The sequence below is a fragment of the Cricetulus griseus genome, chromosome 2, assembly GCF_003668045.3.
Source record: "Cricetulus griseus strain 17A/GY chromosome 2, alternate assembly CriGri-PICRH-1.0, whole genome shotgun sequence".
In the NCBI taxonomy this organism is placed as follows: Eukaryota; Metazoa; Chordata; class Mammalia; order Rodentia; family Cricetidae; genus Cricetulus; species Cricetulus griseus.
In genome coordinates this window covers 193,582,518-193,654,606 of record NC_048595.1, presented here as the reverse complement: position 1 = coordinate 193,654,606, position 72,089 = coordinate 193,582,518, and the positions used below count along the sequence as shown (strand labels likewise).

Genomic DNA, 72,089 nt, shown 5'->3' with positions numbered 1-72,089 from the left:
TTATATCACCCAATAAGTGGTTTCACAATTCCTCCCCACGTAACACATTTTATCAAGTATGCAGAGGTCATAATTTCTGTTGAAACTGCCCATGTTCCAGGAAAACTTCTAAAACATGACACCTACCTGTGTCACCACAGAAATTTCCCATAGTACTATCATTTACATATATATATATATATATATATATATATATATATATATGTATTATATATATCTGCTATACACCTATAGGATCTAGTAGACTTATGTGCAATGACAGTATTATCTGATCTGCCCCAGAGGTAGCAAAGTCAAGACAGTATTGCATGCACCTTCTAAAGCTTGTAAATATACCACAGACAATTTCTAAACTTCTGAATATATTGCGAGCATGAAGTATTGTAGCAGGCTTTCTTTGAGGACACCAACCAACTCACCATATCTGGATGGGATCTGCCTGGCTTCTGGCCCTGGACATGTCCCTCTATTTCTCCCTTCTTCTCTTCTTCTTATCCTTCTTTTGAGTTTAGATTTCTGCTCCTATTTCTTACCACTACCCACCAATCCTGAAAATCCCTCTCTCTGCATAGCTCTTGACCTTTCAGTTCTTTATTAGACTAATTAGGTGCCTTAGAAAACCAATGGAAAATAAATGCAACAAGTCTTTATATAATTGAACAAATGAAACATAAACAGTTGTAACACATCTTTTTTTTTTTTTTTTGGTTTTTCAAGTCAGGGTTTCTCTGTGTAGCTTTGGAGCCTATCCGTCCACTCGCTCTGGAGACCAGGCTAGCCTGGAACTCACAGAGATTTGCCTGTCTCTGCCTCCTGAGTGCTGGGATTAAAGTCATGTGTTACCAATACCCTGCATGTAACACATCTTTACATCATTAACCAAGGCTGCATAAACACATGTAACACATCCTTGCCTAGATAAAGGAATATTCCACCACAACATATTTTCTCAACACTTTACAGTTTTACTCTTCCTACCAAAAAGAGAAAGACAAGTCCCCAGTACTGACAAACATTCTTAGGTCATGGACTACACACTGAGCCTTTAATATTGGAATGATCATGAAAGGGATTCAGGTTTGTTCTGCATATAGGAGTCTTAAATTTAGAAATGTCAACCTTGACATTACAACAGACATCAGGGATGGGAACTCTGGTTGTGATTGGGAGGTAAGGACGCCATGACACTCTTGTACAAATGATCCTGCAGAGTCACTTGGTCTTAGACATGTTGGTGTAACAAGGACCCAGACCTTAGCAAGCTCCCAGACATTAGCACAACTGACTCCATGAGGGAAGTCCTATTCAGACTGTAAAATTCAGAACATAGGCATCACCACCTAACAAAAAAAAAAACAAAGGCCTAATCCATTAAAGGCCATAGTTCTAGGAAGTTCTCTTAATGTACAAACCTTGCTTTCTGGCACATGAAGCTCTGTTTCAGGGTAACTGTTCTTGTTAACTCAAATATGTCAACTCAGAACATGACTTTTGCACTTGCAAGCTCACCCTGAGAAAGGCTCAGGGCTACATTGGAATTTTGAATACCCAGTATAGATGCCAGCTTGCTAATAAATACTTGCTATTGGCTGTAACACATGTGCCAGTAGTCTTCTCTGGAGGATTCCCTAACACTTGTAGTCTGCAGCTTCTGATGAACAGTTCCCACAATACACTCACACATTGTTCAGGCTCAGGGGAATAGAAGGTTCACAAAGAAGAGGGAGGGGATGGTTTAAGATTATATAGTCGAATTCATTGTGAGGTCAGGGAACAAATGTTCAACTCCTGAGGAAGGAGTTATTAACAGAAAAAGTAATTCCCACTGAAATTATTCATGAGCCACCACTTTATTTCAAAGCTACTTATATGTATTTGTGAAAAAATATATAATTGATTAACTCATATTACAAGTAAACAACGATAATTTGATTTAATTTTTTTATGATTATGTGTATGTGTGTCTGCATGTATAACATGTATGTGCAGGTGTCCACCATGGATAGGATCTGGTATGAGCTTCACCTGGAGATTGAGGATATGAGCCACCTGACAGGGGTACTGGAAATTGAACTTCCCTAACCACTGGACATTCTTTTCAAATTCCAAAAGATTTTCTTCATAAATAGAGTACTTAAGATTTTATTAATATCAAAGCTAGGGCATTGATTGTTTTAAGTTGTCAGTATACAGGATATAAATTTAAGATTTTGCAATTTTAGTTGTCATTACTTAGTAGACCATAGAAGATAAAAATCTTGAAATTTCAGGATCTCAGAAGTGAAAAGAGCAGTGAGATCCCACCCTTCTGTCTACACAAAGATTCAGCCAATCTTCTAGGACTATAGAACCTGATGACAAAATGTCCAAAGCAGTGTAGACTTCAGAGCAAAACAATGATCACAATAAGATCCATAGGAATATGCAGTTGCATCAAAAACTCAGCATTCACCATAACGTATAAATCTAAGGGAACCACCACTTTTTCTGTAAGGAAAAAAAAAGAGGTCAAAAATAAATTACTGAAACATTACATCAAACTCTTTGGGAAGTATATCATGTAATTTTCAAAAGGGAAAAATTGAATTATAAACATTAATTTATTCTTCTATGAGCAACTAGACCCTACTGTTCCAATATCTGCACACATCCAACTGTGGGTGTCCTGGATCCTTTCTATTGTCTCAGCTCTGCCTTATTCGTGGAGGTTGCTAGACTAAAAAAAGAAAAGAATTGGGGATTGCCAATAGACCTTGATGAGAGGATTATTCAGCAGAAAAGCCAATGAAATCATGTGATATGAATTAGCAGAAGAAATATTTATACATGAGACACATTTATCTGATTAGAGCAGAAAGGACAGAGACAGTAGATGGAGGTATCCTAGAACATACAGTGCTGTAGAATTGTTTCGGAGTTCAGGGGGTAAGAGGATCCTCCCCAAGAGTCTCTTTCTACTATGATAGATTGCATACTGTAGCAGAGATCTATTGAGCATCAGGGCTTTAAATTGTCTCAGAATATTTACAAATCTGTAATTAGTAATTCCTCAAAATTAAGTTCATTGATTTCTTTCTTTGCACAATGTTCAACACAACTATATTCTAAACTTCCAAATACAAAAGCCATTTTAAGAAGTCACAATATTAAAGGCAGGTGCATATATTTGTTTGTCTTTCATAGCACATTGTTTTGTTGGGTCATGTTTTTCTGTGTACAATGAACATGGAATACCAATAACACAAACCTGAGATTTTCTACTAAGTTTGCATTACTTAGGAGGAACTTGTATTTAGAACTGTATTCTTACTTTTGTGCAACACAAAAGGTGCATTTGTTGCCATAAGTTGTGCCATCACTTCCACAGACAGGAAAATACTCTTTGGTACAATACCCTTTAGAATAATACCTAGAACATATGGACTGAAAAACACACAAAATAACATAAAAGTATCAGATGATAGGCTATTAAATGAATTGTTCTCCACTCATTATTTATTGTCACAAAAATAGTTTAAATGTAATCTACACATAGATGTATAGGACATATAACACATACAAAAAATTTGCAAATGATTATCATATTTTTAGTTTGTAAGTCTCTAATAAAAAGAACACCACACAGCTGTTGTAACATGATCTTGGAAAGCAAACAACTCCATTTTGACATGTGTGATTGCCCACCAAACAACATTCCCTTCAATCCACATCAGCAAATTGAACTTTTGCATTATTCACTTATTCCTCTGTAACATCTCTGCAATTTGATGCTCATATACTGCCTATTTACATGTCAACACATATAATTTATGTACATGTTCATAACACTCATTTTCAATTTAGATATTTTGCAATTTATACAGCAAAAGCAATACTATATTATATACGTGACTTACTTTTTGAGGCATCTTGTGCAGATAAAGAGATATATTGATATTTAGAGTGACGATTTTCAACTTTAACATTTAATTTCAAATGTAACATTCTACCATATAATTATGTGGAAATTACCATTTTAGCCGTAGGCTAAACATTGAGGTGCCCTGCTGGATGGTATACATATTGAATTACACATCTGATTCACAATAGTTGGAATTTAGAATTGAGATACTCATCTTCCCACCTTGTATCACACTTGCATTTCAATAGGGGTTTTATACATATTGTAATGCAATACACCATTTTTAACTTTGGAAAAATTTATTTTTTGGTAAATTTTACAGTAATTTGCTCTGTTTATAAAAAAGAAAATTTTACTCTTTAAATTTCCATAGAAAATAATAGTAACTTACTGGTTTCCTGGAAAAGATTGAATGTATAAAGGAAGTTTCTGAAAAAGGAGCAGAGAAGACAGATAAAAAATTAATAAAAACTATGTTGTCCACCATGTTTTGATGAGAAGTTCCTACATCTATAGGTAGCAGACATTGTTATAAATTGCCCTCAGCTGTATGTAATAAATGAAAATTTTGTGGCAGTATTTCAAACATAACTAAAACATAACTAAAAGGCATGCAAATCTAGACAATTCTAATTAACAAAAAATATTAGCTCTGTGAAAATTAGTACTGTATACTACCTTCTTATATGAAGGTATCAGTTTCCATTTGTTAATAGATCTGGACATATGAACTTTATATGACATTTTTGGGAAATAACCTTGTTGTAGGTTTCAAAATATCTGTCATGTATTGAAATAAGTTGAAAACATTAAAAAGTTATAATTTCAAGGATCTAGAAACTTTCACAAATGCCTCACTTTGAAATTCACCTACAATGTTTTACTACATGGATAATAAAACACTCCCAAATGTAGGTCTGAATGTAGAGTGCCTAAAGTTGTCAAACAAAATGGATTTTCAAAGAATGGCATATTAATGGGTATTGTTCATTCTCCAACTTATCATTTAATAATAGGGTTAAGATAGCAATCTGGAGTACATATGAGCAGACACTGAAAGTCTACACAGCCTTTCTAACCCACTGATCTCTCAAAACTTCTCCAAAGTGGACTTAGAAAAAGCAAACCACTGTGCTAATTTTAGAGACTTTTGTACCGTGAGCAATTTAAGGACTACAACCCAAGTAAACAACACATTCATTCATATGTCATACTTAGAGTTTTTTGCCTCCGGGGATTTTTTTAGAATAAGCTCAAAGTTCTTATTCAGGACAGGAAAATGTACTCACCAGAATAAAGAAGAAAAAGCAAGAAGATGTACATCACTCTTGAGAAGACCACCATTTTCAGAATGATAAGAAAACTTTAGAGTATTGATAAACACAGTACCTTAGACAGCAAATAAAAACAACCATGGGATGAGGATAAAACAGTTTCTTGATTTTGATGAAATCCACCCAGATTCCTAATTAAAGTAATATTTCCTTTTATCTATTTCTAAAATGAAATTCAACAAGGTCATAAAATTTGATGAGAGAATACTGAAATATTACAAATGATAGAAGATAGATAGATAGATAGATAGATAGATAGATAGATAGATAGATAGATACATACATACATACATACATACATGCATGCATACATACATACAAGCATAAAAATTAAATTCAGAAAATACTAACAGAGGAAAAATGCTAGTGTGTGTGTGAAAGACAGGAGGGGAGGAAATACAGACATTTATATTAGTTTTTTTCAAAACTAAAGCCTCCATTATCATTATATTAGGAAGAACACTAACCTGGAGAACGCCTCACACAAAGCTGTCTTGCTGGGAGCCCACTTAAGCTAACTAATACAGAGAGATATTTGATTTAAGGACAACAGTTCCAGGACTTTGACTATTTTGTTCATTCCAATGTTCACTTTTATTTCAATCAGAGCCTATCAACAAAGTCTCCAATTTATCTATGAGGAATGTAGCACTATGTACTAAGAAGATTGCACAGGGAAGATAAGACATGGAGGCTTCATGAATTCACCCTGGAGGTTGTAAAACTGGTCATGAGTGAAGCCTTTCAAAAGCTTCTCAGTAGATCTTCTCTTGGCAGGAGACTTGGGGACAATTTGAGCTCATGAAATCATAACTACTAAAAGAATGAAAGTAGTCAATTATTCTAGAAAAGGGAAGATACTTAAATCTTCTTCAAATGAATGAGTTGTAAGAGGAAAAGAGAAATAAGTTTGAAAGTGATATGTAGACATGAATATATATATATATATATGTTTTTATTTTTTATTTTATCTTTTAATTAGAAAGAAAATTATTTTACATGTCAATCCCAGGTCCCTCTCCCTCCCCTCCTCCCCTGCCCCCGAACTAACACTCTACCCATCCCATACCATTTCTGCTCTCCAGGAAGGGTGAAGCCTTCTATAGAGGGTCTTCAAAGTCTGTCTTCTATAGAGGGTCTTCAAAGGTATATTCTTTGGCATAGGGCTTAGGTCAATCCCCTTGTGTCTAGACTCAGGGAGTATCCGTCCATGTGGGATGGGATCCTAAAGCCCATTCCTATGGTAGCAGTAAGTACTGATCCACTATAAGAGCCCCCATAGATTTCCAAGGTCTTCTCAGTGACACCCATTCTCAGGGGGTCTGGATCAGTCCCATGCTGGTTTCCCAGGTATCAGTCTGGTGACCAAGAGCTCCCCATTGTTCAGGTCAGCTGTTTCTGTGGGTTTCTCCAGCCTGGTCTGGACCCCTTTGCTCATCACTCCTCTTCTGCAACTGGATTCCAGTTCAGTTCAGTGGTTAGCTGTGGGTGTCTGCTTCTACTTCCACCAGCTGCTGGATTAAGGCTATAGGCTGGCAAATAATTTAGTCTTCAATCTCATTATCAGGGGAGGGCATTTAAGGTAGCCTCTCCTTTGCTGCTTAGATTGTTAGTTGGTGTCATCTTTATAGATCTACAGATATTTCCCTAGTGCCTGTTTTCTCTTTAAACATAAACTGTCTCCCTCTATTATAGTATCTCTTATCTTGTTTTCTTCTATTCTTCCCCCAACTCCAACTTTCTGCTCCCTGATGTGCTTCTCAACCCTCTTATTCTCCCCTTCGAATTCTCCTAGCTCCCTCTCCCCTCCCCTCATGTTCCCAATTTACTCAGGCAATCTTGACCCATTCCCCTTCTCCAGGGGACCATGTATGTTTCTCTTAGAGTCCACCTTGGTACCTAGCTTCTCTGGCGGTTGGATTGTGGGCTGGTAATCTTTTGCTCTATGTCTAAAGTCCATATATGAGTGATTACATACCCTGTTTGGCTTTTTGTGATTGGGCTACCTCGCTCAGAATGGATTCTTCTAGTTCCATTCATTTGCCTGAAAACTTCAAGATTCCATTGTTTTTTTCTGCTGAGTAGTACTCCATTGTGTAAAGGGACTACATTTTCTCTAACCATTCTTCAGTTGAGGGGCTTCTAGGATGCCCAGGTTTTAGCTGTTACAAATAATGCTGCTATAAAAATCATTGAACAGATGTCCTTGTTGAATGAATGTGCTTCTTTGGGTATATGCCTAAGAGTGGAATTGCTGAATCTTGTGGTAGACTGATTCCCATTTTTCTGAGGAGTCACCATACTGATTTCCAAAGTGGCTGTACAAGTTGGCACTCCCACCAGCAGTGGAGAAGTGTTCCCCTTTCTCTCCAGCATAGACTGTCATTGGTGTTTTTAATTTTAGCCTTTCTGACTGGAGTAAGATGGTATCTCAGAGTTGTTTTGATTTGCATTTCCCTGATGGCTAAGGATGTTGAACACTTCTTTATGTATCTTTCAGCCATTTAGATTCCTCTGTTGAGAATTGTCTATTTAGTTTTGTACCCTACTTTTTAATTGGATTGTTTGGTGTTGGAGACTAGCTTCTTCAGTTCCTTTTATACTTTTGAAATCAGCCCTCTGTCAGATGTGGGGTTGGTAAATATCTTTTCCCAGTCTGTGGGCTGCCATTTTGTCTAGCTGACTATGTCCTTTGCCTTACAGAAGCTTCTCAGTTTCAGGAGGTCCCATTTATCAATTGTTGATCTCAATGTCTGTGCTACTGGTGTAATGTTCATGAAGCAGTCTCCTATACCATTTAATTCAAGGGAATTTCCCACTTTGACTTCTAATATGTTGAGTCTGGCTGGATTTATGTTGAATTCTTTTATCCAGATCCATGGTCTCTGCCCTCTGCTTGAGTAGATCTGCCCCTGCAGGCCTGACCACCTATAGTCTAGCCTGACCTGAGTCTTGGCCCCTGCTACACCCTCTGCCCTCCACCCTCCACCTCCACTTGAGTCTTAGCACCATACATTATTGGCTTGAGTGGAGAGACCAGCAGGAGATGCTGGGCCATCCAGAGTTGCAGTCAATGAAGTCTTGGCCCACCTACGCCACCAGGAGACAAGAGCAGAGAGAGAAAGACCACACCTGCACCCACTAGAAGGAGGGATGGGAAGAAGACAGTATAAGAAAACTCAAAAAGTAAAGACTAATACAACACCACCAGAATCTAGGGATTCTACACCAACAAAACCTGAAAAATCCCAAAACTGATGAAGCAGAGGAAAAGGATCTTAAAAACAACTTTATGAAGATTTAGGAGACCCACAAGAAAATCCCTTAAAGAAATGGAAGGAAAAACTAATGAAAAATACAGAAAATAGAGAAAAAGCAAAACAAATAATTCAAGAAATAAACAAATTACTTAAAGAATGCAAAGAAAGCCAAGAAGTAACAACCAAACAAGTGAAGCAAAAATTCAAACAGTTCAAGGCTTTAAAGCTAAAATACAAACAATAAAGCAAACACAGAATAAGGGGATGGAGGAAATAGAAAAGTTGGCTAAACTATCAGGAACTACAGATGTAAGTATAACCAATAGAATACAAGAGATGGAAGAGACTAGGGTGTTGAAGATTCACTAGAGGAAATACAATCATCGACCAAACAAAATCTCAAGTTCAACAAATCCCTAACACAATATGTATAAGAAATATGGGACACAATGAAGGGCCAAACCTAACAATAAAATAGGTATAGAAGAAGGTGAAGAAATACAGCTCAAAGGTGCAGAAAACAGTCATCAAAATCATACAGGAAAATTTCCACAATCTAAAGAAAGATGTGCCTATGAAAGTAAAAGAACACCACATAAACTGGACCACAAAAGAAGCCACTTGTCACATAGTAATCAAAGGATCACACTTACAAAATAAAGAAAAATATTAAGAGAAGCAAAGGAATAATGCCAACTAACATATAAAAGCAGACCAACCAGAATTACACCCTACTTCTCAATGGAAACTCTGAAAACCAGACGGTCCTGGATACATGTTTTATAAACACTAAGGGAACATGGAAGCCAACCCAAACTACTATGCCCAGCAAAACTTTCGCTCACTATAGATGGATAAACGAGATATTCCATGACAAAACCATATTTAAACAATACATATCCACAAATTCAGCACTAAAGAAGGTACTGGAAGGAAAACTCCAAACCAAGAAAGATAACTGCACTCACAAAAACAAAGGCAATCAATAACCCCATTTTACAAAACACCAAAAAGTAGGGGTGGGGAATCCACATATAATACCACCACCACAAACCAAAAAGAAACAAAAAAATTATCAATCAATGGTCATTAATATTCCTCAATGTTAACGGTCTTAACTAGCCTATAAAAATACACAAGATAACAAAATAGATACAAAGACAAGATCCATCATCTGCTGCATGCAAGAAACACATATCAAAAGCAAAGACAGACATTACCTCAGAGTAAAAGGTTAGGAAAAGATTTTCTAATCAAATGTACCCAAAAACAAGCTGTTGTAATCGCTAACAAATTAGATTTCAAACTAAAAAACAAAAAGAGATGAAGAAAGTCATTTCATATTCATCACAGGAAAAGTCCATCACGATGAAGTCTCAATTCTGAATATCTATGCCCCAAGTATGAAGGCACCCACATTCATAAAAGAAACATTACTAAAGCTCAAATCACACATAAAACCTCACACACTTATAGTGGGAGATTCAAAACACCACAATCACCACTAGACAGGACCAACAGACAGAAACTTAACAGAGAAACAAAGGAATTACAGAAGCTATGACCCAATTGGGATTAACAGACATCTATAAAACATTCCATTCAAACACAAAAGAATATACCTGCTTTTCAGTGCCACATGGAAACTTCTCTAAAATTGACCACATACTAGGCTATGTAGCAAACCTACACAGAACAGGACACCATGGTTTAAAGTTAGAATTAAACAACAACACAAATAGCAAAACCCTACCAACACATTTCCATGTGTTGAACAACATGCAATTGCACCATTCCTGGGTCAAGGAAGAAATAAAAAAAATAAATTAAAGACTTCCTCGAAATCAATGAGAATGAAGACACAACCTACACAAACATGTGGGACACATTGAAAGCCGTGCTGAGAAGAAAGTTCATAGCACTACGTGCCCACATGAAATAACTGGAGAATAGTCACACCACAGAATTAACAGTACAAAGAAGGCTCTAGATCAAAATGTTGCAAACTCACCCTGGAGGAGTAGACCCCAGGAAATAATCAAATTAGGGGCTGAAATCAATAAAGTAGAAGCAAAAATCAATACAATGAATCAATGTAAAATGAGCAAGGTAGACAACACTTTATCCAAACAACCCAAAAGGCAGAGAGATAGCATGCTAATTAACAAAATCAGAAATAAAAAGGGAGACATAACAAAGGACACTGAAGAAATCCAGGGAATCTTCAGCTCATGCTTTGAAAACCTGTACTCCACTCCACAAAATTCAAAAATTTAAAGGAAATGATCAATTTTCTGAATAAATATCACTTACTAAAATTAAATCAAAAACAGATAAGCAATTTATATATAACTATAACCCCTAATAAAATAAAAGCAATCATCAAAAGTCTCAAAACCAAAAAAGCAGAGGGCCATATGGTTTCAGTGCAGAATTCTACCAGAAATTCAAGCAAGAGCTACTACCAGTACTCCTCAAACTGTTCCGAACAAAAGAAGCAGAATGGTCAGTGCTAAACTCTTTGTAAGAGGCTACAATTACCTTGATCCCCAAGCTACACAAAGACAACTAAGAAAGAGAACTACAGACCAATATCCCTCATCAACATTAATGCAAAAATACTCAACAAAATACAGGAAAATCGAATGCAAGAACACATCAGAAACATCATCCACCATGATCAAGTAGGCTTCATCCCAGCAACGATGGTATGGTTTAATATATATGAAAATCCATGAATGTAAACCACGATATAAATGAACTGAAAAAGAAAAACCACATGATCATCTCACTAGATGCTGAAAGAGCCTTTGACATAATCCAACACCACTAAGTGATAAAAGTCATGGAGAGATCAGGGATAAAGGAAAGATAACAAAACACAATAATGCAATATGCAGTAAACCAACAGCCAACATGGAGAGAACTCAACACCATTCCTCTAAAATCAGGAACAAGACAAGGCCGCCCACTCTATCCATATCTCTTCAGTATTGTAATAGCAGTTGTAACTAGAGTAATCAGACAACCAAAGGGGACCAAGGGGATACACTTTGGAAAGGAAGAAGTCAAACTTTCACTATTTGCAGATGATATGATAGTCTACATAAGTGACCCAAAAAACTCTACAAGGGAACTCCTGCAGCTCATAAACACCTTCAGCAAAGTGGCAGGAGACAAGATTAACTCAAAAAAATCAGAAGCCCTACTATATAGAGACTATAAATGGGATGGCAAACAAATCAGAGAAACATCATCATTTACAACAGCCTCAAACAACATAAAATATCATGAGTAACAATAACCATATAAGTCAAAGACCTGTTTAGCAAGAACTTTGAGTCTTTAAAAAAGGAAATTGAAGAAGATCACAGAAAATGAAAGGATCTCCCATACTCCTGTATTAGGTAGGATCAACATAGTAAAAATTGCTATCTTGCCAAAAAGCGTTCACCAGGTTCAATGCAATCCCCATCAAAATCCCAACACAATTATTCACAGACCTTGAAAGAACAATACTCAATCTTATATGGAGAAACAAAAGATCCAGGATAGCCAAAACAACCCTGTACAACAAAGGAACTTCCAGAGGTATCATCATCCCTGACTTCATGCTCTATTATAGAGCTATAGTCTTGAAAACAGCCTGGTATTAGCACAAAAATAGACAGATAGACCAATGGAATGGAATTGAAAACCATGATATTAACCCATATAACTACAAACAGCTGATTTTTGGCAAACAAGCTAAAGTTATACAATGGAAAAAAGAAAGCATCTACAACCAAGGTGCTGGCATAACTAGATGCTGACATGAAGTTACATTGCATATACGTCCATATCTATCACCATGCACAAAACTGAAGTTCAATTGCATCAAAGATCTCAACATAAATCCAGCCACACTGAACCTGTTAGAAGAGAAATTAGGAGGTACAGGAGACCACTTCCTGAACATAACACCAGTAGCACAGACACTGAGAACCACAATTAATAAATGGGACCTCCTGAAACTGTGAAGCTTCTGTAAGGCAATGGACACTGTCAATAAGAAAACACAGCAGCTCACAGAATAGGAAAAGATCTTCTTCAGCAACCCCACATCTAAGAGAGGGCTGATTTCCAATATATGCAATGAACTCAAGGAGCTTGCCACCAAAAAAAACAAACAATCCAATTAAAAAGTGGGGTACAGAACTAAATAGAAAATTATCAATAGAGGAATCTAAAATGGATAAAAGACACTTAAGAAAGTGCTCAACATCCTTAGCCATCAGGGAAATGCCATTCAAAACAACTCTGAGATATTGTCTTATACAAGTCCGAATGGCTAAAATCAAAAACACCAATGACTGTCTATGCTGGAGAGGATGTGGAGAAAGAGAAACACTCCTCAATTGCTGATAGGAGTACAAACTTATACAACCACTTTGGAAATCAGTATGGAGGTTTCTCAGGAAAATGGGAATCTATCTACCTCAAGATCCAGCAGTTCATAGAGAAAATGTGGTACATTTACACAATGGAGTACTACTACTAATTGGAAAAAAAACAATGGAATCCGGAAACAAGCAGGCAAATAGATGGAACTAAAAGAAACCATCTGGAGTGAGGTAACCCAGTCACAAAAAGACAAACGTGTTATGTACTCTCTCATATATGGATTTTAAACATAGAGCAAAGGATTACCAACTTATAATCTGCACCACCAGATCAGTGGCGAAGCAAGAAGGACCCCAAGAGATTATTGCATAGTCCTCCAGGAAGAGAGGAGACAAGAACCCATGAGCAAATTGAGGGCATGAGGAGTGGAGAGGAGAAGGAGATGGGAAGGGGAGAGAGGTAGAATGAGAGAAGGGAAGGAATAGAGGAGGGCAAGAAAGGAGTAGTCTTGATAGAGGGAGCCAGTATGGGTTTGTAGAAAGGTCTGGCGCTGGGGAAATGTTTGAGGATCCACAAGGATGACCCCAACTAAGAATCTAGACAGTGGTGGAGAGGCCACCTTTGATGCTCTTCCCCTATAATGAGATTGATGACTACATTGCTTGCCACTGCTGGAGCCTTCATCTAGTAGTTGATGGAAGCAGAAGCAGGCACCCACATCCAAGCATTGAACCATATTCCTGGAATCTACTAGTGGAGAGGGAGGAGGGATGAGCAAAGGAGCCAAGACAGTGCTGGAGAAACCCCAGAAACAGTTGATCTGACCTAGTGGGAGCATGGAGACCCTAGTTGTAAAGCTGGGGAACAAGCATTGGATCAAACTAAGCTGTTAGAATGTGGGTGACAACTAGGAGGACAAGACAGTCTATGGGACCTCTAACAGTGGAGCCAGTCTTTATCCCTAGAGCACAAATGGACTTTGGGTGCCCATTCCCTAGGGAGGGATACTATTGTAGACCAGATACAGGAAGGAGGCATGGGCCCTCCCCCAAATGATGTGCCTGACTTTGATGATTCCCCCATGGAGGGCCTCATTATCCCTGGGGAGTGAGGAGGGGTGGCTTGGTGGTGGGTGGAGAGGATGGGAGGGCGAGGGAATGGGGAGATGTATATGTAAAATAAGATTGTTACTAAAATGAAAAAGGAAATGAAAACAAACTATACCATTTCTTTAAATGAATGCATAATATAATACTGAGAAATGCATTTCTATTTCTTTGTGAGTAGTCTTGATTTTTTTAATGAAAATAAAATTTAATACAATATATTCTGATTTTGATTTCCCCTCTTCATAGATACCCAGCAACTTCCTCACCTACCTTAATTCATACACTTTCTTTCTCTCTCTCATTAGGATACAAATAGGCATTTAAATATATAATGTTAATAAAATAAAATTAGATAAAATAACACAAAATAACAGAATAGGACAAAATAAAAGAAGAAACAGTGAAAAGGAGCAAGGAAAATGCTCAGGAAACATACAGAGACACACACATACATTCACACACAGAGAAATCCCATTAAAACACAAAGATTGATACTATAATATTTATACAAATGACATGGAAGGTTAAAGAGTAAACAAAGCCCTGACAAAGCATTTGGGATAAAATTGTTTTCAAAAGAAGAGTGATATGGGATTACCTCTGTATGCTGTGAATATGTGGTTTTTTTTTACTGGTTGATGAATAAAGCTAATTTGGCTAATGGCCAAGCAGTAGAAAGCCAGGAGGGAAATCCAAACATAAGATACTGAGAGGAAAGAAGGCAGAGTTGGAGAGACATGATTTAGCCACTAGAGAAACAAGGTGTGAGCTAACAAACCATAAACCTTGTGGTGAAATATAAACAAGTACAAATGGGTTAATTTAAATGTGAGTGCTAGTCAGTGATATGCCTGAGCCATTGGACAAACAATTATAATAAATATTAAACCTCCGAGTAGTTATGTGGGAACTTCCAGGGGAGACAAAAAAACCTCCAACTACAAAAGGGCTATTTAAAATATAGAAGATGGGTATGTGCCCATGATCTCTTTCTCTGTGTGTTAGTTGGTGGTATGTAGAAAACATACTGATTTCTACAAGTTGTATTTGTATCCTGACACTTTGCTGAAATGGTTGTTTCTGGAAATTTTCTGGTGGAAGTTTTGTGACTATTTATGCATAATATCATATCACCTGAAAATAGGAATAATTTGATTTCTGTTGTACTGACCACACTCCAGAGCAGGACCCACACCTAAGAGGCTTATCCAACACAAACCAGAATTGCAGAATTGATGAGGGAAGAGAGGGAGGGAGGGAAGGAGGAAGAGAGGGAGAAAGGGAGAGGAGGAAGTGAGAAAGGCAGGGAAGGGAGGAAGGCAGGGAAGGGACGGTGGGAGGGAGGAATATAAAAGATATTGTTGGGTAAGTAGAGAGGCAGTGGCATCTGGAGGAGCTGGAGGATATATACTTTCATAATGCATGGTATGAAATTCTCAACAAATTCAAGACATTGAAATTTATAAAATGATTATCACATCACACCTGTGCCTACATCTTCAGTCTCCAAATTGACTTGATCAAGGGCCCAACAAACATTTCTTCTGCCATCAGACACATGGATTTCCTCTATCGTGAGATGAGACTTCATACTGCAAGTGTAAACAAAGCAACCACTACCACAGCTGCAGTCTCTAAGCTACTCCTATTAGAAAACCTGTAATAATAGCTCTTTCCAGAGGGAATTTGTTAGAAGGGCTTCCCAAAGACTACATCGAGGGCCACCTTCAGCACCCCAGTGGAAAAAGACAGCATTGTATAAGCTAAGCATCAGCTCCAGACTGTGGTCTGGGCACCACACAACAATAAATCTAAAACACTTTAAATTTAAAGTGTTTACTTGTAAACACTTGTTACTGCGTGGAGTTGCACCTTAAAGATGGTGCTGGCTTGTGCCCTCCGCGATCCCGAAAGCGAGCACTCTCTGAGAAAAACAACTCCATATATGGCTAAGGCCAGACTCATACGATGATCGTAAGCTGCTTGCGATGCTTGGACCTATGGACGGTGCCCATGTGGCAATCCAGGGTTGGTGGTCCATGCCTACTTAAGGGCTGGGAGAGGCTTGCCTGGAGAGAGTGATTGCTGTTAACAAGGTTCTGAATAAACTGCTTGCAAGATCTCCGGTGTTGTGTCATCCTTGCTGGTCGAGGTACAGGGAACTACCTCCTCCACTCTCTCTCTCTCCGTGGAGCCCAGAACTTACTGCAGTCAGGGGGTGCACCGGTAAATCCTCAGGTAAGATTGGGGATCCGCGATAAAAGCGGGTTTTATGCTCTCGCCTGTAGGTAAAGGGAGAGCGGGACAGTAGAGCCGCGACAAGAGCAGACAAGCTAAAAGTGAAACTAAGCATAGCAGACAAGCTAAAAGTAAAATTATAAGAATCAAACAGGATGCTTCTCCATCGCACCCAATTTTTCTGGCTCTTAATGAGCTGCTTCGTTCAAAGAACTTGAAAATAAAGGGGAGCACATTAGAAAGATTTTTAAATGAATGTGATGTAGTTGCTCCCTGGTTCGCCGTCTTGGGCAACCTCAATGTATCATCCTGGGAAAAGCTCGGCAGAGATCTTGACTTTGCTGCAGAATAAGGCACGCTAAGGAAAGGAGTTAGACCAGTTTGGAGGCTAGTGCTTGGAAGAGCTAAGATGCAGTGAAGCGGTAGAGAGTGGCCAAGCCGCCCCTGAGATTCTACAAGAGGAGAGATCTGAGAAGACAGCTTCAGAAAAGACTATGTCTAACGCTGGATCAAGCAAAGGTGCCAGGGAAAGGGCCCCAGGAAAGAGAAAGACAAAATTATATCCTAGTCTGTCAGAGATGGAGGAATCGGATACTTCCGCTCACTCGGGGTCTGATGAGGGTGAGGAGGAGGAGGGTCCTTATGTGACCCCTTTGGAATCTATCCGTAGATCTGTAGACAGGATAAGAATTAAGAAGAGAGAAAGGGAGAAACAGAATCAAAAACTATTTGAAAGAACACGGAAGAATGTGACACCTTCGGCCCCTCCTCTGTACCCTGAGGTTATGGGGGCAGAAGGAGGGGTTTATTTTAGCCCTGGAGAATGGAGAGAGGTCAGGACAGAGATGATGACAGCATTCCCAGTATTTCAAGATAATCAAGGCAACAGATACCATGAGCTCTTAGATTTCAAAGTCATTTAAACGTTAGCAGAGTCCGTCTGGACTTATGGCATAACAGCCTCCTTTACGGTGGCCCAGGTGGAAGCCCTGCATAGATATGCCATGACCCCAGCTGACTGGATGAATCTTGCAAAAGCTTGTTTGTCCCCTGGGCAATATCTGGATTGGAAAGCTTATTTAACTGAATTTGCCAACCCCCAGGCGGCAATTAATTTAGCAGCTGGAGGAGCCCAAGCAGTCTGGGACACTGATATGTTACTCAGACAAGGTAGATTTGCCAAACAACAAAATGGATATCCCCCTCAAGTATATGATCAGTTTAATGCTATCGCTACCTGAGCTTGGAAAGCCTTGCCCAACAGAGGGCAAGTAAGTGGCAATCTGACAAAGATTATCCAAGGACCTACAGAGCCCTTTTCTGATTTTGTGGCCAGGCTGGTGGAAGCGGCAGGAAAGATATTTGGGGATTCTGACACCGCTATGCCATTAATCAAGCAATTGGCATATGAACCAAGGAGTGCAGGGCAGCTATCACTCCATACAAAAACAGGGAGCTGGAATATTGGATGAGAGCATGCAGAGAGTTAGGAGTTCCGCTGACCAACACCGGATTAGCGGCAGCAGTACTTCGCCTCAGTAAAAACAGGGGCAATAGGGGAACTTGCTTTCGATGTGGCAAAAGAGGCCATATCAAGCGTAACTGCCCTTAGGGAGGAAGTACTCAGCAGGGGAACACCCAGGGATTCAGAAGTGGCCTATGCCAAAGTCCAGGTCTATGCCCTAGATTAAAAAAGGAAAGCATTGGACAAATGAATGTAGATCAGTAAAAGACATTAATGGACAGCCTCTAGTGAATGTTTCTATGCCAAAAAACGGGAAGCGCCCCCCCCACCTCAGGGCCCTCAAATATATGGGGCGATGGAGGACCAGAATCAGGAGAGGAGTCAAGAGCAGTGGCCAACCTTCAGACACCCCAAGGACCGAGGCGGGCCACTACAGGTTCAGCGGGATTGGACCTCCGTGCCACCGCCAGACTCGTATTAACACCTCAAATGGGAGTCTGGACAGTGGATTCTGATGTTCAGGGTCCTCTTCAGCCAGGCACAGTGGGATTACTAATAGGGAGGTCATCTACTACCCTGAGAGGATTACGAGTCCATCCTGGGATAATAGATCCAGATTATACAGGCATTGTTAAAATTATGGTTGAGTCGCCTAAAGGCATTACTGCTATTTCCCCAGGTGACAGGATAGCTCAACTTATTATCTTGCCTAGTTTACATGACAAGTATTCAGCTAAAGATGTTGAGAGAGGAGACAAAGGATTTGGTTCATCTGGTACAGATTTAACATTCCTATCCCTGGATTTAGATCAGAGACCTACCTTACAATTAACTGTTAATGGAACCAAAATTACAGGCCTTCTGGATACGGGAGCAGACAAAAGTATTATAGCTAGTAAAGATTGGCCACGAGGTTGGCCTATACAGACCTCATCACATACCCTACAAGGATTGTGATACGCTAGTGCTCCTAATATTAGTACCAATTTGTTAAACTGGCAGGGTATGGAGGGACATTCCTGAGGGATACAGCCTTATGTCCTTGAACTTCCGGTATCATTATCGGGAAGAGATATTATGATAGCCATGGGTTCTAAATTAAGCAATGAATATTCAGACAAGGCTCAAACTATAATGAAAAATATGGGCTGCCATCCAAGTTTCGGTTTGGGAAATTTTTGCAAGGCCGAAAGGACCCAATATTGGCACAGCCTAGGAAACCCAGGCAAGGGTTGGGTTTTTCCTAGGGGCCGCTGAGGAGGGAATTCCCATTTCCTGGAAATCGGGGAATAGGCCATGAGCAAACCCCTAAAAATAGACTTTCCTTAGCCTTATTTACTTTAAATTTTTTAAATCTGGACAGTGCCGATCAGTCCGCAGCTGAGAGGCATTCGAGTCCGTTCGGTCCTTCAAAGGGAACGGTGAATTGGAAGGACACCCTGACAGGGGTCTGGCATGGACCCGATCCCCTGCTGGCATGGGCATGAGGCTCTGTTTGTATTTTTCCACAGGATCATTTGAACCCTATTTGGTTGCCGGAACGCCTGGTGAGAAAGGTGCAAATACAAGAGGACACACAAGACGATACCGATACTTCTGGGGATCCTGAGCATGCTCCTCACTCACCCAATGGAGAAGTGGACAGTGGCCATGGTGGGGAATTCTATCGGCCTTCCCCAAGCCGATGCCTGTTCGACATGATGCTCAGGTGTTCCCTCGCCTTTTCACCACCAACAACGAGCTAAATTTGCCCTATTAATTTATTCAGGATCAGTGCAGGATGGTTTGGTGGGTATTGTAAGTACGGGGCTCAGTCAACTTCTTGTAACTCCTCCACCAACCGAGATAATATTACCACAACCATTCAACAAAGGTTGTTTGGCTGAACGGTACATGGCCTTGGTATCAATATGACAATTCCTCCACTCCTCCCCCTCAACCGAAGTGGGCCCTTATTTGCTGGGGAATCTTTGAAGGGGAGCGCTGGCCATGGACCGGGTGTCAATTCAAAGTGCTAAGATAGGCAGATAAGGGTAAGAAATTTACCTTTTCCCCTGATATAGTGGGCTCAGAAGAATATCTTCAGGGTTTGTTTCAACAAACAGATTTTCTAAATCCTTTTAGTATTTGGATGCTTTGTGGAATTAATGGTAGCTGTTTAGATGCTTCTCCTTTAGCTATGATTAATGGTGGACGTTTTGGGGTAAGGGACGTTAGCTGTTCGATCATATCAGACAGCGAAACTGCTCTAATGATAATGATCCTCAAAAGACTCTAAGGGTCAATCGTCTCTGCTCTGGATATCATAAAGCAATTATACCCACTGAACATTATACAGCTATCCCTGTGTGTGTGCATCTACCATTTATGTTTATTGTTAGTAATTATAGCTTGCAGAAATGTAGCAATGAGACTTGCTTCCATACCCAATGCTGGAATGCTTCTAAGTATAGCTTTTCCATGATTGCTCGTGTTCCACGCTAGATTCCCATGCCAGTGGATGCTCCTAACGCCATGAGCCTTTTAAGATATAAAAAAGATTTTGGAATCACAGCAGCGATTGTCACCGCTGTATTTAAATGTTTCTTAAAGTTTCTTTTTACTAAAAGTATATTTAATGCCAGTAAATTTTCAATTCTTTTTCACATTTCATGGAAAATTTTGCTTAACAATTATATCTTTATATTTTTAAAATGAGAGAATCTGTTTGCGAGTGAAGTTTGTTGAATTACTTAGTTTTATACTTAACAAAAAAGAACAAAGAACTAGCATTTCCATTGATTCCAGAAAGTAAGGTACTCAAGCATAACCTAAAAAGAATTATTGCAAATATCATAGCCATCATATTAGGCAAAGAATGTTGCATTGTGTCTGTTTATAGATTTCTAGTTAACTATGATCAATAGACATGGAGGTGATTTTTAGTTTAATATTTTATCTCCTTTTACTCCCTACTAACTACAAGCCTAATTCTAAAACTTACCAAAGATTTAACAATTCCAGTTTTGAAAACATCCTTCTCCTTGAGTGATGATATTCATAATTTTTGGTGAATTCTTTGTATAGAACCCACATAGTTCTGTGAAGACAGGATATGTCTCCATCAGTTGGCACTGGTTTTGCTCTCCTTAGATGCATTTCTAGGAACTGGGACAAGTTATCATGTTTTACTCTCAGTCCACGTGTAACAAACTTTGTTGTCATCCAGCAGCTCACACATAATCACACAGAGACTTATTAATTATGAAAGCTTGGCCTTCATATAGGCTTCTCCCTTAAGCTCTTATAACTTAAATTAACCCATCTATATTAAGCTGCTTTTTGTCTTGTGTCTTTTCATCTATCTTTTATTCTGTATGTTTGACTCTCTCCAAGTTTCCTTGACTTCTGGTGTGCACCCTAGAGTTACTTCCTACTCTCTCTCTCTCTCTCTCTCTCTCTCTCTCTCTCTCTCTCTCTCTCTGCCTGGAAGTTCTGCCTATACCTCATGCCTGGCTATAGGCCATTCAGCTGTTTATTAAACCAATCATAGTAATATATCTTCACACAGTGTACAAATATCCCATAACATTCACTGTTTCTAAGTTTCTTTAGGTTATTGTGCAATCTTGTGGACAATTTGCAGCTCTTTGTTCCAAATTTCAAATTCCTGTAGTTTCCAAGTCAAAGAGTTACTCTATTTCTTGCAGTTTTTTGCTATAGTCATTTCTTGTTTTAAACTTTATTTTCTTTTCCTTTGCTTTCAGTGTCTCTTCTGGTTTTTTACTGTCTGATATAAATTATCCCATGGCTGTGGAGAGTGTTAGCTTAGCTACTGATGCAAAATGTGGGACTTGCTTAAGCAGATGCACTGCTTTCATTTTTTCACATTGGCAGTAGACTCTAATAGAGGTGCAAGAATTTTGGCATCATATTCTTGGAGAGTAGGCAGTTCAGCTTCTCAGTGTTTACCAATTGGTGAATGATGTTAAAAAAATGGCAATACACTGTACCACTAACCTGCCACCATCCTGAAAATAATTCTGCTGTTGTCCTAGGGAGAATGAATTGATACCTCTTTACATTTTAATGAAAATAGCAACAAGGTATATCTAACAGGATGTATTGTATGGAAAAAGGCATGTATCCCTTCCCTTTGGATAGCAACTTTTCAAACAATGGACTTCTAAGAATCAAATTTTTACAAGGATTCTTGTGTGAGGGAAGGTGAAAGCTGAATTCAGACGCCAGCTAGAGGGAATAATTTGCTTCTCAGGAAGAGGTTTCACACAGTTCAAACAATGTGTGTAATCATCTTGAAGAATAGAGCACAGAAGAGACAATGATGATAGGGAACACAAAAATTGCTGTCTCATACAGTGTACCTCTTGCCTCTTTTGAACTCTAAGCCTTAAGTCAGTATCTCATAGACAGATTCGAGGTTGACTGAGTCCCTTTATTTGATCCTTTTATCAACATGGTCACATTGAATAAATCTTTCTCTTTCCTCTGCCTTTTCTTTTAGTCTCATTAATTAGCATGTAGGGGACAATTGACCAGAGCCTAGTCTTTTTGGTCTAGTATCTGGTAAATGTTAATAACAGTTTGGGGACATGGATATTCTCGCTTGACAACAAGTTTAAGCTAACCTATTTGTTAAATATTTAAGTATTCTTGTAACAAAAACTCAGAAATTAGTCATTTCTTAAAAAAAATTGACTTCACATTTGAGCATCAAAGGTAATCAAAGAATAAAATCTGTTATCTCCACTTCGGCACTGTATCTGTCTTCACTTCCTTTTGGGTTGTTTTCTTATCTCTGTATATAAGCAGGTTCATTGCTTAAGTAATATCTTAGTTTTTGAAACTTCCAAGTAAGCCATATTATGGATGTTTGTGGTTGTGTTTCTTTATCTCTCCCTAACAACACTCCATTTTGGAACTGAAGACACTGCTCCAAGTTACCTGAGCCTTCCCAATCATTATTCAACAAAATGACCCACTAACTAGCCTGCACATCAGTCTGATACACGCATATTCTCAGATAACATTCCCTCTTCCAAATGACTCTACTTTGAATCAAGTTCATAGATACTAACCAGCACATTTTAATATACTTTAAGTTATAATGCCATATATAGGGTTTAAGGATTTGAAGCCAAATGACCAGCTTTTTTAAATCAATATTTGACCTTTTAATTTCCAAAATTATGAATGTATAACCACCCACTTTTACTACACAGTAATAAATACAACTGAAATCCAGGATTTGATCCCTTTCTACCACAGTGACAATGGTAATCATTAAAGAAAAACAAAACAAGCTGAGTTTGATGGAGCATGCCTTTAATCCCAGTGATTAGGAGGAAAAGGCAGGTGGATCTCTATGAGTTGGAAGTCAGCATTTTCTATACAGTGAATGAAAGGGCAGACTTCAAAGTTACACAGAGAAACTCAGTTTCAAAAAATCAGAAAATAAGAAACAAAAAGATAATAAACACTGTCTTGACCCTTTCAGAAAAAATTTAAACCTTTGTACAGAACTGATGGGAATGTAATTTTAATGGTTCTGAACAATTGTGTACCTGGGATTTTATTCTTCATAAGGAAAAACTGTATCTATCCTATGCCCTTGGTTACCATAAATAGTGACTTCTAATCATTTAATTAAATTTACAAGAGATGTGTATCCCAGTCATAATAAACTCTATATTTAGGATACTGAATTTCTGCCAGTGTCTCAGCTTTCAAATAGGTGAACATTTGTGAGGGCTGTTCAGAAGTTGAACCATTGACAGGTTAGAAGCCCAATAAGGCACCAACCATGTGATGATAACTTTGGGATATAAGCACAATTGCAATACATGTGTCTTATTTGGATCTTATAGTATTCATTAAATGAATAGCATTTTGTTTTTTGGTTTTTTACAACTTTTTTATTTGAACTAGAAACAGGATTGTTTTACATGACAATCCCATTTCTCTTCTCTCACCCATCCTCCCCTACCCCCCCCCAACTAAAACCTTATCTGTCACATATCTTTTCTGCTCCCCCTGGATGGTGAGGCCTTCCATAGGGTGTCGTCAGAGTCTTTCGTATACTTTGGGATAGGGCCTAGGCCCACTACTGCGTGTCTTGGCTCAGGGAGTATTCCTCTTTATGGAATGGGCTCCCAAAGTCCACACCTATGCTAGGGATAAATACTGGGCTTCTTCAGGAGGTCCCATAGATTTCTGAGATTTCCTCACAGAAACCCATGTTCCTGGGGTCTGGTTCAGTCCCATGCTGGTATTCCAGCTATCAGGTTGGGGAGCAAGTGTTCCCAGATGTTCAGGTCAGCTGTTTCTGTGTGTTTCACCAGCCTGGTCTGAACCCCTGTGCTCTTCACTGGTCTTTCTCTGGGTTTCAGTTCAGATTGGTGATTAGATATGGGTGTCTGCTTCTACTTCCACGAGCTGCTGAATGAAGGCATATAAGTCAGTCATCAATCTCATAATCAGGGGAGGTTATTTAAGGAAGCCTCTCCTCCGTTGCTGAGATAGTTAGCTGGTGTCATCTTTTTATATCTCCAGACATTTCCCTAGTTCCCTAGTGCCTGATTTCTCTGTAAACCAAAAGTGTCTCCCTCTATTATGATATCTCCATTTTGTTATCATGTATTCTTCCCCTGACTCATACTTTCTGCTCTCTCATACATGGTCCCCTGGAGAAGGGGAGAGGTGCAAGATCTGCTTAGCAAATTGGGAGCATGGGAAGAGGGAGGAGGGAGCTAGGAGAATGAGAAAGGGAGAAGAAGAGGGATGCGGAGGACATGAACAGCTTTTAATGCAGCTCTAATATAATAAATTCCTTTTTACATTGAATACTGTTTCATGTAACCAAGACTGGCCATGACCTCAATCCATATCCAAGGATAATTTTAAATTCCTGGCCCTTCTGTATCTACCTGTCAAATACAGAGGACTACAGGCATGCATCATTAATTCTGGGTTAAAAATAGCACATTCTATTGGATGGCTCCATTATGAACAAATAGTAGGCATGCAAGTGATTAAGCAAACCCCACATTTATTGTTCTTTCAGATGCTGATCATTTTACTCATAAAGAAAACAGGCCTAACATGTATATGTGGCAGGTTGAAAGTTACCATCTAGTGTTAATATATATTTCCTCCCATAGACTCAATTTCTTAACTATACTTTTGGCAACCAAGGAACCTGTGTTGTTAAGTGGAGAAGTATCAACTTGAATGAAAATGGCTATACTATCTCAAAGAAAGCAAGAGTACCTAGCATCCCAAACTGCAACTTTCTGTCTTAACTGATTCATGACACAGAAATAAAGTTTTGTTACAACTAAGCTTCAGAGATGCTACAGTGTCTTTGAAAACTGCCACACAGTCAATTAGAGACGTGTTTTCCATAATGTCTAATATTCCTTATAACTAAAATCCCAAAATTAACTAAGAAGTACATTCTAAAATTCAAGTTTACAAATATCTCTCCAGAAATTTAGATTCCTAAGGATAGAGAAGGTCCTTGCTTTCATTTTGATGAACATTCAAGTATTTGCCTTATTTAGTCACCATTGAAAATGCATCAATTATAACTACAGTGAGGATGCATTTACCTTAATCAACAACTCCCACAAGAAAGAATACTTAATAATAAATAAATCATCTACAATTTTATTAAGGAAAACATCTATGATCGGAATTCCCAGTTGATGTCACATAAAACAAAAAATGAGGAAACAGTTTTTCACATCATCACCAAATAACTGAAAATAAAATCATTTGACCAATACCACCCATTAAACTCTGTAACTAACAGACACACTCTAGGACCCAAACCAACCAAACCCACCATCCTCCCACTGGCCAACAAACTCCAGCAATATCAACCCCAACAAGCACAAGCACCACCTAAACCAATTGGAAAGAGGTGAGGGTCTCCCACCTATACTGACCCAATCTATAGGCTCTAAGCCCCAGGACACATCCCATGCCCATCCCTCTCCTCATCTCAGCTCTAGCAGCTACCCAACAGATAAGAGTCGGGCAGACCACCCACTCAAATACAACCCCCACCCATTGGACTCTATAATCTACAGGACCCAGTCCCACCAAATCAATCTTCCTCCACCTGGACAACAATCCCCAGTAGCATCAACAGCCTCTAGAGGACAAGTTTCACCTACACCAGCTGAAAGAAAGACTCACGCTGCTGCCCAATCCCACCTACCCCAGCATCCTCCCTATGAACAGCCCTCTCCAGCAACTTCATCATACCCTATAAGCATAAGCACCACCCATGCCAGTTGGTAGAAGAGGCACAGGCAAAACCTTAATCAGCTAAAAGGACAGACTCCATAGGCACAGGCACACCCATACCAGTTGAAAGAACAGACCCCATAGGCACAAGTAAAGCTCATACTAGGCAGAAGAACTGGACAATACATTGGATGTAGGCACCCAAAGCCCCAGTGACCTCAGATGAGTCAACCTTACTTGAACTGACAACCAGTCAATCACCAGAATCCTTGGCCATTTACTCCAAAAGACAATAAAGGAATCAGAAAATAAAGGAACAAAAGACCCATCAAACAAAGACATCACAAGAATCAACACCTGTACCTATAATTATTCAAACCCAGATGGGCCATGTAAAAATACATTCAAGGACTTGGCCCTACATCCACTGGGAGAGGTCATCACCAGGCCTTCTCCTGCCCACTCTCAAGTCCCCTCATTGGATGCCCTTGACCAGGGCATGGAGCTCCATCACACCCACTGAATCTCCAGAGACCTGGGAGCAGCCCAAACCATCCAGCACTGCATCTGCCACCATTGGAGCTTCGGCCCCACACTCACTGGGAGAGGCCCTACCAGCACCCACTGGAGGAAGAGTTAGGAAGAGGACATAATAAGAACACATTCAACAACATAAAGAGTCATATGACATGATCAGTTTCTAGGGGTTCTACACCAGCAAGACCCAAACATCCCAACGCAGATGAAACAGAAGACAATGGCCTTAAAAACAATTTTATGAAGATGATAGAGGCCCTTCGAGAGGAAATGTGAAACTCCCTTAAAGAAATGTAAGAAGAGACAACCAAAAATTTTCTCAGGTGCTTGGAAAGGTCTCAAAGTAGAGGGAGAAGACTGTTTAAGATTAAACAGTCTTGATGAATATAGTCAAATTCGTTGTGAGGTCAGGGCACAAAAGTTCAACTCCTGAGGCAGGAGTTATTTCCAGAAAAAGTCATTCCCACATATACTAATTGAAAACTAGCACTTTATTTTTAAGCTTGTCAGATGTATTTGTCAAAAGTATATATTTCGGATACCTCATATTACAAGTAAGATAATTTATTTTTACTTTTGTTTATGCTTGCAGTAGGTTGTACAGTATGTCAGTGCAGGTGGTCACACAGACAGAAGATGGTATGAGATCCCTGTGGAGATGGAGGATATAAGCCACTTGACAAGGGTGCTGGAAATCAAACTTCCCTAACCCAAAGTTTTTCTTGATAGACTGTACTTTAAAATTTTATTAAGAACAATAACTAAGGCATTGGTTACTTTAAGTTGTCAGTTTACAGGTTGTAAAATAAGATTTTGGATTTTCAGGTGTCATTAAGTAGTTGACCATAGAAAATAAAATCTTGAAATCTGAGGATCTCAGAAGTGAAAAGAGCAGTTTGATCCCAGCTTTCTGTCGGGCATCCTACAAACAGATTCACCCAATCTTCTAGGACTATAGAAAGAGATGACAAAAATCTCCAAAGCACTGTAGACTTCAGAACAAAACTGTGATCATAATAAGATCCATAGGAATGCGTAGCTGCATCAAAAACTCAGCATCAACCATAATGTTTCAAATTAATGGAGGCACGGCTACTTCTGTAAAGACAAAAAAATAAAAGAGGTCAAAAAATGTCTAAGGAAATTATTGAAAGAATACATCAAACTCTTTGGGAAGTATATCATGTAATTTTCAAAGGGGAAGGATTTAATTGTAGATATTAATTTCTCCTACTATGCGCAGTTAGACCATGACTGCTTTCAGCATCTGCACACTTCCAGCTGTGGGTATCCTGGACCCTTTCATTTGTCTCAGATCTGCCTTAGTCATGTAGCATGCACAGACTCAAAACAGAAAAGAATTAGGAATTGTTAGTAGACCTTAACTAGAGGATTGTTCAGTGGAAAAGCCAATGAGATCATGTGATGTGAAATAGCAGAAGAAATATTTATACATGAGACACAGCTATCTGATCACAGAGCAGAAAGGACAGGGGTAATAGGTCGAGGTATCCTAGAACATACTGTAGTGTAGAATTGTTCATGGAACTCAGAAGGTAAGAGGATCTGCTCAGGGAGTTTATTTCTATGGTGATAGATTACAGACCATAGCAGAGATCTATTGGGCAACAGGGCTTTGGAATTATCTCATAGTATTTACACATCTGCAATTAGTAATTCCTAATGATTAAGTTAGTTGATTTGCTTGTTTGCACAATGTTCAACACAACTTTAAGTCCCATATACAAAAACCACTTTCAGAAATCACAGTATTAAAGGGAGGTACATAGGCTTTTTGTCTTTCATAGCACATTGGTTTGTAGGGCCATTTTTGTCTGTGTACTATGACATAAATAACACAATAATGCAACCTGAGATTTTGCTACTAAGTCTTCATTACTTAGGAAGAACTTGTATTTAGTATTGCATTCTTACTTGTGTGCAAGGCAGAAAATGCACTTGTTGGTATAAGTTATGCCATCAGTTCCACAGACTGGCTCATATTCTCTGGTACAATATCCTAGAGGATTATATGCACTACATGGTTTCTGTAAAACACACAAAGATAATGTAAATATATTAGATCATGGACTATTGAATAAAATGTTCTTTACTATTAGTATATACTGTCATACAAAATTGTTTAAGTATAATCTACACATAAATGTAAAAGTCATACCACGCATGAAAATGATTATCATATTTTTAGTATGTAAGCCTCTACTAATAAGAACACCACACAGCTGGTGTAACAAGATCTTGTAAAGCAGACACCTTACATTGTGACATCTGTGATTCTCCACTAGACCACATTCTCTTCATCCCCCATTACCAAACTGAGCTTTTTATTGATTATTATTCTCTTATTCTTCTGTAATTTCATTATAATTTGCTTCACATATGTACTTATATACACATGTATATTTACATGTCAATACAGCTCATTCACAGTCATGTTCATAAACACACATTTTAAATTTTAGATACTTTGGTAATTTTTACACAGAAAACATATATATATATATATATATATATATATATATATATATATATGCAAACCAGAGATTTTGCTACTAAGTCTTCATTATGTAGGAAGACTTAACATATATATATGTATATATATATATATGTTATATCTATTATATATATATGAGACACATATATATGTGTGTGTTTGTTTGTGTATGTGTGTATGTGTGACTCACTTTTTACAAATCTTCTGACACATTTGTCACAGATGGACAGATATATTGATATTTAGAGGGAATGTTCATTTATTTTCAAATTTAACATTTATTTTCAAATGTAACATTCTACAATATGATTATATGGAAGTCTTCATTTTTTATGGTGATTTAACCATTGATCTGTGGGCCATAGATATTTACTTACATATTTGATTTCCAATGGCTGCAATTTGGGGTTAAGATACTCCTCATTTCATCTTGTAACAATAATAAGTTGTTTCGCATTTCTGACTGATATTTTGGTATAGTGTATTAAAATATACCATTTTTAACTTTTGAAGAGTTTATTGTCTTTGGTAAATTTTACATTAAATTGCTCAGTTTATAAAAAAAGAAAACTTTACTTTTAAATTTCTATATATAATAATAGTAACTTACTGTTCTATGGAGAAATATTGGTCTTACAAAGGAACTTTCTGAAAACAGATCAGAGGAGACAGATAAAAATCCATAAAATCAACATTGTCCACATTGTTTTGTTGAGAAGTACCTACATCTTAGTGATAAAAATTGTCTACAGCTGTAAATAATAAATGAGAATTTTGTGGCAATAGTAAAAAAATAACAAAAAATGCATGCAAATTTAGACAATTCTAATTTCCAAACATATATAGCTCTGTGAAACGCAGCACTATGTACTGCTCTATTTAAAACTACCATCTTGCATTTGTTAATAGATGTGGATATAAGAACTTTATATAACTCTTTATCTGAAATACCCTGGTTTAGAGTTCAAACCATCTGTTATGTATTCACTTACGTTGGAAATAATTGAAAACCTGTAGTTTCGAGGTTCTAGTAACATTTCACAAATGCCTCACTTTGAAATTCACTGACAATCTTGAACTTGACAGAGAATAAAACACCCCCTAATGTAGGTCTGAAGGTAGAGGTTCTAAAGCCATCAAACAAATTGGATTTTCAAACAGTGGCATATATGAAGGCATTCTTCTTTCCCCAACTTGGCATTTAACAATAGGGTTGTTAGCAATCTGGAGTACAAACGAGCAGAGACTAAAAGTCTATACACCCTGATCTAACCAACTGCTCTCTTCAAACTTCTGCATTGTGGACTAGTTAGAAAAAGAAATCCCCTGCTCTAATTTTAGAGACTTTTGTAAGATGACCAGTTTAAGGACTACAAGTCAAATAAGCGAAGCTCATTTGTGGTTTTCCAGAGTTGTTGCCTACTGAAGTTTTTAGAATATCCTCAGGGTTCTCATCCAGGACAGGAAAATGTACTCACCAGAATAAAGAAGAAATAATAAGGTGATGTACATAACTCTTGAGAAGACCAACATTTTATGAAAGACACAAAGAAACCTTTGGAGAATCAGTAAACAGAGTACCTTGGAGAGAAAATAAAACAACCAGGGAACAGTATGACAGATGATCTTGATTTTAAGGAAACAGTTCCATCTACCCAGATTCCTGATTAAGATAATATTCCCTTTTATCTGTTTCTAAAATATGATTCAACAGATTACAAAAGATAGATGATACATAGATAGATGGATAGATAGATAGATAGATAGATAGATAGATAGATAGATAGATAGATAGATAGATAATAGATAAATAGTACAGTGACAAAATACTAACGGAGGAAATCTGATAATAATATGAGAGAAATAGATGGGGAGAAAAGAGATATTTGAATCTGTATTTTAAAAAATAAAGCCTCCATAGTCGTTTTATTAGGAAGAATGCTAACCTGGAGAAACCCCCACACAAAGCTGTCTTTCTGGGATCCCCACTTGACCTACCTAATACAGAAAGATATTTGGTTTAAGGGCAAAAGTTCAGGGGCTGTGGCTATTTTGTTCATTCCAATGTTCACTTTTATTTTGTCAATCAGAGCCTATCAGCAAAATCTCCACCTTCTATGATCGATGAGCACCATGAACTAAGAAGATTGCACAGGAAAGATAAGACATTAAGGCATCATGAATTCACCCTGGAGGTTATAAAGCAGGTTATGAGTGAAGCCTATCAAACACTTCTCAGTAGATCTTTTCTTGGCCAGAGACAATGGGACAGTTTGACCTCATGAACTCATAAGAGCTAAAAGTATGAAAGTAGTCATTTACTCTAGAAAAGGGAAGACACATAAATATTTTCCAAATTAATGAGTTGTAAGAGGAAAAGAGAAACAATGAGGAAAAATAAGTTGTAAAATGATATTTAGACATGGGCATAGGTTATTAATTTTTTGTAAATAGACATATGCTAGAAACATCAAAACATTCTAACAATGGTGAAGACATTGCTACTGTCAAAACAGTGAATTGATAGGAGTAAAGGCCTGAACATTGCATAGGCAAATGCTCCAAGTTATGTCTCATCATCAACCTGGTTTAAGGAGGCTCACCAAAAACAGAACTCAAAATTATAGAGCAGAGAGAGCACAGGTCGGGGGAAAAAGCGGCCCTGTTACAATTTATTAACTATGTCTCTCCATAGTTAATTTTCTGCATCTATACACACTGGGAATGGATTCCCACTGTGCCTGTCCTGAGCCACACTTTCCTACTGTTCTGCTTTTAATCAATTGCTTTCCTGTTCCCTGAGTATATAGGGATGTATGTCAAAATAATACATAAACACTTACTGGCAGTTTATACTTCATTAAATCTAGAACATTAAAGTAGACCATTGCTTTAAATGAATATAAAAATATAATACTGAGAAATGTGTTTCTATCTCTTTTTGGGCAATATCTTGATTTTTTTAACTGAAAACAAAATGTTAACAAATTATATTCTGACGATGATTTCCTCTTAGATTCTCCCCAACTTCCCCACCCCCCTGAATCCACAACTCTTCTTTCTTTCTCTCATTAGGATACAAACAGGCATCTAAAAAATAATGTTAACAAAATAATATTGGATAAAATGAAACAAAATAACAGAATAGGATGAAGCAAATAAAGAAACAGAAGACTAGGAAAAAGCTCAAGAAACAAACACACACACACACACACACACACACACACACTCACCCACACAGAAATCCCATGAAAAGACAAAATCAGAATCTATAATATATACACAGTGGGCATGTAAAGTTAGTGAATAAAACCCTGATACATCATTATAAGATAAAATTATTTTCAAAGAAGCATTATTTAAAATATAGAAGATGGGCATGTGTCATGATCTCTTTCTCAGCTTGTTTGTTGGTGGTGTGCAGAAAAGCTACTGAGTTTTATAAGTTGATTTTGTGTCCTGACAATTTGCTAAAGTTGTTTGTAGAAATTTTGTGATGGAAGTTTGGGGAATTTTTATGCATAATATCATATCACCTGCAAATAGGAATAATTTGGCTTCTGTTATACTGACCACACTCCAGAGCAGGACCCACACCCAAGAGACTTATCCAACACAAACCATACCTTAGACTTGATGAGGTAAAGAAGGAAGGGAGGGAGGGAGGAGAACTTGGAATTGGGTAGGTAGAGGTAGGAGGATCTGGAGGAGTTAGGGAATAAATACTTTCATAATACATGGCATAAAATTCTCAAATAATTGAAGACATTGAACTTTATAAAAAGAATTATTACATCACTCCTGTGGCTACTTCTTCAGTCTCCAAATTGACTTGATCAAGGGCCCAAGAAACCTCTTCTACCATTAGACTGATGGACTTCCTCTATCATGAGACTGGACTTTGTGCTGCTGCCATCAGACCCATGAACTTCCTCTATCTTGAGACTGGATAATGTGCTGTAGGTGTAACCAAAGCAATCATTAACACAGCTACAGACTCAAGGCCAATCCTACCAGAAAAACCTGTAATAGTTGTTCTGGATGGAATATGATAGAAAGGCTTCCCAGAGACTGCAGGCAGAGACACCTTCAGCACCCCAGTGGAGAAAGGCAACACTGCATAAGCTAAGCAGGAGCTCTAAACTGTGGTCTAGGCACCACAGGACTGCCAACCCTGTGGGAATGCAGAGACTACATTAGGACAGTGTTTGTATTGGCTATAAAAGTCTACGTGCAGGGGAAGCTGAGCTAGTGAAAGACAATCCAGTATATAGGCCTAACCAGGACCAGCAAATGAAGCAACAGTCTGGAGACAAAATAATATTCAATTGATCACATTTTCTTATATACCCACACTTCTCTTTCAACACTACAGCTATTATTTATCTAGCAATGATTTCATCATCTTCACCCTGGTCTCTTCCTCACCAAAGCAAATACTTATTATAGTTATTGTGCAGAAAGTCAATGTAGCAGACCAATACTGCCACCTACTGCTCATATCTTCTACACTTTTGCTCTTACTTCTTGCCTTTCCTTGTTTTCCTTCCTGTTTCTTTTTCTGTACCCTCACCTCTTACTGCTACACCTCCCAAAGGCTGGAGGCTGGTCTGGTTTATGATATCTGTGTACATATCTTGAACTTATCTTTTTAGCATACCACTAACTAAACTCCCACAAATTCCACCGCCTTTTTTTTTACTTTGCCTTAGTTATTCTCAATCCTTCTCTACTTCCCATCCAGAAACTAATACTAATTAATAGTCTCACTGAGGTTGCTTCATTTTCTTGTATTTTCCTTTCCACTCATGAAAATTAAATAATATGTCATTGTACACAGAACCATCAGTCAGGGTCACTTTCTTTTACTCACTAAGATAATCAGTACAAAAAAAAGTGTGTGGTTTATAGTCTATGTGCTATTCAGTTATTAGAGTGGGTTAACTGCAGGACATGTGCTATTCAGTTATTAGAGTGGGTTAGCTGCAGGACAGTTGCTGCAAATAGTATTTGGCAACAAGAACAGACTGAACTTAGAGTCTTGTGCTTGGACACCAGTTTAATAGATGAAGGCATGACTACAAACTAACTACAACCTAGTCTGCCTCCCCAACACTGCAAACAGATACATTAGAAAAACAGAGAGGCAACCTAACTTAACGAACAAGAATAACAACAGAAATTTAACCCTCAATTTAAACCATGATGTGGCGATCTCAATTAAATAACACAATAAACATGAAAGGCAAAATGGGTTTTTCCTCCCAAAATTACCAATACTACAACAAGGCCTCTTGTGGGAATGACTTAAAAGAAATACCTGGTGCAGAAGTCAAAGGTTTATAAGTGTGATCAAATGAATCAAAGCATATACAACCATTTTTTAAGTCAACACAATTTAATGAAATAGAGTGTTAATACATGATTTTAAAATGGAATTCAATATACTTTCTTCTCAGCACTTCATGAAATCTTCTCCAAGCCTGACCACATATTAGACTACAAATCAAGTCTCAAAAGATATAAGAAAATTGAAATAACCCCATGTCATCCTATCAGACCACAAGAGACTAAAGCTGGGTTTCACCAACAACAAAAAGCCTTCAAATTCATGGAAACTGAACAACTCTCTACTGAATGACTGCTGGGTCAAAGAAGAAATAAAGAAGTTAGAGACTTCCAAGAATTCAATAAAAATGAGACACAATGAAAGTTATACTGAAAGAAATGTCCATAGCACTAAGTGCCTTCATAAAAATTGCAGAGAGCCAGTCAGCAGAGGCCCACAGAGGCACAAGCTCCACCTGCACCAAGTGGAGGAAGAGCCCCAGTAGCCAGTCAGCAGAGGCACACAACATCTGTACTGACTGGGGGAAGAATAAACACCCGTGCCTATAATTACAAACCTAGATCAGTAGACAGCAGAGTAAGAATACATTTAAGAACATAAAAAGCAATGTGGTGACACCAGATGCTAGTGTTCTACAACACCAAGACCTGAACATGTCATCACAGATGAAACAGAAGAAAAAGACGCTAAAAAAATTTTATGAAGATGATAGAGGCTCTTAAATAGGAAATCAAAAATTCCCTTAAAGAAATTGAGGAAAAGACAAACAAAAAGTTGGAAGAAATAAATAAAGTCCTTAAAGAAAGCCAAGAGAAGCAATCAAACAGGTGAAGGAAACAGTTCAGAATTGGAAATTGAAATAGAGTCAATAAAGAAAACACAAACCAAGGGAATTCTGGAAAGGGAAAATATGGTCAATGAACATGAACTTTAAATGCAAGCATAACCAAGAGAATGCAGGAGATGGGAGACAGAATCTCAGGAATTGGAAATACAAAAGGAAATAGATACATTGGTCAAACAAAATGTTAAATCCACAAAGGATTAACACACAACGTCCAGGAAATCTGGGACACCATGAAAAGACCAGACCTAAGAATAATAAGGATAGGAAGAGGAGAAAAATACCAGATCAAAGACACAGAAAATATCTTCAACAAAATTATAGAATACTTTCCCAACCTAAAAAAGGACTTGCCTATGAAGATGCAAGAAGTTTACAGAACACCAAATATACTGCACCAAAAAAGTCCTCTCACCACATAATAATCAAAACACTAAACATACAAAATAAAGAAAGAACATTAAAGGCTGCAAAGAAAAAAGGCCAAGTAACATGTTAAGGCAGACCTATCAGAATAAAAACCAACTTCTCGATGGAGACTCTGAAGCCAGAAGGTCCTGGACAGATGTTTTGCAGACACTAAAAGACCCTGGATACCAGCCCATACTACTATACCCAGCAAAACTTTCAATGACCATAGGCAGAGAAAAGAAGTTATTCTGTGATAAAACTACATTTAAACAATACCTATACACAAATCCAGCCTTACAGAAAGTACTAGAAGAAAATTTCCAACTCATGAAAACACAGGCTACAGATAATCTCACACCAGCAAATCCTAAAGAAGTGAAACACACACACACACACACACACACACACACACACACACACACACACACACACACACACACACACACACACACACACACACACACACACCCAACAACAGTAAAAGCAAAAATAACAGGAATTAAAGTTGCTTGGTCATTAATATCCCTTAATATCAATGTACTCAATTTGACTATAAAAAGACACAGGCTAACAAAATGGATACAAAAACAGGACCTGTCCTTCTGCTCCATACAAGAAACTTGTTAATTTTTAAAAACAGCCATTACCTCGTATTAAAAGGTTAGGAAAAGATATTTTTCAATCAAATGAACCTAAGAAGTAAGCTAGTATATCTATCCTAATATACAGCAAATTAAACTTCAAACTAAAATTAATCAAAATGGATGAAAGAGGTCATTTCATATTCATCCCAGGAAAATTCCATCAAGATGAAGTCTCAATACTGAACATGTATGCACCAAATACAAAGGCACCCACATTCATAAAGGAAATAGTACTAAAACTCAAATCGCACATTAAACACAACACAATTATAGTGAGAGACTTCAACACCCCACTCTCAGCACTAGACAGGACCACCAGACAGAAACTTGACAAAGAAACAAAGTGGACTCTGTTGAGATCACTGGGCTATTCCCGCCCCCACACAGTGCAGAGTGCAGAGGTGAGCTGCTTCGGCCCCTGCCTTGGGATCAACTTCTGTCTGCCCACTCTGGGAATTACTACCCAGGGGTCTGCAGGCAGATTGAATCAGCCCCTGAGGACCAAGCCACCCTGACTCTGCTGACATTTCTGCACTAGTCCTCCTCTCAGCCACCTGGAGAGCAAGTGCCTCAGACCCACCTGCACCCACCTTGAGACCCATCAGAATATCGGAGGCAATTGCACCCACCAGAAGAGAACCTTGGACCCATACACACCAAGAAAGGAAGAGACACCACCTGCACCAAATGGAAGAAGAGATGGGAAGACGACAACATCAGAACATATCCAAGCCAGGCGTTGGTGGCACAAGCCTTTAATCCCAGCACTAGGGAGGCAGAGGCAGACAGATATCTGTGAGTTCCGGGTTAGCATGGTCTCCAAAGAGAGAGCTAGGATAGACTCCAGAGCTATACAGAGAAATCCTGTCTCAAAAAAAAAAAGAAAAGAAAAGAAAACATCCAAAAATATGACATCACTAGAGTCTAGGGACTCTGCACCAGCAAAACCTCAATATCCCAACATGGATGAAGCAGAAGAGAGCAACCTTAAATCCAACTTCATGCAGATGATAGAGACCCTAAGAGAGGAAATCAGAAAATCCTTCAGAGAAATGGAAGAAAAGACAAACCAAAAGATGCAAGAAATCAATGAAAGCCAAGGAAATACAATTAAATACCTGAAGGAAACAGTTCACGACCTGAAAACCGAAATAGAAAAAATAAAAAAAAAAAACACAAACTGAGGGAATGCTGGAAGTGGAAAAGCTGAGTAAACAATCAGGAAACACAGATGCAAGCATAACCAACAGAATACAAGAGATGGAAGATAGAATCTCAGACACTGAACATAAATTAGAGGAAATAAATTCATCAAGCAAAGAAAATCTTAAGTCCAACAAATCCTTAAAACAAAATATCCAGGAAATATGGGACACCATGAAAAAAACAAACCTAAGGATAATAGGTATAGAAGAAGGTGAAGAAACCCAACTCAAAGGTGCAGAAAACATATTCAACAAAATCATAAATGAAAACTTTCCCAACCTAAAGAACACATGCCAATGAAAGTACAAGAAGCCTACAGAGCACCAAATAGAGTGGAACACAAAAGAAAGTCCGATCGTCATATTAAATAAAACACCAAAATTAAAACACCAAACTTCAGAATAAAGAAAGAATATTAAGAGCTGCAATGGAAAAGGGGCCAAGTAATATATAAAGGCAAACCTATCAGAATTACACCGGATTTCTCCATGGAAAGTCTGAAAGCCAGAAGGACCTGGATAGATATTCTACCAACTCTAAGAGACCACGGATGCCAGCCCAGACTACTATACCCAGCAAAGATTTCAATCAATATAGATGGAGAAAACAAGATATTCCATGACAAAACCAGAATTAAACAATATGTAACCACTAATCCAGCCCTACAGAAAGTACTGAAAGGAAAACACCAACCTAAGGAAATTAACTACACTCACAAAGCATAGGCAATAGATAATCCCACTTTACCAAAACCCAAAAGAAAAAGCAGGGTAAATCCACATACAATACCACAACCAACAACAAATCAAAAACAAACAAGAATAAGCACTCAATGGTCCTTAATTTCCCTTAATATTAATGTTCTTAACTCACCTATAAAAAGACACAGGCTAACAGATTGGATACAAAGACAGAATCCATCCTTCTGCTGCATACAAGAAACACCCCTCAAGTTCAAAGACAGACATTACCTCAGAGTAAATGATTGGGATAAGATTTTCCAATCATATGGACCCAAGAAATGAGCTGGGGTAGCTATCCTAATATCTAACAAATTAGTCTTCAAACTAAAATCAATCAAAAGAGATGAAGAAGGACATTTCATACTCATCACAGGAAAAGTCCTTCAAGATGAAGTCTCAATCCTGAACATCTATGCCCCAAATATGAAGCACCCACATTTGTAAAAGAAACATTATTAAAGTTCAAACCACACATAAAACTACACACACTTAAGTAGGAGACTTCCACACGCCGCTTTCACCACTAGACAGGACCACCAGACAGAAACTTAATAAAGAAACAAAGGATCTAACAGAAGTTATGGCCCAACAGAGTTTAACAGATATCTATAGAACATTCCATCCAAACACAAAACAATATACCTTCTTCTCAGCGCCACATGGAACCTTCTCTAAAATTGACCACATAGTTGGCAACAAAGCAAAAGTCCACAGATACAAAAGAATTGAAATAAGCCCCTGTACCTTATCAGATCACCATGCTTTAAAACTAGAATTCAACAGCAATACAAATTGCAGAAAACCTACAAAATCAAGGAAATAGAATACACCCAAATACACCATTCCTGGGATGAGGAAGAAATAAAGAAAGAAATTAAAGACTTCCTACAATTTAATGAGAATGAAGACACAACATACCCAAACTTATGAGACACTTTGAAAGCAGTGCTAAGGGGAAAGTTCATAGCACTAAGTGCTCATATGAAGAAACTGGAGAATAGTCACATGAGAGAATTGACAGAACAATTGAAAGCTTTAGAGCACAAAGAAGCAAACTCACCAAGGAGGAGTAGATGCCAGGAAATAATCAAACTGAGGGCTGAAATCAATAAATTAGAAACTAGGAAAACATTACCAAGAATCAATGAAACAAAGAGTTGGTTCTTTGAGAAGATCAACAAGATAGACAAACCTTTTTCCAAACTAACCAAAAGGCAGAGAGAGAGCATGCTAAATAACAAAATCAGAAAAGAAAAGGGGATATAACAACGGACACTGAGGAAATCCAGAGAATCATCAGGTCATACTTTGTAAACCTGTACTCCATAAAATTCAAAAATCGAAAGGAAATGGACAGTCTCATGGATAGATATCACTTACCAAAATTAAACCAAGAGCAGATAAGAAATTTAAATCGACCTATAACCCCGAATGAAATAGAAGCAGTCATCAAAAGCTTTACAACCAAAAAAAAGCCAGGGCCAGATGGCTTTACTGCAGAATTCTACCAGAAATTCAAACAAGAGCTAATACCAGTACTTCACAAGTTGTTCCACACAATAAAAGCAGAAGGGATATTGTCAAACTCTACTTATGAAGGTAAAATCACTTTAATAACCAAGCCACACAAAGATAAGACTAAAAAAGAGAACTTCAGACCAATATCCCTCATGAACATACATGCAAATATACTCAACAAAATATTGGCAAATCGAATCCAAAAACATATCAGAAATATCATCCACTATGATCAAGTAAACTTCATCCCACACATGCAAAAACGGTTCAACATATGAAAATCCAACAATGTAATCCACCATATAAACAAACTGAAAGAAAAACCACATGATCATCTCACTAGATGCTGAAAAAGCCTTTGACAAAATCCAACACATTTTCATGATAAAGATCTTGGAGAGCACAGGAAAAACAGGAACATATCTAAACATGATAAAAGCAATATACAACAAACCAACAACCAACATCAAAATAAATGCAGAGAAACTCAAAGTGATTCCTCTACAATCAGGAACAAGACAAGGCTTTCCACTCTCTCCATATCTCTTCAATATTGTACTTGAAGTTTTACCTAGAGCAATAAGACAACAAAAGGAGATCAAAGGAATACAAATTGGAAAAGAAGAAGTCAAACTTTCATTGTTTGCAGATGATATGATTATCTACATAAGTGACAGGAAAAACTCTACAAGGGAACTCCTACAGCTGATAAACACCTTCAGCAAAGCACCAGGATACTAAATTAACTAAAAAATAATCAATAGCCCTACTTTATACAGATGATAAATGCAATGAGAAAGAAATCAGAGAAACATCACCCTTCACAATATCCACAAGCAACATAAAATATCTTGGGATAACACTAACCAAAAAAGTGAAAGACCTGTACAGTAAGAACTTTGAGTCTTTAAAGAAAGAAATTAAAGTTGATACCAGAAAATGGAAAGATCTCCCATGCTCTTGGATAGGTAGAATCAATATAGTAAAAATGGCAGTCTTGCCAAAAGTAATCTATAGAATCAATGCAATCCCCATCAAAATCCCAACACAGTTCTTCACAGACCTTGAAAGAACAATACTCAAATATATGGAAAAACAAAAAACCCAGGATAGCCAAAACAACTCTGTACAATAAAGGATCTTCTGGTGGCATCACCATCCCTGACTTCAAGTTCTATTATAGAGCCATAGTTCTGAAAACAGTTTGATAATGGCACAAAATTAGACAGATAGATCAATGGAATCGAATTGAAAACCCTGATATTAATCCACACACCTATGAACAACTTATTTTGACAAAGATGCTAAATCTATAGAATGGAAGAAAGATAGCATCTTCAACAAATGGTGCTGGCACAACTGGATATGGACATGCAGAAGATGGCAAATAGATCCATATCTGTCACCATGCACAAAACCTAAGTGCAAATATATCAAAGATTTCACCATATATCCAGCCACTTTGAATCTTCTAGAAGAGGAAGTGGGAGATACCCTTGAACGAATAAGCACAGGAGATTGCTTCCTGAACATTACACCAGTACCACACATTGAGATCTTCAATTAATAAAAGGGACCTCCTGAAATTGAGAAGCTTCTGTAAGGCAAAGGACAGAGTCAACAAGAAAAAAACTACAGTCCAGAGAATGGGAAAAGATCTTCACCACCCCCACATCTGAGAGAGGGCTGATTTCTAAAATATACAATACCTCAAGAAACTAGCCACCAAAGCACCAAACAATGAAATTAAAAAGTGGGGTACAGAACTAAATAAAGAATTCTAAACAAAGGAATCTGAAATGGCTGAAAGTCACTTTAAAAACAGGGTATCTCTGAGTGTAGCCCTGGCTGTTCTGGAACTCTCTCTATAGACAGGCTGGCCTCAAACTCACAGAGATTCACCTGACTCTGCTTCCTGAGTGCTGGGATTAAAGGTCTGCACCATATCTGGCTTTTAACATTCTTTCCATAGTTGGTGACTATCAAGCAAGAGAGAGCCATTTTCTTTGGTGGAGGAGGCAGCCATTGATAGGTTGTGCAGTGCTCTGGTGGATGCTCCCATGCCGCGTGCATAAAGGCACCATTAGCTGGACTTGGTTGTGATGGCTGTTTTCTTGGTTGTCAACCTCACTGCTTCTGAAAAACCTAAAACCCCAAAATGAAAGATACACCTATAAGGGATTTGTGCTCAATTTGAAGTAGGAAGGTTACTTCTAATCTGGATCTTTGAAGTAGGAAGACATACCTTTAACTCATATCTTTAATCCAGATCTAATCTGGTCCATGCCTCCTGCTAGAAGCCTATATAAGGATGTGGAAGAAGGAAGCTTTTGCTCTTTGCCTGTTTGCCCTCACCTTGCTAGCAAGTCCATTTCTTCACTGGCATTAGCACCTACTTCTTTGGGGTTCCAGTGTCTACTGAAGACCAGCTGAGGCATCCAGCCTCATGGACTGAGCAATTTCTGGATTCTTGGACTTTATGTTCATAGCCAGACATTGTTAGATTAGCTGGACCACAGCCTGTAAGTCATTCTAATAAATCATAGATGATAGATAGATAGATAGATAGATAGATAGATAGATAGATAGATATTCATTCTTTAAGTTCTGTTACTCTAGAGAATCCTGACTAATACATTAGTATATTATACTTTTAAAAAACATGAAGTTGGGGCTAGAAAGATAGCTCAGTGGTTAAAAGCACTGGCTGCCCTTCCAGAGGTCTTGAGTTCAATTCCTAGCACCCACATGGTAGCTCAAAACCATCTCTAGTGGGATCTGATGCCCTCTTCTGGCATAAAGGTGTACATGCTGACAGAGAACTCAAAAAAGCATGAAGTTAGGAGGGAAATGGGGGATATGATGGGGAAAGGGAGAGCTAGATGGAGGGGATTGGGAGTGGCTATGACCAAGATACATTGTGTACATGTGTCAGATTTTTTTAAAAATTAAAAATGATATAATTAAAAATAAAGTCATCCCTAGAGCTGGGAAAAAAACTGCTCAGAATCCTATTTAACAGAGAAATGCAACTCAAAACAACACTGAGATACCACCTCACACCTGTCAGAATGGCTAAAATCAAAAATACCAATGACAATCTATGCTGGAGAGGATGTGGAGAAAAAGGAACACTCTTCCATTGGAATTGCAAACTTGTAAGACCACTCTGGAAATCAGTATGGTGGTTGCTCAGAAAAATGGGAATCAGTCTACCTCAAGATCCAGCAATTCCTCTCTTGGGTATATACCCAAATAATGCACGTTCATACAACAAGGACATATGTACAACCATGTTCATAGCATCATTGTTTGTAATAGCCAGAACCTGGAAGCAAACTACATGCCATTCAACTGAAGAATGGATAGAGAAAATGTGGTACATTTATACAATGGAGTACTACTCAGCAGAAAAAAGCAATGGAATCTTGAAATTCACAGGCAAATGGATGGAACTAGAAGAATCCATCCTGAGTGAGATAACCCAGTCACAAAAAGACAAACATGTAATGTACTCACTCATATATGAATTTTAGACATAGATCAAAGGATTACCATCCTACAATCCTCTTCACCAAGAAATTAGGAAACATGAAGTACTCTAGGGGATAAATCCAAGCACCCCAGAAATGGGAAGGGGCAGGAACTCCTGAGCTAATTGGGAGCATGAGGGAAGGGGAGAGGGAACTGCCAGAATGAGAGCAGGAGAAAAGGAGAGGAGAGGAGGAAATGGAGGAGCAGAAATATTGAGTTGGGGGAAGAATAGAGGAGAGAGAACAGGATGAGAGATACCAAGCTATTGTAAGTCCCAGGAGAGATCTGGCACTAGGGAGACTTCTAGAGATCTACAAAGATGACATAAATTGACAATCCAGAAAATGGTGGAGAGGATAACCTAAATGCCCTTCCCCTAAAATGAGATTGATGACTACTTTTTATGCCATCCTAGAGCCCTCATCCAGTGGCTGATGGAAGCACAGACAGACATCCACAGATACACACTGATCTGAACTCTGGAACTTAGTTGCAGAGAGGGAGGAATGATCTTTGAAGGGGTTGGTACCAGGTTGGAGAAACCCACAGAAACAGCTGACCTGTACAAGGGGGAACACATCAACCCCAGATGCTGTGTGGAAGGCCAGTACAGGACTGATCCAGACCCTTGAACATGGATGTCAATGAGGAGGCCTCTGAACTCCAGCGGGCCCCTGGTAGTGAATTAGTATTTTTCCCTGGTGTAAGAAGGGACTTTGAGAACCCATCCCACGTGAAAGGATGCACTCTTGCCCTGGACACGTGAGGGAGGGCCTAGGCCAGCCCAGGATGATGTGGTGGACTTTGCGGAGCCCCTGTTGAGGGCCCTACCCTGCCTGGGGAGTGGAGGGTGGATGGGGTGGGGAGTAGGTCGGGGTGGGATAGAAGGGGTGGGGTTGAGGGGAGGGAGAGGGAGAAGGAATTTACATGTGAAACAAGCTTGTTCCTAATTTGAACTAAAAAAAAAATGAAATCTCAATTCTGAACATCTATACCCCAAATACAAAGGCACCCCTTTCATAAAAAAGAACATTACTAAAGCTCAAATCACACATAAAACCTCACATACTTATAGTGAGAGACTTCAATACCATTCTCTCACCACTAGACAGGACCACCAGATAGAAACTTAACAAAGTCTGACTGTAACTGGTTTTAACTTTGTAGAATATTTAAAACTTAGCACAGCTGAATTTAAAACTTCATAGAGTTACCTTATATTCCTTAAACAGTAGCTACATGTACATATTTTAGCTGCTTGCTTCAACTTAACTTCTTTCTGAGACAGGGTTTCTCTGTGGCTTTGGAGCCTGTCCTGGAACTCGATCTGTCGACCAGGCTGGCCTTGAACTTACAAAGATCCATCCACCTCTGCCTCCAGAGTGCTGGGATTAAAGGTGTGGGCCACCAACACCCTAAACTTAACTTCTGGAAACATAAACTGTAACATCATATAATAGATTAGCAGCTTTAAAAAAAAAAAAACTTTACATTGTCAGGCTTTGCTTAAAAAATGATTCTAAATTGAAGCTCTTTAAGTATAAACATTAATAAAAAAGACATTTAAAAAACATAAACATTTAAAAAAACTGGTTTTAAAAAGAAATTTAAATTCCCTTAATGTCTTTCTATAATATATAGAAGCATCAACATTTCATATCTTAACTGATTTTCTTGTTTAACTTGTTTCTAAGATGGTACCTCTAATTTCCATGTGGTCATCTTTAGTCATGATGGTGGTTCAAGTATCTTTAACTTCAGCAAAATGGTTACCAGTCATTTTGTGCCATGTGGCTGGCTACAAAATGGCAGTAACCTGCACCATTTGTTTTAGCTGTATGCTTATAACAGAAATCAGTTTAAAATATTCTATTATGTTAAAAACAGTTACAGTCAGACTGAAAATTAATTACAGAAATAAGACCTTACCTAGCCACCTGTGTGCTTAATGTGTGCTTAAGGCAAGTAACTATACAGACAAACCTCTAATGCTTCAGAGACCTGCAGAATATGGCATTTAAAACATTGTTTTAAAAGTTTATAATATCAGACAGAATGCCAGATCCTGACAGTGACCCAAAGTCTCCAAAAAAGATTATTAGGCACCCTAGTTCCTGCACCTGGACCACTGAACGAGACGCTCAGATGTGATACCTGCTGCCTGCCAGGGCTTGAACGAAACAGTGGACAAAGCTGCTGGGCACTGGATAATTGATTGTACCCCTTTGCCTAGACAAAAAAGGTCAGTTTTCCATGTCCCTCTTCCACAGAGAGAAAAAAACCTCTCACCTTATAGGCCTGGCAAAGATTGCTGTTCTTGGAGACATCTGCCTCCAGCATAAATGGAGAGACTTAAGTATGGCTAACTGTATGTGGACTGGCTTCTATCTAGCATCTGTTGCTTTTTAATAGATTCTGAAACTGTATAAAATATACCCTTCTCGGATCTCTGAAATATTAATGGTTGTCAGCTTGACAGCATCAGGCAGTCAGATTCACTATAGAGTATACTCAGCATGTTAGCTTATAAAGTAATGACTATCTACTGTTCAGGTACAAGCTCAAGGTTTTTAGGTTTATTTTGGTTGTCATCTAAGTATAAACTTAAAGGGCTTTTCATCAGGCCAAAGGCACCTCTGTCCAATCCATACCTGGCTCTCTGGACAGAAGAAAACTGTACATGCTGTAGTTTTTACTAGGACTCAAAATTATAAATATGTTCCTGCTGTTTGAACAGATCAAGATAAGTGCTTTTTCTGCACTGTGGGCTTCAGTAAATAAGTTTTAACTTCTGTTCCTAGTTTAAACATGTCTTGAACAGGTTTCTGCTTCTGGCAGACACATCTGAGTATATCAGTTGCTGACCACAGGCTGTTCCTAAGTAGACTATGAGCCCTGGACTTGCTGTGGATGTGAACCAGTCCAGCTGATATGGACACCACCTGTCTCTGCAACAGAGTCTGCCAACCAGAAGCTCCTGATGGATTCCCCATTGCATCAATTCCCTTTTTTGCTTTTAACTAGCATTTCAACCTTCTTGGGTCCCTAACTTCGTCCCAAAGTCAGCACGAAGTAGTATGGGAAGAATACATCACCCATTTTCCCTGGTTGAAATGCTAAGTCAGAAGGAACTCCCTTGAATGGGGATGCCAATATCTCTCACTCCCTGATGAGAACGCTGGAGAGACAGCAATTCCATGATTGGAATTTCCAAAAAGAAAAAAAAATGGGGGAATGACACTGGGAGGTTAGATGCCTGCCACGTGGCAAGGAACCAATCAGAAGTTAGCTGGTGGTGCTATGCTTTACGGCTCTGGGTGTCCTTTACAGACAAGTGCACAGCAATGACACGCAGAGCACAACAACAACCCTGGGAGGGCCTATGGGCCATAACAACCAGTTGACCAATCAACACAGGGCAAACCCTCCAAGCCTGGAGCCACACCAATCCTGAGCCTGTGGATACCCCTAGACACTCCCCTTATGCTGCCCTATAAGATCTCTATGCAGACACTTCAAGCTGTCTTTCCTAGCCATCTGCCATGGTGGGTGGGTGAAAGACCAGAGCTAACATGGGTTAGCTTGTTAAACAACTATAATAAAACCTTGTGTAGTTCGCAACAAAAAAAGAAAGAAACTTAACAAAGACACAAAGGAAATAACAGAAGTTATGACCCAATTGGGATTAACAGACATCTATAGATAATTCCACCCAAACAAAAAAAGATATACCTTCTTTTCAGTGCCACATGGGACCTTTTCTAATTTCGACCACATAATCAGCAACATAACAAACTTCAACAGGTACAAAAAATTGGAATAACTCCATGTATCCTATTGGATCCCCATGGTTTAAAGTTGGAATTCAACAACAACACAAACTGCAAAACCCCAACAAACACCTGGAAATTGAACAATATGCAATTGTACCATAACTGGGTCAAGGAAGAAATAAAAAAAGAAATTAAAGACTTCCTACAATTCAATGAGAATGAAGACACAACAGGACCAAACTTTTGGAACACTTTGAAAGCAGTGCCAAGAAGAAAGTTCATAACACTAAGGGCCCACATGAAGAAACTGGAGAATAGTCACACCATAGAATTAACAGCACAAAGGAAAGCTCTAGATCAAAAAGTAGCAAACTCACCCCGGAAGAGTAGACCCCAGGAAATAATCAAATTGAGGGCTGAAATCAATAAAGTAGAAGCAAAAAAGAATCAATATAATGAATCAATGTAAAATGAGCAAGGTAGAAAAAGTTTATCCAAACAACCCAAAAGGGAGAAAGATAGCATGCTAATTAACAAAATCAGAAATAAAAAGGGAGACATAACAAAGGACACTGAAGAAATCCAGAGAATCTTCAGGTCATGCTTTGAAAACCTGTACTACAAAAAATTCAAAAATCTTAAGGAGCCGGGCATTGGAGGCACACACCTTTAATCACAGCAATCGGGGGGCAGAGGCAGGCGGATCTCTGTGAGTTCAAGACCAGCCTGGTCTACAAGAGCTAGTTTCAGGGCAGTCTCCAAAGCTACAGAGAAAGAAACCCTTCCTGGAAATAACCAAACCAAAATAAAAAAAATCTAAAGAAAATGAACAATTTTCTGAATAGATATCACTTAACAAGATTAAATCAAGAACAGATAAGAAATTTAAATAGACCTACAACCCCTAATAAGATAGAAGCTTTCATCAAAAGCCTCAAAACCAAAAAAGCATAGGGCCATATGGTTTCAGTGCAGAATTCTACCAGAAATTCAAACAAGAGCTACTACCAGTACTCCTGAAAATCTTCTACACAAAAGAAGCAGAATGGTCAGTGCCAAACTCTTTTTAAGAGGCTACAATTGCCTTGGTACCCAAGCCACACAAAGACAACTAACAAAGAGAAATATAGACCTATATCCCTCATGAACATTGATGCAAAAATACTCAACAAAATACTGGCAAATCGAATGCAAAAACACATCAGAGAAATCATCCACCATGACCAAGTAGGCTTCATCCCAGTGATGATGATATGGTTCAATATATGAAAATCCATCAATGCAAACCGTGATATAAATGAGCTGAAAAAGAAAAACCACATGATCATCTCACTAGCTTCTGAAAGAGCTTTGACAAAATCTAACACCACTTTGTGATAAAGGTCTTCGAGAGATCAGGGATAAAGGGAAGATACCTAAACATAATAAAATCAATATACAGCAACCAGCAGCCAACATCAAACTAAATGGAGAGAAACTCAACACCATTCCTCTAAAGTCAGGAACAAGACAAGGCTGCCCACTCTCTCCATATCTGTTCAATATTGTACTCAAAGTTCTAGCTTTAGCAATAAGACAACCAAAGGTGACCAAGGGGGATACACTTTGGAAAGGAAGAAGTCACTATTCCAGATGATAAAATAGTTTACATAAGTGACACCCAAAACTCTACTGGGAACTGTTATAACTGTTAAACACCTTCCACAAAGTAGCAGGATACTAGATCAACAAAAAAAAAATCAGTAACCCTATATACTATATAGAGATAATAAATGGGCTAAGAAATAAATCAGAGAAACATCACACTTTACAATTGCCACAAACAACATAAAATACCTTGGGGTAATGCTAACCAAGCAAGTGAAAGACCTGTTTAGAAAGAACTTTGAGTCTTTAAAGAAAGAAATTAAAGAAGATTTCAGAAAGTGGAAAGATCTCCAATGCTCTTGGATAGGTAGGATCAACATAGTAAAAATGGCTATCTTGCCAAAAGCATTCAACAGATTCAATGTAATCCTCATCAAAATCCCAACAAAATTATTCACAGACCTTGAAAGAACAATACTCAGCCTATTAAGTTACTCGAGAAGACCTATAAACTTAGTCTTCATTCCTTACCATACCACTTGAAGACACACCATGTGCTAGGGAACAAAATCTCAAGTAAATAATTTTATTCCATGACTGTGCTTATGTGTATCAGGCAACTGCATGTCTTTCCATATAAAGAACATGGTGACTGGAATTATATCCTAGTAGTGAACCAGGCAAAGAATAGTGTTACTAAGAAGTTTTATTACAAACATATTAACAGGTGAAATAAGAAACAGCTTCACTATAGCAAAATCAAATATATCCCAGAAGGAAGGGAAGAAAACTCTGCCATATTTCTCAACAGACTAACAGAGGCCTTCAGGAAATTCAACAACTATGGGTCCAACAGCATGCCTCTGACTTCATAGGATTCCTCAGAAACTGCAGATGCAGTGATTTTCCCTGAGAGCAAGCTACTGAATATTGCCTTCTCAGTGTTCAATCACCAAGATCAGGAAGAAGATTAATGGGATTAGGGAGGAGAGAAGGGAGCCTAAATAACTGTGTGACTTTGTATGTGTCATTGGCCAGACTCATATCCTTACATCCTCTATAATTAGTCACAGGGATCACAAGGGCAAACTTAGGCCTGCTTCAGGTGCACATGCAGAAGATACTGGCATGCAAATGAACACTGAATTGATCATTGTCATCTCCAATACATCACGACCTTGAACTGGAATAGTCAATTAAAACACCCTTTGAGGCTGGACATTGGTGGCTCACTCTTTTAATGCCCGCACTCGGGAGACAGTGGCAGGCAGATCTCTGTGAGTTCAAGGCCAGCCTGGTCTACAGATCAAGTGCCAGGATGGCTCCAAACTTACAGAGAAGCCCTGCCTCAAAAAACAAACAAGAAAACAAACAAAAGCTACCTTTGAGCCAAATACATCAGGGTCTTAAGAAAGGCACAGAAATTGGATACACAATCCCTAAAGCCCTTACATTCATTTGTTTCAGGAAAACAAGATCTGACTTTGGTAAGTTAACTCATGAATAGGAACACAATGGAGGCCTTACCATATTTTTCATAGAAGTTACTTGTTGCATCATGAGGATAGCCATCCTGTCTGAAAAACATGAGGGCACATGAGATTTTACACTCACTGCAAAAAAAAATCAGTTCTCCAGGTTTGATTTTTTTTCTTCCCCTATCTTTGGAAATGAGCCATTCACTGTTCCCTATGTGAAACACAGTAGATGGTTCCAACAATACCTCTGAATTTTAGTCTTGCTCTAAACAGCAAAATCTTCAGGGGGAACACACATCCCTTAGAGGAAGGACACTCAACCTATGTGGAGGAATTGACCCTCACTATGACCTTATATCCAGGCTTTATGAATAACCTGTATAAGGAAACCACCAAGTGTCAGGTTGGCAGCAGCCCAAGATGTAATTGCCCAGACTAGCACAGTTTTATTTCAGGTGATATATCAGATCACAAAGCAAATAAATGTGCCATATCAGAGGAACAGCAGATGGAAATTGAAGTTCAGGTTGTCAGCCCACCAAGAGAAAACTCTCTGGTGGATGAAGTCTCATTTAGACAAGGAAAAGGAACTACAGACCCCAGAATATTCTTTTGTTTCTGCTGTGCCTTTACATGTTTGTTTCTGCTCTGAGTGTGGGAAGATCCCCACTGCCTCTATGGAGTATGTTTATCTCATAAGTACATCCTAATCTACTGGGCATTTTTATCTGTGGATTATCATGAAGATGACCCCGCCTTAACTGTACTATCTAAATGACAATAATAATGTTAGCTTAAATAGACTTTTGATGTTTAAAATATAAACAAGGAAATATCACCCTGCTACAACACTGGACTATCTATTAAGAAAAGCAATTGAGTCCCAGTAGCCCAGTGTATTAAATTTGTTTAACATTAATGTCAGGAGATATGTTCACAGATTTCAGAGTGCATCACAGTTGAAACAAACCTTTGAAAATGAGAAAGGTAGACTAAGATGATTTAGTTAAGTAACTTTGAGTTGGAAATACCCAAGAAGAAAATCCAAAGTTTTTGAAAATCAGACAGTTGAATGCAGAACTTGTTAAGGTCAGGGAACAAGAACAAAGAAGCCTCATTATCATTGCCTGACAGACTTTTCTTGATAGGATTGGTTGATTTTAAAAAATTGGCTATTAATTCCCTGTACCCATTTTTGCCCTAAAAATTCTGATATAAAATACTATTGATGAATGGGTATGTACCCTAAAGATTTAAAGTAGAGCTGACTGATTCTTTATCATATATAAAAGTTTAGATTTGTGATAACTTTAAGATTCCTTATAAGATTATGTTTCATGGTAATTAATAAAGAAATTGTACCTTTCTTTGTAACTGCAAAATGCAGCCTACCAGTAAAAGATCTAACTGAGAAGAATACCTTGATTGCCCACACAGTTAATCTACAACAACTTGCTTGAAGTGAATGCATGTGGGTTTTGGGATAACATTGTTTTCACCTGTAATATGTTAAATGTTTAGTCATATTAGAGATACAAAAAACATACTGTTTTTTTATGTTTCTTTTGTGTTCATATAATCATTCAATTGGAAAACAGAATGTAACCACATTGTAATTCCTACGTTGCCTAAAAAAACTGTTTTGAGGTGTATAAGCTGTAGAAAGAAGGAATATAGTAAAAAGAACACAGAAAGAACATTAGAAGAACTGAGAATAAAGAAGGAAGCCATCAAGAGAATGTGTGTGTCTTTTCCAGAAGTTCCTCAGGTAGAAAGGTCTTAGCTTATGCTGATGCTGAAGATTCCTTTCAAGGTCCTGTGCTGCCCCACAGAGAATAGTATGAATGTACTTAGGGCAAATGGTTGGTTTACGTTTACCGCATTTTTCTGAAACTAGCCATTCAAAAGGATGCTACCTGAGCCTCTCTGCTGTGTCATTGTGCACTTAATGGTTCCCTTAGTAACCATTGTTATCCAGTAGTACCAGAAGCAAGATTTTTGTATATCATTCTCAGAATGACTGTTTTTTTTTCTTGATGTAAAAATCACAGCAAATGCTATTCAAGCCCTTTTTCACAATTCAGTCTTCTTACTTATATCACCCAATAAGTGGCTTCACAATTCCTCCCCAAGTGACACCTTTTATCCAGCATGCAGAGGTCATAATTTCTGTTGAAACTGCCCATGTTCCAGGAAAACTTGTAAAACATGACACCTACCTGTGTCACCACAGAAATTTTCCATAGTACTATCATTTACATATATATATATATATATATATATATATATATATATATATGTATGTATATATATGTGTGTATATGTATTTATTTATATGTGCTGTAAACCTATAGGATCCAGTAGACTTATGTGCAATGACAGTATTATCTGTCCTGCCCCAGAGGTAGCAAAGTCAAGACAGTATTGCATGTACCTTCTAAAGCTTGTAAATATACCACAGACAATTTCTAAACTTCTGGGTATATTGCGAGCATGAAGTATTGTAGCAGGCTTTCTTTGGGGACACCAACCAACTCTCCATATCTGGATGGGATCTGCCTGTCTTCTGGCCCTGGACATGTCCCTCTATTTCTCCCTTCTTCTCTTCTTCTTATCCTTCTTTTGAGTTTAGATTTCTACTCCTATTTCTTACCTCTACCCACCAGTCCTGAAAATCCCTCTCTCTGCATAGCTCTTGGCCTTTCAGCTCTTTATTATACCTACTAGGTGCCTTAGAAAAGCAATGGAAAGTAAATGTAACAAGTCTTTACATAATTGAACAAATGCAACATAAACAGATGTAACAAATTTTTTTTTTGGTTTTTCGAGTCAGGGTTTCTCTGTGTAGCATTGGACCCTATCCCTCCACTCGCTCTGGAGACCAGGCTGGCCTGAAACTCACAGAGATCTGCCTGTCTCTGCCTCCCGAATGCTGGGATTAAAGGCATGTGCCACAAACGCCTGGCATATAACACATCTTTACATCATTAACCAAGGCTGCAAAAACACATGTAACACATCATTGCCTAGATAAAGGAATATTCCACCACAACATATTTTCTCAACACTTTACAGTTATACTCTTCCTACCAAAAAGAGAAAGACATGTCCCCAGTCTGACAAACATTCTTAAGTCATGGACTAAATACTGAGCCTTTAATATTGGAATGATCATGAAAGGGATTCAGGTTTGTTCTGCATATAGGAGTCTTAAATTTAGAAATGTCAACCTTGACTTTGCAACAGACATCAGGGATGGGAACTCTGGTTGTGATTGGGAGGTAAGGACGCCTTGACACCCTTGTACAAATGATCCTGCAGAGTCACTTGGTCTTAGACTTGTTGGTGTAACAAGGATCCAGACCTTAGCACAACTGACTCCATGATGGAAGTCTTATTCAGACTGTAAAATTCAGAACATAGCCATCAACACCTAACAAAACAAAACAAAGGCCTAAACCATTAAAGGCCATAGTTCTGGGAAGTTCTCTAAATGTACAAACCTTGCTTTCTGGCACATGAAGCTCTGTTTCAGGGTAACTCTTCTTGTTAACTGAAATATGTCAACTCAGAACATGACTTTTGCACTTACAAGCTCACCCTGAGAAAGGCTCAGGGCTGCATCGGAATCTTGAATACCCAGTATAGATGCCTGCTTGCTAATAATACTTGCTATTGGCTGTAACACATGTGCCAGTAGTCTTCTCTGGAGGATTCCCTAACACTGGTAGTCTGCAGCTTCTGATGAACAGTTCCCACAATACACTCACATATTGTTCTGGCTCAGGGGCATAGAAGGATCACAAAGAAGAGGGAGGGGATGGTTTAAGATTAAACAGTCTTAATGTATATTCGAATTCATTGTGAGGTCAGGGAACAAATGTTCAACTCTTGAGGAAGGAGTTATTAACAGAAAAAGTAATTCCCACTGAAATATTCACGAGTCACCACTTTATTTTAAAGCTTCTCATATGTATTTGCGAAAAAGTATATAATGGACTAACTCATATTACAAGTAAACAAGGATAATTTGATTTAATTTCTTTATGATTATGTGTATGTGTGTCTGCATGTATAACATGTATGTACAGGTGTCCATCATGGATAGGATCTGGTATGAGCTTCACCTGGAGATTGAGGACATGAGCCACCTGACAGGGGTACTGGAAATTGAACTTCCCTAACCACTGGACATTCTTTCCAACTCTCAAATGATTTTCTTCATAAATAGAGTACTTAAGATTTTATTAATATCAAAGCTAGGGCATTGATTGTTTAAAGTTGTCAGTATACAGGATATAAATTTAAGATTTTGCAATTTTAGTTGTCATTACTTAGTAGACCATAGAAGATAAAAATCTTGAAATTTCAGGATCTCAGAAGTGAAAAGAGCATGAGAGCCCACCCTTCTGTCTACACAAAGAATCAGCCAATCTTCTAGGACTATAGAACCTGATGACAAAATGTCCAAAGCAGTGTAGACTTCAGAGCAAAACAGTGATTACAATAAGATCCATAGGAATATGTAGTTGCATCAAAAACTCAGCATTGACCACGATGTAAAAATTTAATGGAACCACCACTTTGTCTGTAAGGAAAAAATAAAAGAGGTCAAAACAATTACTGAAACATTACATCAAACTCTTTGGGAAATATATCATGTAATTTTCAAAAGGGAAACATTGAATTGTAGACATTAATTTCTTCTTCTATGAGCAACTAGACCCTGACTGCTCCCAACATTTGCACACTTTCAACTGTGGGTGCCCCAGATCCTTTCTATTGTCTCAGCTCTGCCTTATTCGTGGAGGTTGCTAGACTAAAGAAAGAAAAGAATTGGGGATTGCCAATAGACCTTGATAAGAGGATTATTCAGTAGAAAAGCCAATGAAATCATGTGATGTGAATTAGCAGAAGAAATATTTATACATGAGACACAGTTATCTGATTAGAGCAGAAAGGACAGAGACAGTAGATGGAGGTATCCTAGAACATACAGTGCTGTAGAATTGTTCATGGAGTTCAGGAGGTAAGAGGATCCTCCCAGAGAGACTCTTTCTACTATGATAGATTGAAGACTTTTACAGAGATCTATTGAGAATCAGGTCTTTAAATTGTCTCAGAATATTTGCACATCTGTAATTAGTAATTCCTCTTAATTAAGTTCACTGATTTCTTTCTTTGCACAATGTTCAACACAACTATATTCTTAACTCCCGAATACAAAAGCCGTTTTCAGAACTCACAATATTAAAGGCATGTACATATGTTTCTTTGTCTTTCATAGCACATTATTTTGTTGGGTCATTTTTTCTGTGTACAATAAACATGGAATACCAATAACACAAACCTGAGATTTTGCTACTTAGTTTGCATTACTTAGGAGGAACTTGTGTTTAGAACTGTATTCTTACCTGTGTGCATTACAAAAAGTGCATTTGTTGGCATAAGTTTTGCCATCACTTCCACAGACTGCATGATACTCTCTGGTACAATGTCCTTTAGAACTATACTTAGAACACATGGACTGAAAAACACACAAAATAACATAAAAGTATTAGATGATAGGCTATTGAATAAAATATTATCCATTCGTTATTTGTTGTCACAAAAACAGTTTAAATGTAATCTACACATAGATGTAAAGGACATATAACACATACAAAAATTTGCAAATGATTATCAAATTTTTAGTTTGTAAACCTCTAATAATAAGAACACCACACAGCTGGTGTACCATGAGCTTGGAAAGCACACAACTCACATTATGACATGTGTGATTCCCCACCAAACAACATTCCCTTCAATCCACATCAGCAAATTGAACTTTTGTATTATTCACTTATTCCTCTGTAACTTTCTGCAATTTGATGCTCATATACTGCCTATTTACATGTAAACACATATAATTTATGTACATGTTCATAACACTCATTTTCAATTTAGATATTTTGCAATTTATACAGCAAAAGCAATACTATATTATATATGTGACTTACTTTTTGAGACATCGTGTGACAGATAAAGAGATATATTGATATTTAGAGTGACGATTTTCAACTTTAACATTTAATTTCAAATGTAACATTCTACCATATAATTATGTGGAAATTACCATTTTAGCTGTAGGCTAAACATTGAGGTGCCCTGCTGGATGGTATCCATATTGAATTACACATCTGATTCACAATAGTTGGAATTTAGAATTGAGATACTCATCTTCCCACCTTGTATCACACTTGCATTTCAATAGGGGTTTTATACATACTGTAATGCAATATACCATTTTTTAACTTTGGAAGAATTTTTTTGGTAAATATTACATTAAGTTGCTCTGTTTATAAAAAGAAAATTTTACTCTTTAAATTTCCATAGAAAATAATAGTAACTTACTGCTTTCCTGGAAAAGATTGAATTTATAAAGGCACTTTCTGAAAAAGGAGCAGAGAAGACAGATAAAAAATTAATAAAAACTATGTTGTCCACCATGTTTTGGTGAGAAGTTCCTACATCTATAGGTACCAGACATTGTTATAAATTGCCCTCAGCTGTATGTAATAAATGAAAATTTTGTGGCAGTATTTCAAACATAACTAAAACATAACTAAATGGCATGCAAATCTAGACAATTCTAATTAACAAAAAATATTAGCTCTGTGAAAAGTAGTATTATATACTACTTTCTTATATAAAAGTATCAGTTTCCATTTGTTAATAGATCTGGACATATGAACTTTATGTGAATTTTAATGTGAAATACCCTTGTATCAGGGTTCAAACTATCTGTCATGTGTTGACATAAGTTGAAAACATTAAAAAGTTATAATTTCAAGGATCTAGAACTTTCACAAATGCCTCATTTTGAAATTCACCTACAATGTCTTACTACATGGAGAATAAAACACTCCCAAATATAGGTCTGAATGTAAAGTGCCTAAAGTTGTCAAACAAAATGGATTTTCAAAGAATGGCATATTAATGGGTATTGTTCATTCTCCAACTTATCATTTAACAATAGGATTAAGTTAGCAATCTGGAGTACATGAGCAGAGACTGAAAGTCTACACAGCCTGTTCTAACCCACTGATCTCTTAAAACTTCTCCAAAGTGGACTTAGAAAAAGCAATCCACTGCACTGATTTTAGAGACTTTTGTACCATGAGCAATTTAAGGACAACCCAAGTAAACAAGCTCATTCATTCATATGTCATATTTAGAGTTTTCTGCCTCCCTGGATTTTTTTTAGAATATGCTCAAAGTTCTTATTCAGGACAGGAAAATGTACTCACCAGAATAAAGAAGAAAGAGCAAGATGATGTACATCACTCTTGAGAAGACCAACATTTTCAAATGATAAGAAAACTTTGGAGTGTTGGTAAACTCAGTACCTTAGACAGCAAATAAAAACAACCATGGGATGAGTCTAAAACAGTTTCTTGATTTTGATGAAATTCACCCAGATTCCTAATTAAGGTAATATTTCCTTTTATCTATTTCTAAAATAGAATTCAACAAGGTCATAAAATTTGATGACAAGAGAATACTTAAATATTACAAATGATAGAAGGTAGATAGATGATAGATAGAAAGATAGATAGATAGATAGATAGAGAGAGAGAGAGAGAGAGAGAGAGATAGATAGATACATACATACATACATACATACATACATACATACATACATACATACAACCATAAAAGTAAATTTGGAAAATACTAACAGTCAAAAATGCTAACGTGTATTTGAGAGAGTAGGGGAGGAAAAGGAGACATTTATATTAGTTTTTTTCAAAACTAAAGCCTCCATTATCATTATATTAGGAAGAACACTAACCTGGAGAATCCCTCACACAAAGCTGTCTTGCTGGGAGCCCACTTAAGCTACCTAATACAGAGAGATATTTGATTTAAGGACAACAGTTCCAGGACTGTGGCTATTTTGTTCATTCCAATGTTCACTTTTATTTCCTCAATCAGAGCCTATCAGCAAAGTCTCCAATTTATCTATGAGAAATGTAGCACTATGTACTAAGAAGATTGCACAGGGAAGATAAGACATGGAGGCTTCATGAATTCACCCTGGAGGTTGTAAAGCTGGTCATGAGTGAAGCCTATCAAAAGCTTCTCAGTAGATCTTCTCTTGGCAGGAGACTTGGGGACAATTTGACCTCATGAAATCATAACTACTAAAAGAATGAAAGTAGTCAATTATTCTAGAAAATGGAAGATACTTAAATCTTCTTCAAATGAATGAGTTGTAAGAGGAAAAGAGAAATAAGTTTGAAAGTGATATGTAGACATGAATATATATATATATATATATATATATGTTTTTATTTTTTATTTTATCTTTTAATTAGAAAGAAAATTATTTTACATGTCAATCCCAGGTCCCTCTCCCTCCCCTCCTCCCCTGCCCCCGAACTAGCACCCTACCCATCCCATATCATTTCTGTTCCCCAGGAAGGGTGAGGCCTTCTATAGAGGGTCAAAGTCTGTCATATTCTTTGGCATAGGGCTTAGGTCAACCCCCTTGTGTCTAGACTCAGGTAGTATCCCTCCATGTGGGATGAGATCCTAAAGCCCATTCCTATGGTAGCGATAAGTACTGATCCACTATAAGAGGCCCCATAGATTTCCAAGGTCTCCTCACTGACACCCATTCTCTAGATCAGTCCCATGCTGGTTTCCCAGGTATCAGTCTGGTGACCAAGAGCTCCCCATTGTTCAGGTCAGCTGTTTCTGTGGGTTTCTCCAGCCTGGTCTGGACCCCTTTGCTCATCACTCCTCTTCTGCAACTGGATTTCAGTTCAATTCAGTGGTTAGCTGTGGGTGTCTGCTTCTACTTCCACCAGCTGCTGGATGAAGGCTATAGGCTGGCATATAAGTTAGTCTTCAATCTCATTATCAGGGGAGGGCATTTAAGGTAGCCTCTCCTTTGCTGCTTAGATTGTTGGTTGGTGTCATCTTTATAGATCTACAGATATTTCCCTAGTGCCTGTTTTCTCTTTAAACATAAACTGTCTCCCTCTATTATAGTATCTCTTATCTTGTTTTCTTCTATTCTTTCCCAACTCCAACTTTCTGCTTCCTGATGTGCTTCTCAACCCTCTTATTCACCCCTTCGCATTCTCCTAGCTCCCTCTCCCCTCCCCTCATGTTCCCAATTTGCTCAGGTGATCTTGACCCATTCCCCTTCTCCAGGGGACCATGTATGTCTGTCTTAGAGTCCTCCTTGGTACCTAGCTTCTCTGGTGGTTGGATTGTGGGCTGGTAATCTTTTGCTCTATGTTTAAAGTCCATATATGAGTGACTACATACCCTGTTTGGCTTTTTGTGATTGGGCACCTCACTTAGAATGGTTTCTTCTAGTTTCATCCATTTGCCTGAAATTTTCAAGATTCCATTGTTTTTTTCTGCTGAGTAGTTCTCCATTGTGTAAAGGGACTACATTTTCTCTATCCATTCTTCAGTTGAGGGGCATCTAAGATGCTTCCAGTTTCTAGCTACTGCAAATAATGCTGCTATAAAAATTGTTGAAGATGTCCTTGTTGTATGAATGTGCTTCTTTGGGTATATGCCTAAGAGTGGAATTGCAGGATCTTGTGGTAGACTGATTCCCATTTTCCTGAGGAGTCACCATACTGATTTCCGAAGTGGTTGTACAAGTTGGCACTCCCACCAGCAGTGGAGAAGTGTTTCCTTTTCTCTCCAGCATAGACTGTCATTGGTGTTTTTGATTTTAGCCTTTCTGACAGGAGTAAGATGGTATCTCAGAGTTGTTTGATTTGCATTTCCCTGATGGCTAAGGATGTTGAACACTTCCTTATGTATCTTTCAGCCATTTAGATTCCTCTGTTGAGAATTGTCTATTTAGTTTTGTACCCCACTTTTTAATTGGATTGTTTAGTGTTTTAGAGACTAGCTCCTTGAGTTCCTTTTATATTTTGGAAATCAGCCCTCTGTCAGATGTGGTGTTGGTGAATATCTTTTCCCAGTATGTAGGCTGCCGTTTTGTCTAGCTGACTGTGTCCTTTGCCTTACAAAAGCTTCTCAGTTTCAGGAGGTCCCATTTATCAATTGTTGATCTCAATGTCTGTGCTACTGGTGTAATGTTCATGAAGCAGTCTCCTATACCATTTAATTCAAGGGTATTTCCCACTTTGACATCTAATATGTTGAGTCTGGCTGGATTTATGTTGAATTCTTTGATCCAGATCCATGGTCTCTGCCCTCTGCTTGAGTAGATCTGCCCCTGCAGGCCTGACCACCTATAGTCTAGCCTGACCTGAGTCTTGACCCCTGCTACACCCTCTGCCCTCCACCCTCCACTTGAGTCTTAGCACCATATGTTATCGGCTTGAGTGGAGAGAACAGCAGGAGAGGCTGGGCCATCCAGAATTGCAGTCAATGAAGTCTTGGCCCACCTATGCCACCAAGAGACAAGAACAGAGAGAGAGAGACCATACCTGCACCCACTAGAAGTAGGGATGGGAAGAAGACAGTATAAGAAAACTCAAAAAGTAAAGACTAATATAACACCACCAGAATCTAGGGATTCTACACCATCAAAACCTGAAAAATCCCAAAACTGATGAAGCAGAGGAAAAGGATCTTAAAAACAACTTTATGAAGCTTTGGGAGACCCAAAAAGAGGAGACCCACAAGAAAATCCCTTAAAGAAATGGAAGAAAAAACTAATGAAAAATACAGGAAATAGAGAAAAAGCAAAACAAATAATACAAGAAATAAACAAATTCGTTAAAGAATGCAAAAAAAGCGAAGAAGTAACAACCAAACAAGTGAAGCAAACATTCAAACAGTTCAGGGCATTAAAGCTAAAATACAAACAATAAAGCAAACACAGAATAAGGGGATGGTGAAAATAGAAGAGCTGGCTAAACTATCAGGAACTACAGATGTAAGCATAACCAATAGAATACAAGAGATGGAAGAGACTAGGGTGTTGAAGATTCACTAGAGAAAACACAATCATTGACCAAACAAAATCTCAAGTTCAACAAATCCCTAACACAATATATCCAAGAAATATGGGACACAATGAAGGGCCAAACCTAACAATAATAAGTAAAGAAGAAGGTGAAGAAATACAGCCCAAAGTGCAGAAAACATTCATCAAAATCATACAGGAAAACTTCCACAATCTAAAGAAGGATGTGCTTATGAAAGTACAAGAATACCACATAGATTGGACCACAAAAGAAGCCACTTGTCACATAGTAATCAAAGGATCACACTTACAGAATAAAGAAAAATATTAAGAGAAGCAAAGGAAAAAAGAAACATATAAAAGCAGACCTACCAGAATATATAACCTACTTCTCAATGGAAACTCTGAAAACCAGAAGGTCCTGGATACATGTTTTATAAACACTAAGGGAACATGGAAGCCAGCCCAAACTACTATGCCCATATTTAAACAATGCATATCCACAAATCCAGCACTAAAGAAAGTACGGGAAGGAAAACTCCAACCCAAGAAAAGGCAATCGATAACCCCACTTTACAAAACACCAAAAAGTGGGGGTGGGGAATCCACATATAATACCACCACCACAAACCAAAAAGAAACAGAAAAAATTATCAATCAATGGTCATTAATATTCCTCAATGTTAACGGTCTTAACTAGCCTATAAAAATACACAAGATAACAAAATAGATACAAAGAACAAGATCCATCCTTCTGCTGCATACAAGAAACACATATCAAAAGCAAAGACAGACATTACCTCAGAGTAAAAGGTTAGGAAAAGATTTTCTAATCAAATGTACCCAAAAGCAAGCTGTTGTAATCGCTAACAAATTAGATTTCAAACTAAAAAACAAAAAGAGATGAAGAAAGTCATTTCATATTCATCACAGGAAAAGTCCATCACGATGAAGTCTCAATTCTGAACATCTATGCCCCAAGTATGAAGGCACCCACATTCATAAAAGAAACATTACTAAAGCTCAAATCACACATAAAACCTCACACACTTATAGTAGGATTCAACACACCACTTTGACCACTAGTCAGAACCACCAGACAGAAACTTAACAGAGAAACAAAGGAATTAACACAAGTTATGACCCAATTGGGATTAACAGATATCTATAAAGCATTCCATCCAAATAGGAAAGAATATATCTTCTTCTCAGTGCCACATGGAACATTCTCTAAAATTGACCACATACTAAGCAATGTAGCAAACCTACACACATATCAGGTCACCATGGTTTATAGTTAGAATTAAACAACAACACAAATATCAAAAACCCTACCAACTCATGGAAATTGAACAACATGCAATTGCACCATTCCTGCGTCAAGGAAGAAATAAAAAAAAATAAATTAAAGACTTCCTCGAATTCAATGAGAATGAAGAAAGAACCTACACAAACATGGGGGACACTTTGAAAGCTGTGCTAAGAAAAAAGTTCATAGTACTAAGAGCCCACATGAAATAACTGGAGAATACTCACACCACAGAATTAACAGTAAAATGGAAAGCTCTAGATCAAAATGTTGCAAACTCACCCTGGAGGAGTAGACCCCAGGAAATAATCAAATTGAGGGCTGAAATCAATAAAGTAGAAGCAAAAAATAAATAAAATGAATCAATGTAAAATGAGCAAGGTAGACAACACTTTATCCAAACAACCCAAAAGGCAGAGAGATAGCATGCTAATTAACAAAATCAGAAATGAAAAGGGAGACATAACAAAGGATACTAAAGAAATCCAGAGAATCTTCAGGTCATGCTTTGAAAACCTGTACTCCACAAAATTCAAAAACCTAAAGGAAATGAACAATTTTCTGAATCACTTACCAAAATTAAATCAAAAACAGATAAGCAATTTATATATAACTATAACCCCGAATAAAATAGAAGCAGTCATCAAAAGTCTCATAACCAAAAAAGCAGAGGGCCATATGGTTTCAGTGCAGAATTCTACCAGAAATTCAAACAAGAGCTACTACCAGTACTCTTCAAACTGTTCCACACAAAAGAAGTAGAATGGTCAATGCCAAACTCTTTTGAAGAGGCTACAATTACCTTGGTCCCCAAGCTAAACAAAGACAACTAAGAAAGAGAACTACAGACCAATATCCCTCATCAACATTAATGCAAAAATACTCAACAAAATACGGGCAAATCGAATGCAAGAACACATCAGAGAAATCATCCACCATGATCAAATAGGCTTCATCCCAGCGACTATGGTATGGTTCAATATATGAAAATCCATCAATGTAAACCATGATATAAATGAACTGAAAAAGAAACACCACATGATCATCTCACTAGATGCTGAAAGAGCCTTTGACGTAATCCAACACCACTTTGTGATAAAAGTCATGGAGAGATCAGGGATAAAGGAAAGATAACTAAACACAATAAAAGCAATCTGCAGTAAACCAACAGCCAACATGGAGAGAACTCAACACCATTCCTCTAAAATCAGGAACAAGACAAGGCCGCCCACTCTATCCATATCTCTTCAGTATTGTAATAGCAGTTCTAACTAGAGCAATAAGACAACCAAAGGAGACCAAGGGGATACACTTTGGAAAGGAAGAAGTCAAATTTCACTATTTGCAGATGATATGATAGTCTACATAAGTGACCCAAAAAACTCTACAAGGGAACTCCTGCAGCTCATAAACACCTTCAGCAAATTGGCAGGAGACAAGATTAACTCAAAATAATCAGAAGCTCTACTATATAGAGACTATAAATGGGATGACAAACAAATCAGAGAAACATCATCATTTACAACAGCCTCAAACAACATAAAATATCATGAGTAACAATAACCATATAAGTCAAAGACCTGTTTAGCAAGAACTTTGAGTCTTTAAAAAAGGAAATTGAAGAAGATCACAGAAAATGGAAGGATCTCCCATACTCCTGTATTAGGTAGGACCAACATAGTAAAAATTGCTATCTTGCCAAAAAGCGTTCAACAGATTCAATGCAATCCCCATCAAAATCCCAACACAATTATTCACAGACCTTGAAAGAACAATACTCAATCTTATATGGAGAAACAAAAGATTCAGGATAGCCAAAACAACCCTGTACAATAAAGGAACTTCCAGAGGCATCATCATCCCTGACTTCATGCTCTATTATAGAGCTATAGTCTTGAAAACAGCCTGGTATTAGCACAAAAATAGACAGATAGACCAATGGAATGGAATTGAAAACTGTGATATTAACCCATATACCTACAAACAGCTGATTTTTGGCAAACAAGCTAAAGTTATACAATGGAAAAAAGAAAGCATCTTCAACCAAGGTGCTGGCATAACTAGATGCTGACATGAAGTACATTGCATATACATCCATATCTATCACCATGCACATAACTGAAGTTCAAATGGATCAAAGATCTCAACATAAATCCAGCCTCACTGAACCTCTTAGAAGAGAAAGTGGGATGTACAGGAGACCACTTCCTGAACATAACACCAGTAGCACAGACACTGAGATCCACAATTAATAAATGGGACCTCCTGAAACTGAGAAGCTTCTGTAGGGCAAAGGACACTGTCAATAATAAAACACAGCAGCTCACAGAATAGGAAAAGATCTTCTTCAGCAACCCCACATCTAAGAGAGGGCTGATTTCCAATATATGCAATGAACTCAAGGACTTGCCACCAAAACACCAAACAATCCAATTAAAAAGTGGGGTACAGAACTACATAGAGAATTATCAATATATGAATCTAAAATGGATAAAAGACACTTAAGAAAGTGCTCAACATCCTTAGCCATCAGGGAAATGCCATTCAAAGCAACTCTGAGATACTGTCTTATTCAAGTCAGAATGGCTAAAATCAAAAACACCAATGACTGTCTATGCTGGAGAGGATGTGGAGAAAGAGAAACACTCCTCAATTGCTGATAGGAGTACAAACTTATACAACCACTTTGGAAATCAGTATGGAGGTTTCTCAGGAAAATGGGAATCTATCTACCTCAAGATCCAGCAGTTCATAGAGAAAATGTGGTACATTTACACAATGGAGTACTACTACTAATTGGAAAAAAAAACAATGGAATCCTGAAACAAGCAGGCAAATAGATGGAACTAAAAGAAACCATCTGGAGTGAGGTAACCCAGTCACAAAAAGACAAACGTGGTATATACTCTCTCATATATGGATTTTAAACATAGAACAAAGGATTACCAACTTATAATCTGCACCACCAGACCAGTGGCGAAACAAGAAGGACCCCAAGAGATTATTGCATAGTCCTCCAGGAAGAGAGGAGACAAGAACCCATGAGCAAATTGAGGGCATGAGGAGTGGAGAGGAGAAGGAGATGGGAAGGGGAGAGAGGTAGAATGAGAGAAGGGAAGGAATAGAGGAGGGCAAGAAAGGAGTAGTCCTGATAGAGGGAGCCAGTATGGGTTTGTAGAAAGGTCTGGCGCTGGGGAAATGTTTGAGGATCCACAAGGATGACCCCAACTAAGAATCTAGACAGTGGTGGAGAGGCCACCTTTGATGCCCTTCCCCTATAATGAGATTGATGACTACATTGCTTGCCATTGCTGGAGCCTTCATCTAGTAGCTGATGGAAGCAGAAGCAGGCACCCACATCCAAGCATTGAACCATATTCCTGGAATCTACTAGTGGAGAGGGAGGAGGGATGAGCAAAGGAGCCAAGACAGTGCTGGAGAAACCCCAGAAACAGTTGATCTGACCTAGTGAGAGCATGGAGACCCTAGTTGTAAAGCTGGGGAACTAGCATTGGATCAAACTAAGCCGTTAGAATGTGGGTGACAACTAGGAGGACAAGACAGTCTATGGGACCTCTAACAGTGGAGCCAGTCTTTATCCCTAGAGCACAAATGGACTTTGGGTGCCCATTCCCTAGGGAGGGATACTATTGTAGACCAGATACAGGAAGGAGGCGTGGGCCCTCCCCCAAATGATGTGCCTGACTTTGATGATTCCCCCATGGAGGGCCTCATTATCCCTGGGGAGTGAGGAGGGGTGGCTTGGGGGTGGGTAGGGAGGATGGGAGGGCGAGGGAATGGGGAGATGTATATGTAAAATAAGATTGTTACTAAAATGAAAAAGGAAATGAAAACAAACTATACCATTTCTTTAAATGAATACATAATATAATACTGAGAAATGCATTTCTATTTCTTTGTGAGTAGTCTTGATTTTTTTAATGAAAATAAAATTTAATACAATATATTCTGATTTTGATTTCCCCTCTTCATAGATACCCAGCAACTTCCTCACCTACCTTAATTCATACACTTTCTTTCTCTCTCTCATTAGGATACAAATAGGCATTTAAATATATAATGTTAATAAAATAAAATTAGATAAAATAACACAAAATAACAGAATAGGACAAAAGAAAAGAAGAAACAGTGAAAAGAAGACAAGGAAAAAGCTCAAGAAACATACAGAGACACACACATACATTCACAACAGAGAAATCCCATTAAAACACAAAGTTTGATACTATAATATTTATACAAATGACATGGAAGGTTAAAGAGTAAACAAAGCCCTGACAAAGCATTTGGGATAAAATTGTTTTCAAAAGAAGAATGATTGGGATTACCTCTGTATGCTGTGAATATGTGTTATTTTTACTGGTTGATGAATAAAGCTATTTTGGCCAATAGCCAAGCAGTAGAAAGCCAGGAGGGAAATCCAAACATAAGATACTGAGAGGAAAGAAGGCAGAGTTGGAGAGAAACAATGTAGCCACTGGAGAAGCAAGATGTAAGATAACAAACCATAAACCTTGTGGTGAAATATAAACAAGTACAAATGGGTTAATTTAAATGTGAGTGCTAGTCAGTGACATGCATGAGCCATTTGGTAAACAATTATAATAAATATTAAACCTCCGAGTAGTTATGTGGGAACTTCCAGGGGAGACAAAAAAACCTCCAACTACAAAAGGGCTATTTAAAATATAGAAGATGGGTATTTGCCCATGATCTCTTTCTCTGTGTGTTAGTTGGTGGTATGTAGAAAACATACTGATTTCTACAAGTTGTATTTGTATCCTGACACTTTGCTGAAATGGTTGTTTCTGGAAATTTTCTGGTGGAAGTTTTGTGACTATTTATGCATAATATCATATCACCTGAAAATAGGAATAATTTGATTTCTGTTGTACTGACCACACTCCAGAGCAGGACCCACACCTAAGAGGCTTATCCAACACAAACCAGAATTGCAGAATTGATGAGGGAAGAGAGGGAGGGAGGGAAGGAGGAAGAGAGGGAGAAAGGGAGGGGAGGAAATGAGGAAGACAGGGAAGGGAGGAAGGCAGGGAAGGGACGGTGGGAGGGAGGAATATAAAAGATATTGTTGGGTAAATGGAGAGGCAGTGGCATCTGGAGGAGCTGGAGGATAAATACTTTCATAATGCATAGTATGAAATTCTCAACAAATTATAGACATTGAAATGTATAAAATGATTATCACATCACACCTGTGCCTACATCTTCAGTCTCCAAATTGACTTGATCAAGGGCCCAACAAACATCTCTTCTGCCATCAGACACATGGAATTCCTCTATCGTGAAACTAGACTTCATACTGCAAGTGTAAACAAAGCAACCACTACCACAACTGCAGTCTCTAAGCTACTCCTATCAGAAAACCTGTAATAATAGCTCTTTCCAGAGGGAATTTGTTAGAAGGGCTTCCCAAAGACTACATCCAGGGCCACCTTCAGCACCCCAGTGGAAAAAGACAACATTGTATAAGCTAAGCATCAGCTCCAGACTGTGGTCTGGGCAACACACAACCATAAATTTAAAACACTTTACAATTTAAAGTTTTTACTTGTTTCTTGAAGTTTCTTTTTACGAAAAGTATATTTAATGCCAGTAATTTTTCATTTCTTTTTCATATTTTATGGATAATTTTGCTTAACAAAATACATCTTTATATTTTAAAATGAGAGAATCTGTTCATGAGTGAAGTTTGTTGAATTACTTAGTTTTATACTTAACAATTCAATTATTTCGGGTCCAAACAAAGAACTAGCATTTCCATTGATTCCAAAAAGCAAAGTACTCAAGCATACCCTAAAAAGAATTATTGTCAATATCACAGCCATCATATTAGGCAAAGAATGTTGCATTGTGTCTGTTATAATTTTCTAGTTAACTATGACCAATAGACATGGAGGTGATTTTTAGTTTGATATTTTATCCCCTTTTACTCCCTACTAACTATAATCTGAATTCTAAAACGTATCCAAAATTTAACAATTCCAGTTTTGAAAACATCCTTCTCCTTGAGTGATGATATTTATAATTTTTGGTGAATTCTTTGTATAGAACCCACATAACTCTGTGAAGACAGGATATGTCTCCATCAGTTGGCACTGGTTTTGCTCTCCTTAGATACATTTCTAGGGACTGGGACAAGTTATCATGTTTTACTCTCAGTCCACGTGTAACAAACTTTGTTGTCATCCAGCAGCTCACACATAATCACACAGAGACTTATTAATTATGAAAGCTTGGCCTTCATATAGGCTTCTCCCTTAAGCTGTTATAACTTAAATTAACCCATCTATATTAAGCTGCTTTTTGTCTTGTGTCTTTTCATCTATCTTTTATTCTGTATGTTTGACTCTCTCCAAGTTTCCTTGACTTCTGGTGTGCATCCTAGAGGTACCTCCTACTCTCTCTCTGTCTCTGTCTCTGTCTCTGTCTCTCTGTCTCTCTCTCTGTCTCTCTCTCTGTCTCTCTCTCTCTCTCTCTCTCTCTCTCTCTCTCTCTCTCTCTCTCTCTCTCTGCCTGGAAGTTCTGCCTATACCTCATGCCTGGTTATAGGCCATTCAGCTGTTAATTAAACCAATCATAGTAATATATCTTCACACAGTGTACAAATATCCCATAACATTCACTGTTTCTAAGTTTCTTTAGGTTATTGTGCAATCTTGTGGACAATTTGCAGCTCTTTGTTCCAAATTTCAAATTCCTGTAGTTTCCAAGTCAAAGAGTTACTCTATTTCTTGCAGTTTTCTGCTATAGTCATTTCTTGTTTTAAACTTTACTTTCTTTTCCTTTGCTTTCAGTGTCTCTTCTGGTTCTTTTACTGTCTGATATAAACAGTCCCGTGGCTGTGGAGAGTGTTAGCTCAGCTACTGATGCAAAATGTGGGACTTGCTTAAGCAGATGCACTGCTTTCATTTTTTCACATTGGCAGTAGACTCTAATAGAGGTGCAAGAATTTTGGCATCATATTCTTGGAGAGTAGGCAGTTCAGCTTCTCAGTGTTTACCAATTGGTGAACTATGTTAAAAGAGTGGCAATGCACTGTACTACTAACCTGCCACCATCCTGAAAATAATTCTGCTGTTGTCCTAGGGAGAATGAATTGATACCTCTTTACATTTTAATGAAAAAAGCAACAAGGTATATCTAACAGGATGTATTGTATAGAAAAAGGCATGTATGCCTCCTCTGGATATCAACTTTTCAAACAATGGACTTCTAAGAATCAAATTTTTACAAGGGATCTTGTGTGAGGGAAGGCAAAAGCTGAATTCTGGCGCCAGCTAGAGGGAATAATTTGCTTCTCAGGAAGAGGTTTTACACAGTTCAAACAATGTGTGTAATCATCTTGAAGAATAGAGCACAGAAGAGACAATGATGATAGGGAACAATTGAACTCTAAGCCTTAAGACAGTATTTCATAGACAGATTCGAGGTTGACTGGATCCCTTTATTTGACCCTTTTATCAACATGATCACATTGAATAAATCTTTCTCTTTCCTCTGCCTTTTCTTTTAGTCTCATTAATTGGCATGTAGGGGACAATTGACCAGAGCCTAGTCTTTTTGGTCTAGTATCTGGTAAATGTTAATAACAGTTTGGGGACATGGATATTCTTGCTTGACAAGTTTAAGCTAACCTATTTGTTAAATATTTAAGTATTCTTGTAACAAAAACTCAGAATCTAGTCATTTCTTAAAAAAAAACATTGACTTCACATTTGAGCATCAAAGGATATCAAAGAATAAAATCCGCTATCTCCACTTCGGCACTGTATCTGTCTTCTCTTCCTTTTGGATTGTTTTCTTATCTCTGTATATAAGTAGGTTCATTGCTTAAGTAGTATCTAGATGTTTTGTCTTAGTTTTTGAAGCTTCCAGGTAAGCACTATTATGGATGTTTGTGGTTGTGTTTCTATATCTCTCCCTAACAACACTCCATTTTGGAACTGAAGACACTGCTCCAAGTTACCTGAGCTTTCCCACAGCAATCATTATTCAACAAAATGACCCACTAACTAGCCTGAACATCAGTCTGATACAGGCATATTCTCAGTTAACATTCCCTCTTCCAAATGACTCTACTTTGAATCAAGTTCATAGATACTAACCAGCACATTTTATTATACTTTAAGTTATAATGCCATATATAGGGTTTAAGGGTTTGAAGCCAAAGGACCAGCTTTTTTAAATCAATATTTGACCTTTTAATTTCCAAAATTATGAATGTATAACCACCCACTTTTACTACACAGTAATAAATACAACTGAAATCCAGGATTTGATCCCTTTCTACCACAGTGACAATGGTAATCATTAAAGAAAAACAAAACAAGCTGAGTTTGATGGTGCATGCCTTTAATCCCAGTGATTAGGAGGAAAAGGCAGGTGGATCTCTGTGAGATGGAGGTCAGCATTGTCTATACAGTGAGTGAAAGGACAGACTTCAAAGTTACACAGAGAAACTCAGTTTCAAAAAATCAGAAATAAGAAAAACAAAAGGTTACAAACACTGTCTTGACCCTTTCAGATAAAACTGAAACCTTTTTACAGAACTGATGGGAATGTAATTTAGTGGTTCAGAACAATTGTGTATCTGGGATTTTATTCTTCATAAGGAAAAAATGTATCTATCCTATGGCCTTGGTTGCCATAAATAGTGACTTCCAATCATTTAATTAAATTTACAAGATTTGTGTATCCCAGTCATAAAAAACTCTATATCTGGGATACTGAATTTCTGACAGTGTCTCAGCTTTCAAATAGGTGAACATTTGTGAGGGCTGTTCAGAAGTTGAATCATTGACAGGTTAGAAGCCCAATAAGGCACCAACCATGTGATGATAACTTTGGGAAATAAGCACAATTGCAATACATGTGTCTTATTTGGATCATATAGTTCCCATTAGATGAATAGCATTTTGTTTTTGTTTTTTTGTTTTGTTTTGTTTTGTTTCCAACTTTTTATTTGAACTAGAAACAGGATTGTTTTACATGACAATCCCATTTCTCTTCTCTCACCCATCCTCCCCTACCCCCCCCCAACTAAAACCTTATCTGTCACATATCTTTTCTGCTCCCCCTGGATGGTGAGGCCTTCCACAGGGTGTCATCAGAGTCTTTCGTATACTTTGGGATAGGTCCTAGGCGCACTACTGTGTGTCTTGGCTCAGGGAGTATTCCTCTATATGGACTGGGCTCCCAAAGTCCACACCAATGCTAGGGATAAATACTGGGCTTCTTCAGGAGGTCCCATGGATTTCTGAGATTTCCTCACAGAAACCCATGTTCCTGAGGACTGGATCAGTCCCATGCTGGTATTCCAGCTATCAGGTTGGGGAGCAAGTGTTCCCAGATGTTCAGGTCAGCTGTTTCTGTGTGTTTCACCAGCCTGGTCTGAACCCCTGTGCTCTTCACTGGTCTTTCTCTGGGTTTCAGTTCAGATTGGTGATTAGATATGGGTGTCTGCTTCTACTTCCACGAGCTGCTGGATGAAGGCATATAAGTCAGTCATCAATCTCATAATCAGGGGAGGGCATTTAATGTAGCCTCTCCTCCATTGCTGAGATAGTTAGCTGGTGTCATCTTTGTAGATCTCCAGACATTTCCCTAGTACCCTAGTGCCTGATTTCTCTGTAAACCAAAAGTGTCTCCCTCTATTATGATATCTCCATTCTTGTTATCATGTATTCTTCCCCTGACTCATACTTTCT

At 38.0% G+C, this 72,089-nt stretch overlaps 1 protein-coding gene across 1 annotated transcript; it reads right to left on the bottom strand.

The window, feature by feature from the left end:
* Positions 1–27,538: 27,538 nt before the first annotated feature.
* On the bottom strand, positions 27,539–56,094 carry LOC113834070 (serine protease inhibitor Kazal-type 10-like). The gene is made up of 5 exons (XM_035438733.1): positions 56,083–56,094; positions 55,511–55,610; positions 54,589–54,671; positions 28,416–28,528; positions 27,539–27,578 (listed from the first exon to the last, which is right to left on the bottom strand). The coding sequence occupies exons 1-5, from the start codon at positions 56,092–56,094 to the stop codon at positions 27,539–27,541; spliced, it is 348 nt and encodes a 115-aa protein (XP_035294624.1).
* Positions 56,095–72,089: the final 15,995 nt, after the last annotated feature.

Excerpts from the sequence above, each read along its gene's own strand:
- LOC113834070 (XM_035438733.1), bottom strand. Across the intron at positions 54,672-55,510 it reads TGCCAACAAATGCACTTTTT|ACAAAGTGGTGGTTCCATTA; the intron begins GTAATGCACACA and ends TTTTCCTTACAG. Across the intron at positions 27,579-28,415 it reads ATTTTCTGCCTTGCACACAA|AAGTAGCCGTGCCTCCATTA; the intron begins GTAAGAATGCAA and ends TTGTCTTTACAG.